Source organism: Anolis carolinensis, chromosome 3 (genome assembly GCF_035594765.1).
Source record: "Anolis carolinensis isolate JA03-04 chromosome 3, rAnoCar3.1.pri, whole genome shotgun sequence".
Classification (NCBI taxonomy): Eukaryota; Metazoa; Chordata; class Lepidosauria; order Squamata; family Dactyloidae; genus Anolis; species Anolis carolinensis.
Window position 1 is genome coordinate 164,468,156 of NC_085843.1, and position 72,089 is coordinate 164,540,244.

Genomic DNA, 72,089 nt, shown 5'->3' on the forward strand with positions numbered 1-72,089 from the left:
TTAAGTTAAAGTATATTTTACTTAAGTTAAAGAAAAAAAATAATGTAAAATATTTTAAAGGCAACATTTACTTCACTGGAACAAATGAAATGCACTCCAGGGTTTTAAAAACAGTATACCAGTATTTCTATCTTTACAATTTTTTTTTTACATTGATTATGCTGTTTTAAGTTGACTGTGTATTTGTATGCACTGTAGATTTATGTGTTGGTGTATTCGTTAATTTTCAGGGTATGATCTTTCTCCACAACAGTCCCTTGAAGTCTCATGGTAACTTGAAACCTACCAACTGCCTGGTAGACACTCGCATGCAAGTGAAATTGTGTGGGTATGGGTTGTGGGAATTGAAGTACGGAACAAAATCCAGAATAATAACAGAGAAGGAGACTGAATATGCTGGTAAGAGCATTAAATACTTTGAGCTTCAAAATATACTTCCTCTCAATCCAGGCATTTTGTCAGGGACATCTCAATGAAGGTTTGAATGTGCTTTAAAGCATTTATTGATGTCACAGTCATATTTAGTTAGCAGATAGTTTCACTCTTAAGTAAAGGCGATATTCAGGGACTGGGGTATTATTATTATTATTATTATTATTATTATTATTATTATTATTATTATTATTATTAATTATATCCTGCTTTTTAAGCAGCTAATATTAAAAGCCTTACAACACAATTTAAAATAGACAAATACTAAAACATTATTAAACATCATTAGTATTAAAAACAATTCAGTTAAATCCATAAAAACAGAAAAAATAATAAAACACCACAGTAGTAGCTCTGAGAAATATGAATTTGCCAATTCTATTTATCACACAAGTAGAAATGGATATTTCTAGAAATGGCCCAATAATTTACATACTACTGCTTAACAATAAAATCTTAACTCAAATATGTGCTAACGGTAACTATAAGGGATTTGGACTAGATAGAGAATGTTTCTCTTAGTAGAAATCCTAATCTGCATGCAGGAATATTCTTCTGCTGGTAAATAATAATAATAATAATAATAACTTTATTTTCATACCCCACTTCCATCTCCCCAAAGGGACCCAGGGCGGCTCACATGGGGCCAGGGCCAGGTGAATACAGACAATACAAAAAACACAACAATATAAAAACAAATCAATAAAACATATTAAAGTCACATTTACAGCAAAACATACTTGGATAAAAACCTGGGTAGGCTCCTGAAAATGAACTGGGCCAGAGAAAGTGCATATAGTGTAAAATGTAAACTGAGGGAGAGATAGATACCCGAAATTGTTGTCCAGATAAGGTACTTGGGAAGGCATAAACACAGAAACTGAAGGAATGGAATAAAGTGCAGCAGAGATGCTGTAAACAACAGGAAGATTTCTAACCATGAGGGCGAGAATTATTCGCCAAAGGCCTGTTGGAAGAGCCAATTTTTCAGGCTATTCTGAAAAGTTAGGAGGGTAGGGCCCTGCCTAATCTCCCTGGGGAGAGAATTGCAGAGCTGGAGGGCCACAATGGAGAAGGCCTTCTCCCTCGTCCCCACAAACCGCGATTGCAAAAGTGGTGGGAGTGAGAGGAGGGCCTCCCCCGACGAACGAAGAGACTGTGCAGGTTCATAGGGGGAGATACGGTCATGAAGGTAGGTGGGTCCCGAACTGTTTAGTGCTTTGTAGGTGATAATCTGCACCTTGCACTGGACTCAGAAAATAAACAGCAGCCAATGGAGCTCCTTAAATGGGGGTTGACCACGTCCTGTAATTTGCTCCAGTTAATTATCTGGCTGCCGAGCGCTGGACCAGTTGAAATTTCCAGGCCGTCTTCAAGGGCAGCCCCACGTAGAGCACATTGCAATAATCCAATCTAGAGGTAACTAAGGCATGGACCATCAAGGCCAGATCCGACTTCCCGAGGTACGGTCATAGCTGGTGCACAAGTTTTAATTGTGCAAAGGCCCTCCCAGCCACCGCCGACACCTGAGCATCAAGTGTCAACACTGAGTCCAGGAGGACCCCCAAGCTGTGGACCTGCGCCTTCAGGGGGAGTGCAACCCATCAAGCACAGGTTGCCACCCTATGCCCTGATCAGACGTACGACTGACCTGGAGGACCTCTGTCTTGTTAGGATTAAGCCTCAGCTTGTTCGCCCTCATCCAGGCCAACACAGCGGCCAGACACTGGTCCAGTATCCAAGGGGCTTCCTTGGATTTTAGTGGAAAAGAGTAGTAGAGTTTGGTGTCATCTGCGTAGAGATGGCACCAAACTCCAAAACTCCAGATGATCTCACCCAGTGGTTTCATGTAGATGTTAAAAAGCATGGGGGACAGAATGGAACCTTGCGGTACCCCACAGGTCAATAGCCAGGGGTCCGAGCAGGTACCCCCCAGCTTCACCAACTGGGAACAACCCACCAGAAAGGATCGGAGCCACAGCAAAGACGTGCCCCTAAGGCCTATTCCAGAGAGTCGTCCCAGAAGGATACCATGATTGATGTTATCGAAAGCTGTTGAGATGTGCAGGAGAACTAGCAGGGTCACACTCCCCCTGTCCAGTTCTCTGCGGACGTCATCCACCAAGGCGACCAAAGCTGTCTCGATAATGTACCCAGGTCTGAAGCCAGACTGCGATTGGTCCAGAAAATTGGTGTCTTCCAAGAATCCCTGGAGCTGAGAGGCAACCACCCACTCCAGAACCTTGCCCAGGAAAGGGAGGTTAGATTGGTCTGAAGGTACTTAGAACGGTGGAATCAAGGGAGGCCTTCTTCAGAACTGGCCTCACTATAGCTTGTTTAAGGCATGATGGAAATTTGCCGTGCTCCAAAGAGGCATTGATTATCCTCACAAACCAATCTACTAACCCACCACTGGCCTGTTTTAAAAGCCAAGGAGGGCAAGAATCAAGGGCACAGGTGGTCACCCTCACCACTCCGAGGATCTTGTCCACGTCATCGGGTTGCATAAGCTGAAACAAATCCCACAAGATCGAGCAGACATATGCCTCAGTTACCTCCTCTGGCATTGCATCAAGACCGGCATCCAAGTTGGAGTGAATCTGAGAGACTATGTCTGCAAAATAGTGAGCGAACTCGCTACACTGAGTTACCTTGTCCTCGGGTGCCCCTCCAATCTCAGGAGGATGGAGGAGCTCCCCGACAACTTGAAACAACTCTGAAGATCTATTTGTTGCAGACGCGATGCGGGCAGTCGAGAAAGCTTTCCTGGCTGCCTACAACACCACGGAGTAGACCTTAATAGCGGCTCTAGCTCGTGCTTGGTCAGAGACACCACGAGATTTCTACCAGTAGCACTCTAGTCTCCTTCTCGAGCATTTTCATCTCTGCCAGCTCCCTGGAGAACCAGGGAGCTGAAGTGACTCTACACAATGAGAGGGGACGTTCGGGGGCAATCGTGTCTATAGCCCTGGTCATCTCGCTATTATAGTGATCGACCAAGACATCCACAGGATCGTCAGCCTCCAAGGCAGGCAGATCCCCAAGAGACCTCAAGAATCCTTCAGGATCCATTAGCCTCCTGGGGCGGACCATCTTAATGGGTCCACCACCCCTGCGGAGGTTTGGGGTCATGGTGAGTCCTAAACTGATCAGATAATGGTTGGACCATGACAATGGAAGAATTGTTTGCTCTTCCACTCCGACCAGACCGTTGTTCGCAACAAAAACTAGGTTGAGTGTATGTCCAGCTTGATGAGTGGGACTCGATATTACTTGGGACAGCCTCATAGTCGTCATGGCGATCATGAAGTCTTGAGTTGCATCTGTTAAAGTGGCCTCAGCGTGGATGTTAAAGTCTCCCAGCACTATCAGATGCTGGGAAACCAACACCACACTAGAGACCACCTCTGCAAGCTCGGGCAAGGAGACTGCTGTGTCGTGGGGTGGACAGTATACCAGCAAAATCCCCAAGCTGTCTTGGGTTCCCGCCTTCAAGCGGACGCCTCAAACCCAGTAGATTGCAGAATGGCGCATCTGACCAGGGAGATGGATTGCTAAAATACCACCGCAACCCCACCTCCCCGCCCTCTAGGCCTGGCCTGCTGATGCACCCTGAAAGCTGGCGGACACAGCTGGGTGAGATTTACCCCACCCAGCTCATCCAACCAGGTCTCGGTGATGCAGGCCAGATCCACCCGCTCATCCAGGATTAAATCCTGGATGATTGATGATTTACCGTTGATGGATCTGGCGTTAAACAGCAGGACCTTCAGCCCGGAGGGACTGCCGTGAAGGCTACCACACCTATCCTTCTCCAAGGTTGCAAAGAACCCTGTTGCGCTTCTCCCTGGAAAATCGGTGACCGCCATTCCTCCTCCCACACACAACCTCAATGGGTCAAAGCCCTCTCAGCCAAATCTTCGGAGACATCTACTGAAAGAACAAAACTTGAAATGATCTGTTGGCTCAGATCTGCTGACAGAAAAACCAAAAGAAAAAGAGAAGCAGAAAAGGGGAGGAGCTGAATTACCTAAGACCAAACTCTCTTCAGCCCACGGCCACAAACAAATAAAATTAGGCCAGGGAAGGAATTGGAAGGAGTTCAATTTTAGCTGGACTAGTGTCAACTGAGCTGGATTTTGCCACTCCTACTAATCAGGACGACTGCACTCTAAACAGACCAATAGGTTCTATAGACATCAAAAAGGAAACATGGAATGCTTCTGAAATCTGAACTTTGTGAATTCCAATACAAAATGATTTATTTGCTTCTTTCAATCTGATGTGAAAGTGGGAGTTTCACTGGCCAACAGGTTTAATTTATTCAAAAGTTACCACATATTTTCCAGATATTTGAAATATATCAAAACACTGTTTGCATATTTTGAGCTCAAAAATATATTGAATTGTGTATTTTAAATCCCCTTTTAAATATCTTTCAGATTAATGTAGAGATGTAAACATGAAGTATGATTTAAAACATACAGATGCGCTCATTTCCTCGTTTAAGATATGCCTTAGGTTGGTGTATATTGAATATAATATAATTTAACCTCAAAATTATGTCATCTTTGTTTTTTATTTTTTTAGACCTCTTCTGGACAGCTCCTGAATTGCTAAGGATGGGAGAATATCCATTGCAGGGTACCCAGAAGGGTGATGTATACAGCTTTGCTATCATTATGAGGGAACTGATATATAACGATGAGGACGGTCCATTCCAAAACCTAAACAAGAATGCAGAAGGTTTTTCTTCTTCTCATCTCTTTCCTGTGTAAATGTGTGTATCTGTATACTTAAGCTATTCAAAGTGCCTCTCTGTGTGGGCAGGAAGAAAAGTCAAATGCAAAGGTTCTTTTTGGATTCAGACAAAATAAGCACTTCTTTTGAAAGACTACCATGCTTGGGAACCTAGGCACCTGAAGAAGCACATGATGGGGGCTTCTACATTTTCAGTCTAGCCCCCTGCTAATTCTTTTAGTCACCTTCCCCATTTTACCTCTATACCGTTTCCATTTTAAACTGTTGTGGTGACTATTCAAAGGTCAGTTAATAGCAGTAAGAATTTTGTGTCTAAATATGCTGGTACTTTTGATGTCACCCTTTTGACATTGGCCTTAGTCCCACTGGAATGCATTCTCAATAATGCTATTCAGTCATTCATGAAGGTGGGGTTTAAATCAAGTGATACATAAAAGTGATCAATATCTTTTATTTCCTTTCCTAAAGCCTTACACAGTAACCAAAGGTTACACTGAAAGGCTGAGTCACAACATTGTTATCAGACTGTGTGGCATTTGAGATAAGGATTTTATATGCTTGGCAATGGAGGAAGTTCCACGAAGTTGCACTGGACAAAATTCTTTTTCTTAATTGTTGATACCACTAAATTGATAATTGAATGATTGGCATCAAAGACATGATCATTAGTGGGTCCAAGAAGCCATGCCTATTAGAAAGGCTTTCCTAGTTAGGAATGGTGTCTTACAGACCAATCTGATGTCAATAACTTCCCCTCCCCATATGCCACGCATCAGTACTATATTTGTATCCCTTGCCTACAGTTATTTGTTTCTTTGCTGAAAACTTGCATGGATCAACTACCAAAGGTTCATGAGCTGACATTGATCCATGGATCATCACTTTGCTAGACCATTCTCCCTTCAAGCCAATTCTAGGGAAGATGGGTTTTTTTAATTGTGTCAGAAGCAACTTGAGAACATACTCCAAGTTGCTTCTGGTGTGAGAGAACTGGTCATCTAGAGACGTTGCCCATCTGTTACCATCCTGCTGGGAGGCTGCTCTCATGTCCCTGCAAAGGATCTCAGGAGTTGGCTTTACTTCCTTAATATTAACAATTTTCCCCAAATTGTCAGATTCCAAAAACTAACCCAAAACACATATTCTCAAATTTGATTCAGAATCATTTGTTAATTCCAGAGATCATTCAAAAAATCCAAGAAGTTGGTTCTCCTGTTCCATTTCGCCCATCTCTTTCAACAGAGAGGTGTAATGAAAACATTGTTACACTTCTAGAGGCATGTTGGGATGAACATCCAGAGAGAAGGCCAGTATTTGCTGATGTGAAGAGAACACTGAGAGAAGCTAGTCCTGAAAGGTGAATTGTTTTCCCATGAAAAAATATGCTAAGGTAGAGGCAGTGGGCAGAGTCATGCAAATTAAGGAACCCTGGGATGTCCATTCTGGAGGAAAAACAGAACATCTAGGATGAAATAGTCCCCCCATGAAAGCCTTCACTTGGGTGGGGGGGGGGAGAATGGTGTTTGTGGAGGACACTGGCAGGGTTTAGTTTACATGTTCATGGTGCTCACTATAACCTGCATGTGAGCGGAGGGAGGGCCACTGGTGTCTCCTGCTCAGTGGGAACTACAGTGTTCCCTCACTTATCGCGGGGGTTACATTCCAGGACCACCCACAATAAGTGAAAATCCGCTATATAGGGACATTCCCGCTGCTGCTGCTGCTGCCTTGTGAGGCAAATACAAAGCTGCTTCAGCCTCCTTTTCTCTCCCTTTGGCTTCTCCTACCTTCTTTTCTTAGGCTTCTCCTTAGGAAAGAAGTAGAAAGAGGGATCTATAATATTATTTTATGATTTATAATATTATTTTAGTGTTTATTAAAAAACCGCAAAACAACGAGTCCGCGAAAAGCGAACCGCAAAGTAGCGAGGGAACACTGGATAGCTTTTTGTGGAGGTGAACATTTTTCACTTTTATTATGTGTATAGATGATCATCATCAGATTCTTGGTTTTTGGGTAATATGGAATATAATCACACCTGGAGTACAAGTATGTACATGGAGTACTCCCATTATAATAATAATAAATAATAATAATTTTATTTTTATACCCCGCCCCATCTTCTCAGAGGGACTCGGGGCGGCTTACATGGGGCCAAGCCCGGACATCAACAATATAAAACCAAGCAATAAAACAATCAATCAGCAATAAAACAAATCTTAAAAAATCACATACAAAAAATATAATGATAAAATCTTGGGTTGAATCCAGAGAAACTGGGCCGAAAGTGCAAGTTGTGTCAGTATCATCAGGGAGGGGTGGTTATCCAAGGTGTCATAGCCATTAAAGTGCTGAAGAAGGCATACACAAGGGACTATTGCTAGATAGGCAACATTAGCCAGCTTTCCCCCTTATCCAGCAAACTGAACTAAGAGTAAACTAAGGGCTTCCAATCAGTTGCTGAGAGATCTACTAAGCCATTCATACATTTAGTTTGTCAGTATATTTCTGAAATACATCTTGACTCAGTGAGTGTTCAGAATTACTTTTGACAAAATCATGAGCACAATAAAGGTCCAAATAAAACAAAACTGGTAAAATGCATAACATTTCAATAAAATAGTGAAATCCTGGGATTTGCAGTTTAGAGAAAAGCATTTAGAAATCTCAGCCTCAATAAACTGCAAGTGTCAACATTTCACAGGATGTTACCATTGCAATTAAAATAGAACCATGCAGTGAAAAGTATTAGCGGAACAGTAGTGTTTTTAGGAAGCACCGAGAAACAGAAGGAAGTCTTCAAAATCTGGCTGGGAAAGACAGTTCAACAAGTTGGGTACTGTCATGGAAAAGGTCTTGTTTCAGTATTCTGTACTAATGAATTCTGAAACTCTTTGTCAGTCTGATGTGATTTCATTCAGTTGTCCCAGATGTAAATGCAACCATTATTTCCCAGGCTTCTATTTTGTTTGGACTTAGTTCTACCCGATATGGAGCCACAGCTATTCAATATCTTTGCAGGAGTTGGGTCTGTGCTTTGTACTAACTCAGCCAGTTCCTGGGCCCATGATTTCCTAACCCTTTCACTGTATAGGGCTCTAATAGAATGGTCCTGCTCCTTTTCACAAGGTAACTCAGAGTAAAATAAAACCATTTTATGAATATTTCTGACATTATCCAATATTTAGAAGAATTTCTTCTGACTAGGTCTCAATGTGATGATCAGATTCCATGCAACAGTATGATTCCATATATAGAGAGTGATTCCAAGTACAAAAATGCATTCTTATACAAAACATGCAAATTAGTTTGGTAGAAATAGAACAAAAGCAATGTTTCTTTTAATATTTACTTTCTGAACTTTTCCAAAAGCCATTTCAGTATTTTAGATAACATGGTCAATAAATTGGAAAAATATGCCAATCATCTCGAGGAAGTAGTTGAAGCAAGAACAACACAGTTATCGGCAGAAAAGAAGAAGACTGAGAAGCTGTTATCAGCCATGCTACCAGGGTAACCACTTTACTTTTCCTGAGTTATTCTGCAATAGCAGTTCTGCTTAATTGTATTTCCCTTTAGAACAAGTCCAGTACAATAACTAGTTTGACTCAGTGTAGTAATTTGGATAGAATCTCAATACCTTTGTTGCTGGAATATGCCTTCAAGACAACTTCAACTCATTTTCTTGGCTATGATTCAGAGATGATTTGCCATTGCCTTCCTCTAAGGCTAAGGCCCCTTCTATAATCCCGATTATCTGCTTTGAACTGGATTATATGGCAATGTAGACTCATATAATCCAGTTCAAAGCAGATAATGTGGATTATATGATTTGATAATCAGGATTATAAGGCAGAGAATGTGATTTCCACAGAGCACTATAGATGCATGAGGAGGCACATGAAAAGTTCCAAGAACATTGGACTACTGTACATGGTGTTTCTATCAAATATCTCCTACAGCAGTTACTTCATTTCTGAAATCTTACAAAGGAAGCTCCTGTCCACTTCTCTGGAAACCAGCGTGATAACAGTAAACTCAGTTCAAAATGGCAACATTAAAAAAAAAAAACCATCCTCCCCATCTGCCCACCCAGACTTTGGAAAGCAAAAATTGAGACTGCTTTTTAGAGCAATTTGCTCCTACCCCAGAAACCTATAGAGAAGGGGGAAAGGGGAATTTAAATATATGTAAATACATAATAAGAATTTAGTAAAGAGAAAAAGGAATAGCATAAAGAGGGAGGGAAAAGTGCTGGCCTCATACCTTTTTCTGTCCTTGTTCGTTGCCATCTTAAATCTTACTCATCATTGGAACTTAGGGAAATTACCATGGAGGGCTTAACCTCACTAGGGAAAAAGAGACAGGTATGTTATCTATTGAATCTTATGTAAGTATTATGAAAGTTTTTAACAAAAAAAAACCAGAACCTTTCAATATTTTAGCTATATTCTTGCACACATTCAATATGGATTTATTTTTTGTAGCTATGCTCAAAGCTGAACGACAACATGCTATGATTTGTAAGTTTTGCTATTTACTTCTGAAGAGAACAACCAGAAAGAAAATGACATTGTCTGTTCTTGTATTTCAGCTTCATTGGAGAACAGCTGGTTGCTGGGAGGTCAGTTGAACCTGAAAGCTTTGACTCGGTCTCCATTTTCTTCTCGGATATTGTGGATTTCACTCGGTTATGCTCCCTCAGCTCTCCACTGCAAGTTGTCAACCTTCTCAATGACCTATATAGTCTGTTTGATAATATCATTAAAATATATGATGTCTACAAGGTAGGTGGCTAGTATTCATGGCGGGGACTATGTGGTACTTATTTTAAGGCTATCTGTTTATTCAACTCCTAGAAACCACAGCCACATTTCTGGCTGTGTGTTTGGCTGCATCCATAAAAAGAATGTGAGAGAATGTGAATCCTGTTTTCAAAGTGAGCCTCAATCCTTTGAATTCTGCAAGATGTAACTCAACTCATAATATACAACAAAGAGAACGCAAATTAAAGGTAGTGGAGTTAAAATTCACAAGGTGCTAAAGGTAGTGGGCAGATTTCACAAAATTGAGGTCCTAATATGTTGTGATTAGAAGGGATGGAGCTGGAGATGTTATCTGCCACTCAGATTTACTAGTTCCTTCTGATGAGCATACATTTAATCCTTATAGTTGCGAGCTAGAACTATTATAATATAATACAGCCAATCGTTTCATAGTTCTGTCAAGTAGTTTGCATCTCTTGCTAAAACTGCAACTGAGAAAGTTGTTTTTTCCCCCCTTGATGTCAGAGTAAGGTCATCAGAAACCTTTGAAACTATATGTCCTAGTTTCCTCATACCTGGGACTTCACTGAGCATCTTCGTAACAAAATCATAAATTCAACAGATTGGAATGTATGCTTTGCAAGACATCTGGCATCCCTTTTAAACATTGGGATGCCCTCAAAACTGTTTCTTAGTGCTCCCAGCATTTGGGTTTGTGTTTGCAATAATATGCACTATAGTTTTAATATCTCACAGAATGACTCATCATTTGCTGCTCCTATTGAGACCCAAAAGTATTGAACAGAACCAATGGTAAAGCCAACTAAGCGACAGGATTCACAAGGAAATCTGGGGATTTCTGCAGATTTTTAGGTACTATTATATTTCTGATCATGCCTTGGGAGCTTTTGGGTTCCTAGCTTTAAAAAACAAATGGAGAGTGAGCCAAAAAAAGCTTATTATACTATCTGAGCTTATTCATGTTTGCGGAATAGCTTTTACTAGCCCATTATGATAAATACTAGCCCATTCTGTCTGGTATGCTATTTCAGTTGTGCCAACAGAAAATTTAAAAAGGGGTGACATATTATAATGGGTGCAACGTATTATGATAGGATAAACACAATTCAAGCTGACCAGAAATTATGCTATTGAGGAAGTTTGGGAGAAAGAAAAGTTACTGGTTCAGTATTCTTATCAAACACACTAAGAAGCATTTAAATAGAATAGAAACATGGAACTTTAGAAAACAATTATAGTACCCATTGAGAAGGTAACCGGCCTGGATAAAGAATGAGGGCATTGGACTTTGGAAGGGATTACATTTATTATCAGTTTACTTTATATTATATTGTGTTTTTTATTTGCATTTTTCTGAATGATTTGTTGCACAAATATATTAGACAGTGTTGTAATTTGTTATTCCTCCTTTCCTCTATGTGTGTATGTGTACAGCAATATATTTTTAGATTATACACATGTGACAAGATCCATTGCTTTTGCTCATTTTCTTGTAAAACACTATGTACATTTGATGATTGTATATAAATAGATGATGAAGACAGTGACGACGACGATAATGATGATGCATCTCAAAATTGATGACGTTGATTATGCACCTCAAAACTTGAATGAAGCCATCAACTTTCCTATGAAAGGGTGTACATCTTTATTACTTTCAGTGGGAAAACGTATAATTAAGTACACTGATAATCTCTAGAGCATTTATGGAGATAATCACGAAAGAAGTATGAGTTAATCCTTTCATCTATGCATTTTGAGTGTATGTATGTAAATTGTCTTCTGGGTAGCAGGGAAGCTTATAATAAGTTATGATGATTAAATTCTTTCTGTCTGACAAAAGTCTGCCCATGTGAAGCAAGTGGACATAGCACTAAATGAAACATGCAGAATAATCACAGGATGCCTTAAACCTACACCTTTTGATAAACTCTACAAGTTAGCTGGCATTGCCCCTCCTGACGTGCGACGGGAAGTTGCTGCTAACTGTGAGAGAAATAAGGTCGAACACTGTGAAAGCCACCCACTGCATGACTATCAGCCTCCTCCCACCACGACTCAAATCAAGGAAGGGCTTCATGAGAACCACCACTCCTCTTGATGTTCCCCCAGCAGCAGCAAGGGTGTCCCTCTGGGCAGCTAAACCTGGCAATTCCAACTGGATGGCCCCCCACGAGGGTCTTCCTCCAGGGGCAAACCAAGAATGGGCAACTTGGAAGTCCCTGAACAGACTCAGAAGCGGAGTGGGCAGTTCTAAAGACAACTTGGCGAGGTGGCATTACCTGGAGGAATCCTCCACCTTGTGTGACTGTGGAGCAGAACAAACAACTCCGCATACGTATGCTTGCCCACAATGTCCTACCTCATGTACAGAAGAGGAGTTGCTTAAAGCTACGGACAATGCAGTTGCTGTTGCCCGGTTTTGGTCTAAAACTATTTAGTTGTTTTGTGATTTCCCCTATTTTTTTCATCATTTTAAAAATGTATTTGTTATGCAATGCTTTTGACACGAAATAAATAAAATTAAATTCTTTCTAAGCATCTGAAAACCAAACTTCCCTTCCCATGAACTACTTAGCACTTGTCATTAATAGTTGCCTTGTTGCCTACGTGGACCCCCTTTTTTTTTTTACAAACATTAATGATTGCTTTCACTGTTTACAGGTTGAAACCATTGGTGATGCTTATATGGTGGCTAGTGGTCTCCCCATTCAAAATGGAACAAAGCATGTTGAGGAAATTGCTACAATGTCTTTGCACTTTCTCAGTGCAATGATTTCCTTCAAGATTAGGCACATGCCAGATGAGAAACTGAGATTGCGTGTTGGTATTCATACAGGTTTGTTGATTCAGAGTATCAGTTTTATCTGAAATTGATTTTACAGATTTCCTAACTGAGTTTATTATGACTTAATTAATTAATTAGTCAGTCAGCACTACATTGGACAGTAAAAACATGTGTATGTTATGTGCTTTCAAATCATCTGATGACTTATGACGACCCCATGGCTTTTATGGGGTTTTCTTAGGCATGGAATAGTCAGAGGTGATTTTAGAAGTTCCTTCTTTTGAGATACAGTGGGTCTACAGTGCCTTGTAATGGTTGGTAGTTCAGAGCTGATCTTGCTTAGCTTCCACTATCAGAAGGGATCTGTTACCTTTGTGGCAGATAGATCCTCAAACGTCTGGTGCAGTACAACCTCCATATTCTCATGACCAGAATCCACAGTTTCATTTATCCCTGTCTGATTAAATATGTCATCTCTAGGCAGTTTCTATGATCTCCAGAATAACTCTATGATATTCATGAGCTGGAGGTCCATTTCAATATGGTTCATTATTATCCACAGTTTTGCATATCTACACGAAGTTCAGAAACATATCCCCTGTGGATATGGAGGTTATACTGTACCTGCATTTAATTTTTCTTAGTAAATTGTTAGTAAATTAGATGGTTGGTTGGAAGTAAATGCTTAAAGCTACATTCCTCTAAAGCAGTGGTTCTCAACCTGGGGTACCCAGATGTTTTTGGCCTACAACTCCCAGAAATCTTAGCCAATTTACTAGCTGTTAGGATTTCTGGGAGTTGAAGACCAAAAACATCTGGGAACCCCAGATTGAGAACCACTGCTCTAAAAAATCATTATTTTCCAAGAAACCCAAAACATTCAATTCAACTGCTTCTGGGTTTCTTTGCCAAAGTTCATGGTTAATGACAATATCTTGATGAAGATAAGCTTGTATTAGTAGTTTGGTTATATGGGCTATTAAAGAACCCAACCAAGAGGTCTTAGGATATTTTTAGGTTTCAATATCTTTTTTTCCAGTCCTACGAAAGATACTGTCTTGATGTGTGTCTGAAAGAAGATGAAATATGTTGTCTCTATTAGAGCGATATATTAGAGGTCATACTGCCTAATAATCAAGGCTTCTAAAGAAAGGGAACAGGTATGCATATCAAGCAAGAAGATTTATTATGTTTTAAAGACATTTTGTTCAGTTTAAGATAATAGGCTTATCCTAATATTAGTTGGAGCAGCATGAAAGGATTTAGGAAGGTGTGTACCAAATGTTGCATTAATTCAACATCATAAAACATTATACACTCATGTAGCAATGAAATTATATGTAGATATCTATGTCAAGTATTATCAGCATATCAGTGAAATAGAATGGTGAAATAGTTATGCATATTCATCTAACCTAATTTCTAGTACAAAAAACACATTTCAGTTTGTGTTCTGGACTTTGATCTCTATCTTAGCATGTATGTCTACATTGATGAATTACAGCAGCAAAATATGTTTCAGTTTCAGGTATCAAGTCAAAGCAGCTTAATTTATATTACAGGTGTGTGAGTGGGTGATCATTAAGCAACATTTTGCATTGCAGCAGTGGCACAGCTCACCAGGTGGATGACCCACACGTGTAAACCAGATATATTTTTTGGAAAAGCAGGATGTTCCCAAATCACAGAAAAGTACCTTAAAAGAAACAATGGAACCATGCTCACCTACTTTGTGCATCAACTGTTGCAAGCACATTCGATACTAAAACCACATGATAATGTTAAATATGCTGGGGATAATTGATGATCCAATGCTAGATTAGAGAGGCATTACATTGAACCATGTCTGGTATATGTTACCTTTCCACCTCCTGCATGTATATCATTTCTTTCTCATATATTTTCACAAATAGCTGCATTTTCTGTTTTGCTTCGTGCACATTTATTCCTCGGGCATCTGTGGAATTTGTTATTGTCTCTTTTCAAGTCATTTCTGATTTATGACAAGGCAAACCTATCACTGGGTTTTCTTAACATAATTTATCGAGAAGACATGTACTCTTGCTTAACTTTGAAGCTGAAAGAGTGTGACTTGCTCAACCTTTAATAGTCATGGATTAATTCTATGGGATTCTGAGGTTTACAATTTGGTGACGTGCTTAGAATTTTCTGCTAACAATATCTAGGTTGCACTTTACAAGAATGCCCTAAATCTCTCCAGTGGAGGATTCTAACTACCCTCCAGGTTTCAGTAGTTTGGATGGTATCAAATCGATATAATAATTATGCAATGTACATACACTTCCCAGGTTCAAAGTTTTAATAATATTTTTTCCTTCTCTTTTTCTTCTTATGATGCTTGTAATTGCAGGGCCTGTTGTTGCAGGTGTGGTGGGAATCACAAGGCCACGATATTGCCTGTTTGGAGACACTGTGAATACAGCTTCAAGGATGGAAAGTACCAGTTTACGTATGTTGTCTTGATGTAAACTGTAAAGGTCTATTTATTAATACATCTTGCCTCAAATGTCAAAGTCAGTAGTCAATTTTATATCAATTCTCTCATGAAGATCCTAACATATTTTGTCCAAGCTGAAATGGCTTAGTTTCTCCATCCCATCCCACTCCACAAATACAATAAAAGCTGGATCTGAAGTTCTAAGAGAACTTTCTAAAAATAAGTGAATAACTATATCTCTTCAAGATAGATTATTTTTAAATGCTGTTTTTCTCAAACTAATATACAGAGTCAATACAGAATAATCTAAATCTCTCCTGTCCCCCTCCCCATTCTGTCTATTTTGCCTCTAGCTCTTCAAATCCATGTCTCTATGATCACAGCAAGTGCTCTCCAATCAATTGGAGGTTATGATTTGCAAGAAAGAGGAAGCATAAAAATAAAGGTATACGAATTGCATGGAATCAATATTGCTGCAAGGACAGAACAATATTCTAAATCAAAGATGGGAACAGTACAGACCTCCATTTCTAATTTCCATTTCTAATATAGATTGAACTTGGGCACAAAGGCAAGATTATCATTACCACCATATCGATTTAAATTTTTTCAATATTTAAACACACTGTGGGTGCACTGGACCAAGATGCCTTCATAGTGAATAATCTAATTGACTGCAGACTGGCGTATCAGCACTTCGGGAGAAAAAAAAATGCTAACAGCTATTCCAAAAGGAAACTTTCATGTCTAATCCTACCAATAATATTATATTAGAGATTGTGAAACTTTGGTATCACAGCTAGATGAGGACTGATCAGGGACTTGGGATATGAACACATTGGCACACAATTTATGAAGTTACCTTTAAAAATGTATTTGTTATTGCTACAGTTCCAAGACTCCCCAAAAGCCTTTGTTATAGTTAGGATATTAAAAGAAACTTTTCTCTTTTTTAAATTTTATTTTTTGATTTTAAAGTTACAATAAAAGTGTTGGAACAATTTATAGAAAGGAATAGTTGGAATAAGGATAGGAAAAAGACTGTCTGTGGGAAAAGGGGAGGAGAGAAGGTAAGGGAGGGAGGTTGGAAAAGATTAAAAGAGATTCTAGTGAACAGAATAGAGAAGACCCAACGGGTTTCTTACCCAAAAGGCATAAAAAGTATAACATCAGGACAATATTGAATGTAATTGAACTTTATGACAAAAACAACCAAAAAGAGATAGCTTTCCTGTTCCTAGATGCAGAGAAAGCTTTCAACAACATCAATTGGTTTTGTATAACAGAAATCTTAAGGGAAATGGACGCAGGGTTTTATTTTATTAACGCCATAGAAGCGATATACTCCCAGCAAACAGCTAAAATCATAATAAAAGGACAAAACTCCAACAATATAAAGATAAATAAAGGGACGAGGCAGGGTTGCCCCCTCTCCCCCCTTCTCTTTATCATGACCTTAGAGATACTCCTAGAAGCGATAAGAAAAAACGAAGAACTCAAAGGGTTCAGGACCAAAAATTACAGCTACGAAGTCCGAGCATTCGTGGATGACCTGGTCAGTATTATAGAGGACCCTCTAAATCAATTTGACAAATGGTGGAAGGTTATAGAAAGGTTTGGGGAAATATCAGGCCTAAAAATTAATAGAGAAAAAACCAAAATATTAACCAAAAACATGTCAAGTAAGAAGAAAGAAGAACTACAAAAAAAAAACCCGGTATAGAAATAGTGTCAAAAATCAAATACATAGGGGTAATAATCACGGCAAGCAATGTGCAACTTCTTAAAAATAATTATGACCAAAAGTGGAAGGGAATAAGGGAAAAAATGAAAAGATGTAAGACACTCCATCTATCAATACTGGGGAAAATTGCGGTAGTTAAAATGAATATTCTGCCGGAAGCCTTGTTTTTATTCCTGAATTTGCCAATTTTAAGATCTAAGGTAACATTAACAAACTGGCACAAAGACATTACAAAGTTTATATGGGAGAACAAAAGGGCAAGAATAAGTTACAAACATCTAAAGGACGACACTAAAAGAGGAGGGTTAGGCCTCCCCGATCTAGAATTAAAAGAAACTTTTCCATTTGCCCAGTTCTGAGCAAGAAAAGGTGGTAAACCCAAGCCCTCTCTCTCCCCCATTTTCTCAATCTCCCATATTATTCCTTGAAGAGAAGATTTTCACCCTCTAAAATATATATACCATCTTGCTTTCAGTCATTTAAAGAATTGTTTTTGTGTTTTGTTTTGCTCTCATATTATTTCCGACAGGGTAAAGGACAACAAAGAACATTTTGGCTCAGAGGAAAAACTGGCTTTAACATGCCTTTGCCAGCATTCAGCGAAAATGTGGAAACTCACCCAAAGGGATATGTGGAAATGGGACAGTAGGTATACATAAGAATGCAAATGTAAACTGTTGAGGAAAATTGGTAGAAATATGGAACAGGTAAAACCTCAAATGGAGAAATATCAGCATTTGGGTAAAAACAGCACATCTACCTGTTCTGCTGTGCACTATTATAATATTGAAAAGCAATAAGGGAGAGTGTTTAATATGATTAATGTCTAGAAGCACATTTTGCTTCACCCACAATTTTTCTTTGTCATAATACATCCTGTACGGATGGAAATTATATATGTGTGTGTGTCTCCAAAATATGGTTCTTTTTGTCAGAAAATCCTGACAAGGAATATATTGGATCACAGACAAACAAAATAGTAATCTCATTGTTTCAAAGCTGTGTCAAGACACTTTTATGCAGATGTTGGTTTGTACCTTCAAGTAATTTCCAGCATACGGTTTTCTTGACAATATTGATTCAGGAAGGGTTTTGTCTTAGCCTCCCTCTAAGGCTTAGATTGTGTGTTTTACCCAAGGTCACCCAATAGGTTTCCATACTTGAACAGGGGTTCAAATCGTGGTCTCTCAGAATCCAACACTCAAACCCTCCTGGCTGTCTTTGTAAGCAATACACATGTGGAATTTAGAGATTTCCAGATGGAGGAATGTACTGATCTATATTGGGCTGATATTAAATTGAGATGATTTTCACGTTCTCATTATTGTAGAAAGGCACAGCTTTCATCTGCAACTGAATGGGATGATTTGGAGTCACTTGAAGAACAAAAGGATGGCTTATGAATGCGATAGTGCATTTCCTAGAATGAAGACCCATTGGAAGCAGAAAATTAACAACCTCCTTGACACTTGACACTTGAGATATCTGTTTCATTTCCCATGAAGAAACTCTTACCTTTTAATTGTCTAAATGGTAGTTACTTTAACTCTGAATGTCAAAACAATGCTATATAGAATTAAAAATAAATAAATTGACCTTTGAATCAAGAATCTAATCTTGTGCAGTACACATTTGTGCCAATGCTTTTTCATAATGGTTGTACAGTAATGGGAATTTTCCAAGAGATCAACTCTAAGCACAGATTCAAATTACCATAAATGAGTGAGAAATTGAATTTGTTTTATGTTTCTGTCTGGCACTGCAGCACACTCATATCTTGTTTGAAGTGCAAAAGGAAGGAAGGAAGGAAGGAAGGAAGGAAGGAAGGAAGGAAGGAAGGAAGGAAGGAAGGAAGGAAGATATAATGTTTAAAATGAAGAATAATTTTAACCAACTTAAACTTAACAGTATTTCAGTGGAAGACCCCAGGGGCCATCCACTCCAACCTCTACTGCCATGTAGGGAAAGCAGTCAAAGCGCCCCTAATCGATGGCCACCCAGCCTTTGAAATAATAATAATAGGAGGAGGAGGAGGAGCAACCCAGGGGCGATCCAGTCTAACCTCCTTCAGCCTTGCAGGAAAATCACAGTCAAAGCACCCCCAACACATCCAGCCTCTGAAATACTACTACTACTACTACTACTAATAATAATAATAATAATAATAATAATAATAATAATAATAATAATGGCTATGACTCACGAATGGGACCCTGAAGAAGGAGACAGAAGGCCTGATCCTTGCAGCCCAGGAGCAAGCCATCAGAACAAATGCAATTAAGGCCAAGATCGAAAAATCAGCTGATGACCCAAAATGCAGACTGTGCAAGGAAACCGACGAAACCATTGATCATATCCTCAGCTGCTGTAAGAAAATTGCACAGACAGACTACAAACAGAGGCACAACTATGTGGCCCAAATGATTCATTGGAACTTATGCCTCAAGTACCACCTCCCAGCAGCAAAGAACTGGTGGGATCACAAACATGCAAAAGTACTAGAAAATGAGCACGCAAAGATACTGTGGGACTTCCGAATCCAGACTGACCAAGGTCTGGAACACAACAAACCAGACATCACAGTTGTGGAAAAGAAAAAGGTTTGGATCATGTGACAATCGCATTGACGAAAAACAACAGGAAAAACTCAGCCGCTATCAGGACCTCAAGATTGAACTTCAAAGACTCTGGCAGAAACCAGTGCAGGTGGTCCCGGTGGTGATGGGCACATTGAGTGCCATGCCAAAAGATCTCAGCCGGCATTTGGAAACAATAGACATTGACAAAATTACAATCTGCCAGCTGCAAAAGGCCACCCTGCTGGGATCTGCACACATCATCCGAAAATACATCACACAGTCCTAGACACTTGGGAAGTGTTCGACTTGTGATTTTGTGATATGAAATCCAGCATATCTATCTTGTTTGCTGTGTCATAAAATAATAATAATAATAATAATAATAATAATAATAATAATAATAATAATAATAATAGACAGAGCAACCCAGGGGCCATCTAATCCAAACAGCTTCTGCCATGCACCCCTAACAGAAGGCAATCCAGCCCTTGCAATAATGATCATCATCATCATCATCATCATCATCATCATCATCATCATCATCACAACAACAACAAGAATAAAAGGAGCAATCCAGGGGCCACCCAGTCCAACCTGCTTTTACCTTGCAGGGGAAAAAAAACAGTGAAAGTGGAGGTGGGGAGTCCTCCTAGACTGCACTGCCAGCGGTGTGAAGGAGGCCTCCTAGGCCACACAGCTGGCAGTGCAAGAGATGCCTTAAACTCATGCAGCCAGCAATGCAAAGGAGGCCTTTTGCTTTCTAGGCAGGGGGGAGCAGGGTAGTGTGAAGTCCCTGCGGAGCTCCTGATTATGCTTTGTGGAGCCTCCGGTGGCTCAGTGTGTTAAAGCGCTGAGCTGCTGAACTTGCAGAGTTCAAATCCGGGGAGCGGAGTGAGTGCCCACTGTTAGCTCCAGCTTCTGCCAACCTAATTATTATTTATTTATTTACAGTATTTATATTCCACCCTTCTCACCCCGAAGGGGACTCAGGGCGGATCACATTGTATGCATATAAGGCAAACATTCAATGCCATATACACATAGAACAAAGACAGAGACAGACGCAGAGGCAATTTAACCTTCTTCTGAGGGGATGTTCGATTCCGGCCACAGGAGGAGCAACTACTTCATCACCACTGCGACGGCACTTCCTCACTCCAACGGCAGCTGGATGATTTTTTTATGGAGTCGTAAATTAGTTAAATTAGCCTCCCCACTTTATAAGTAGCACCTTAAATTCCTACTTTAGAGATGCAACTATCTTTTGGGGTGCTAGGTCAGCAACGAGCAGGGGCTATTTTTTTTAATTAATAGTGCTCACCCTGCCACGGGGTGGCCTCGAACTCATGACCTCTTGGTCAGATTGATTTATTGCAGCTGGCTGCTCACCAGCCTGCGCCACAGCCCGGCCCCATCAAAGCACCCCCAACACATGGCCATCCAGCCTCTGAAATACTACTACTACTACTACTACTAATAATAATAATAATAATAATAATAATAGTCAGAGCAACCCAGGGACCATCTAGCTGTTCGAAAACATGCAAATGTGAGTAGATCAATAGGTACCGCTCCGGCGGGAAGGTAACGGCGTTCCATGCAGTCATGCCAGCCACATGACCTTGGAGGTGTCTATGGACAACACCAGCTCTTCGGCTTAGAAATGGAGATGAGCACCAACCCCCCAGAGTCGGACACGGCTGGACTTAACATCAGGGGAAACCTTTACCTTTACCTTTTACCTAAGGGCTCTGCAGAACACAGTTTGAGAACTGCTGATCTAAAGTATCTAGGCATCTAAAGGCTTAGAACCATTGTTTTAAAAAGAGGACAGCTACCTTATTTTTGAGATCTATCCATTGTACTTAAAGCAAGCGAACAAAACTCCACTATTCTCACAAAGGTCATAAGAATTAAGATAGATTACTCCTTTTGTGTAGAACTGTGGGTGGCTTTGAGAACTTTGGAAACATGTAAGCTGCTCAATTGAAATAGTTATAACATAAGTGGAAGCTTACTGCATTTTTGAAATCGTTGGAAATATTCACTCATTTATTATATAATAGTAGTTTCCCCGCTCTTACTCAAAAAAACTTTATATGACATTTATAAAAACAATCTGAAATGAGATTTTTTAAAAGAAGAAGCAAACAATCACAACTGTTATTCTCGATTATCACAAAAACAAAATATAAGCCATATGTCACTTATTTTTCACATAAAATAATGCAATGGGAAGAATAACAATTTCTTCAAGCAGTAGAATATACGAGCAGCTGATGTAAGGTTAAGTATTATAAGAAAACTACACAGACACTATTAAAGAGAAATAGATAGTAAAGAACACCTGCAAAAAAAGCAAGAATATAAGAAACTAGTTTAATTCACTCCATACTCTACTGTTCTGTCCAATTTGGAACCCTACAAAATACTAAAATAATTTTCTGGTGATTTTTACATTGTCTTTCATTTAAATAAAATCCTAGCTCTCACTGACTTTAATTTTTATTTGCAGTTTTTTGATGAATCTATATGTTCATCCTGTGATGGACCTGATGAGACATGCTGAGACCTCATTTTTCATGACATACCATGTTTCATGACATACCATGCTTTTCAGAGAGTCCTATGGCAATATGGACAATGGCGATTTCCAGCATGGCTTGGCTACTAAAACTTACCAGAATTCGTAAGATTAAGAAAGTATGACAACATTACGAATATTCATGAAACTCAGAGAATCTGAATGAAAAATCTGGTTGCATTGAAAATATTAGAATCACATTAATCAGCACAGTGGGGCCTTGGTATCTATTGTGAATTGGTTTCAAGATCCCCACCAATCCAAAATCCATGGATACTAAAATCCCATTATATATAATGTCATAATAAAAATGTGTCCCTTATATAAAATTTCAAAAATTTGCTTTTGGAATTATTTTTTAAATAGTTTCAAGCCTTGAATGGTTGAATCTGTGGGTGCAGAATCCATTGATATGGAGGGTTGACTGTATAGCTACTATGCATGCATACCCACATGAACACACCTCATAATTACACAAACTTACTTCCATTGCAATGTCTGAAAGTGTTCTCTCAAATATTTTAAGAGATGCATCTCCCTGTCTTCTACCATGCTTAAAAGATAGCATTGAGAGAGGTAATTATGCAGCCCTGGTTACACCATTGTTAATGTGTCTTCCAATGCAGAATCATAACTATTTTAATTAACCCAGAAATGTTGTGACTTGAATTTAAATACTGTATTATCTCATAATACTGCTACAAATTCCTTTTTGTATTAGTTTGTAGAATTCAATAATATTAAATGAGTGGTTATTGAAAGGGAGTTTCTGGGATCTGATTTTCTGACTTTCAGCAAAAACAAGGGAAACTGTTCCAAGAAAAGAAGTCAGCTGACTGCACTCAACAATAGTCCAATTCAGGCGCTCTGCTGACATGGAAACTTTGCACTCAAAGAGGGATGTGGGAATGAATGTACTATCACCATCTCATCACCTGTTCTTGTATGCATGGAGGCTGACTGTCTGCAAAAGAGGATCTTCTCTGTTCCTTGAGGCACTCCTTGAGATTTCATAATACTTGGAAAACAAGATTCAGACTAAGGACACCTTCCAGAGTTACAGGAAGTTCTGCTTTGCCGTCAGTCACTCTCCACAGGCAGAGAACAAGGAGAACAGCAGGGAAAGGATCATTCCCCTCTGTTCATCAGATATAGACTTTACACATGAAAGAAACTACTGAACAAGCCAGATTTTACACCTAATTCAGGTATCACACTATAACGAAATCATTTGTATTTATTCCATTTAATACAGTTTGAATATCCCTTATCTGGAATTCCAAAATCCAAACATGTGCATATAGATGACTGAGATAAGGAGACTTTTGATTTCTGATGGTTCAATAATCACTAATTTTGGTTCATGTGCAAACTTTAGTTTGTGTCTAAACTACCTTCAGTTTATGTGTATAAGATGTCTACGAAACATAAATGAACGTTGTGTTTAGACTTGGGTCAAAAGTCCAAAAAATCTCATTATGCATTTGCAAGTATTCCAAAAACATGGGGAAGGGTCTGAAATAAGGATGATTTCTGACCCCTATTATTTCAAATAAGAGATACTCAACCTGTACTATTTTGTATAAAATAGAATTAATCTTTGCATTATTTACCTGAAAGGCTGTAATTCCTGAGCAACCCTCTACCTGTATCAAACAAGGAAACAATTATTCACAGTAGATGCTTAAATACAGGAGAAAAGGAAATAATGAAATTATTGCATTAAAATACTTTAAAAATGTATACCCCTGTACACCTATGTACTGCAGACCACACTATAATGTGTCAGGAGCCCTCAGTGGTTTAGTGGGTTAAACTCTTTTGCTGGCAGGACTGCTGACTTGAAGGTTGGGTTGCTGACCTGAAGGTTGCCGGTTCGAATCCAACCCGGGGAGAGCACAGATGAACATCAAAATGTTCTAGCATCCCCGGGCAACGTCCTTGCAGATGGTCAATTCTCTCACACCAGAAGTGACTTGCAGTTACTTTTTTGCTCCTGACAAAAAACCCCCATATAATGTGTCGCACAATTTGGAAAGCTCTTGCTTATAGTATCATTCTATGGGACATATTGGTTTGCCACTTTAGAACTGCTGATTTGATGTTATCCTTTTTGTTTCATTAACTTCTCTACTAGATTTAATGCTTGTTTCAATTAATGTAGACTCACAGCATCAATGCCATCCTTCAATTTCCTGTTAGTTCAGTGAGTACATTGTAATTGAGACCAACTGTTGGATTAAGGCCAGAGTTCCTTCATCTTCTAAACTCAGTTTGGAGGCAGTAAAGGTATAATTCCCATTTTCCTCATGTATGGTGTATGGTGACGCCCTGTTCCTTCACATGTTCTTTGGAATGCATGAATAGTAACCAGGAGAGTCTGGGATTACTTCCTACATCAGTGAAACAACCACATCAAATTTGGTAGACTATTGCACCATCCTTACACAATAATTCTTACTTATCCTATCTTGTCATCAAAGTATGAATGTGGCAGTGTTACCTTCCCTTCACCTACAAAATATTTTGCAATGGAACATCTTAATCCAAATCAGAAAAACTAAACACTTACTGCTTATAGTGAGTTCTGCCATTAAAACACCACCTGTTTGTTCCATTCGTTGTCTCCGCTTTGCACATGCCTTAAAGTAGCAAAGAAACAATTAATGTAATAAATAGTTTTATTCACAAAGAATGAAAGGTTCTCATTTGCCCGAGCCATGGTGTATCTGTTGGAAATTACAGCCTTCTTCAACCCTTCTCTAGTAATTTTTATCTATGATCCTGTTGCTTATTGTTTCCTGTATGTATATTCTGGTATGCAGCTTCCTTTACTCTATGGTTCCTGTGAAGTTATAAAAAGGGCTGCAGACCACATGCTCTCTCTCTCTCCTTTTGACTATGTGACCTATTGATGTCTATTTTGTTATAAGAGAGATGCCCTGGCCGGGTGACACAAAGAATTATCTCAAACATATCTGATACTGGACTGATAAGTTTTGTACCTGTGTACGCTGAACACATGAAGGTAGAGAGTAAACCAAATATGCTATTTTTATCAAAGTCTACTTCGTTTTTGTCTCTTGGGTGCATGATATAAAACAAGTGGTTTTATGAGACAGTATATATTTTTGGGCACTGAAAAACACTTCTAAAGCTCTTCTGTTTTTATTTATTTATTTACTACGTACATTTATACCTGCCTTTCTCACCCTGAAGGAGGGGGACACGGAAAGAGCCTCCCCGAAGATTGAGTGAATTCAGTCGGGCGTCCCCTGGGCAACGTTTCTTGTAAGCGGCCGATCTTTCCACCCCAAAAGCATTGGATGAATGGATGAATACCAAAGGTCTTTATCAAGACCATTGCTAACGATTATGTCTATTAATATAGAAGGTTTGTCACTTGCTAAGGAAGAACTATTAGCCAAAATGTCTGAGGACATATCATGTGATATCCTATGTATACAGGAAACACACAGAGACATTACAATGAGAAGACCAAAAATTCTTGGAATGCAGCTGGCAGTGGAACGACCTCACAGACAATATGGCAGTGCCATTTTTGTACGATCTGGTGTAGCAATGTCTGCAACTTCCCTCACAGAAGTGAACAACATTGAAATCTTATCTGTGGAACTTGATAGTTGCACCGTATCATCACTCTATAAACCACCTGGGGCTGATTTCTATTTTACACCCCCAACCAGTTGCCACAATCATGAAGCCCATTTTGTTGTGGGAGATTTCAATAGCCACAGCTGTGTCTGGGGCTATGACGAAGATGATAGAAATGGCGAAGCAGTTCTAACGTGGGCCGACAATAGTAGAATGAGCCTCCTTCATGACAGTAAATTACCACCATCATTTAATAGCGGCCGATGGAAGCGTGGTTATAACCCTGATCTGATTTTTGTAAAGGAAAGCATAAGCCACCAATGCACCAAAAGGGTATTAAACCCAATACCTAACACACAACACAGACCAATATGCTGCGTAGCATACGCAGCTGTAAGACCAAAAAGTGGCCCATTCCGCAGAAGATATAACTTCAATAAAGCTAACTGGACAAAGTTTACAGAGACCTTGGAAGCTGCTATTTCTGATATAGAACCTTCTATAGAAAATTATGACCTGTTCGTAGAAGCTGTGAAAAGATCCTCAAGGCTCTCAATCCCTAGAGGCTGTCACACAAGCTACCTACCAGGCCTAAACGAAGAATCACTAAATCAGCTACAAGAATATCTCAGATTATTTCAAGAGAACCCATACAGTGATGGGACTATAGCAGCAGGCCAAAAACTATCTACAGCCTTAGCTAATGCTAAGAAAGACCATTGGATAGAGCTGCTTGAGAACCTGGACATGTCCAAGAGTAGCCGAAAAGCCTGGCAATTGCTGAGACGTCTGGATAGTGACCCTCTGGTCAACACTGGACACGCGAACGTGACACCAGATCAGATAGCTCACCAGCTAATTCAGAATGGGAAAACCAACTGCAGCAGAATAAAGATGAAAATCAACAGGGTGCCAGAACTTGAAACCCACCAGTTGTCTTCTCCTCTAAACCTGAAAGAACTCAGAGAAGCCATCAAGCGATGTAAGACTGGTAAAGCACCTGGCCTAGATGACCTGATGATGGAGCAAATCAAACACTTGGGGGCCAAAGCTGAAAACTGGCTTTTGAAATTCTACAATCAATGCCTGGCACACAAACAGATTCCCAGAGCATGGAGGAAAACTAAGATAATTGCCATCTTAAAACCTGGTAAAGATGCCTCCAATGCCAGGAACTATCAACCAATCTCCCTCTTATGTCATCTATATAAAGTCTATGAGAGGATGCTATTAAATCGACTAGGACCTGTTATCGAACCCAAGCTTATTGCACAACAAGCAGGTTTCAGACCAGGGAAAAACTGTACAGGTCAAATTCTTCATCTGACTGGACATATCGAGGAAGGTTACGAGAAAGGCTGCATCACGGGAACAGTTTTTGTGGACCTTACGGCAGCCTATGACACGGTGCAACATAGAAAAATGCTGCATAAAGTCTACCATATCACCCGGGACTTTGACTTTACAAAAACTGTCCAGACCCTCTTAGAAAACCGCAGCTTCTATGTGGAGTTTCAGGGCCAGAAAAGCAGATGGAGGAGGCAAAAGAATGGTTTACCCCAAGGCAGCGTTCTTGCACCAACCTTATTTAACATCTTCACGAACGATCAGCCACTACCACCACTCACAAAGAGCTTTATATATGCTGATGACCTTGGCCTTACAACACAAGCAAAAGATTTTGAAACAGTTGAAAAGCAACTCACCAATGCCTTGAAAGATCTCTCCAGCTACTACAAAGAGAACCACCTGAAGCCTAACCCTGCCAAGACACAAGTGTGTGCTTTCCACCTACGTAACCACGAAGCCAACAGGAAACTGAAAGTTACTTGGGAAGGCCAAGAGCTCGAACACTGTTTCCATCCTAAATACCTTGGTGTCACCTTAGACCGAACACTAACATATAGGAAACACTGCATGAACACCAAGCACAAAGTAGCTGCACGCAATAACATCCTGCGGAAACTGACTGGCAGCGCATGGGGTGCAGACCCACAAGTAGTAAGAACATCAGCCCTGGCCTTGTCTTTCTCAACTGCAGAGTATGCCTGTCCTGTTTGGCACAAGTCTGCCCATGCAAAGCAGGTGGACATAGCACTGAATGAAACATGCAGAATCATCACGGGATGCCTTAAACCTACACCTGTTGATAAACTCTACAAGTTAGCTGGCATTGCCCCTCCTGACGTGCGACGGGAAGTTGCTGCTAACGGTGAGAGAAAAAAGGTCGAACATTGTGAAAGCCACCCACTGCATGACCATCACCCTCCTCCCACCAGACTCAAATCAAGGAAGGGCTTCATGAGAACCACCACTCCTCTTGATGTTCCTCCAGCAACAGCAAGGGTGTCCCTCTGGGCAGCTAAACCTGGCAATTCTAACTGGATGGCCCCCCAAGAGGGTCTTCCTCCAGGGGCAAACCAAGAATGGGCAACTTGGAAGTCCCTGAACAGACTCAGAAGTGGAGTGGGCAGATCTAAAGACAACTTGGCAAGGTGGCACTACCTGGAGGAATCCTCCACCTTGTGTGACTGTGGAGCTGAACAAACAACTCAGCATATGTATGCTTGCCCACAATGCCCTGCCTCATGTACGGAGGAGGAGTTGTTTAAAGCTACAGACAATGCGGTTGCTGTTGCCCGCTTTTGGTCCAAAACTATTCAGTTGCTTGTGATTTCTTTTCCTTTTTATTTTATTTCCATTATTTGAAATGTATTTGCTGTACCAATGCTTTTGACACGAAATAAATAAATAAACCCTGAAGGAGACTCAGCAGCTTACAATATATTATATTCTTAGCATAGCGCAACATTAGCATGTATATTAATATATTGTACTATACCACTATACTGTAACATTATTAGTGATATTACATTAAATATATAATATATAATTAATATTATTATATTGTTTTAATAATATTATATTGTATTACATTATAATATTATCACTATTATATGAATATACAATATATTATATTATATATTATTGTATATATAAAATAATATATATATGCACTGGCAAATCTCTGTTTTCCTAACAAATCAGAGATAACAGGTTATTCAGTCTAACAACTGAAACCATTGTCTTGCATTATTATATCTGGAAGATTATACTCAAATGGCTTTTTGGCTTTTCTCTGAAAGATCAAACTTTTCCAAAAGGTTATGATCCCCAAATGGTTATGAATGCCATTTTCCAAAAGTATCACATTATATTTTTTCAGCCTAATCAGTTTCATGGCTCTGGTAGCAGTCATGCAGGGAAAGTTTAAAACAACAACAACAACAACAACAACAACAACAACAACAACAACAACAACAACAACGGCTTGGTTCTCAGCCCATTGAGTTAGAAGGAAGCCCCACTATGTCCCAAGTGAAACTTTCTTCCAAGTAAGGGTATACGGGCTGCAGCCTGCAGTATAAAGCACAACTCCTTGAAGATGGAAGTAAAAGTCGGAACAGTGCTACATCCAACTGCCTAGTGATGTTTCATTTCAGTTGAAGGAGTTAACCCTCCAAAGAAAGATTCAGTTCTTTACAGGGGCAAAGTATGTATAACTCAAGTGAAGCTCAAGGCAAGTAGAGATATTGCTAAGGACAAAGGGAAGTGCGGTACTTACAGAAACCTTTGAGGTTTCTTTAAATGCACTGTGGAAGAATAAAGGCACTTCTGAAAACCATTTCTAGCAAGGTTTCTGGGTTTCTGTGTTCCTTCTTTGACCAGTTTCCATTTTTCTCTACCATTTAATGGTTTAAAACAGGGGTGGGCAAAGCCAAATAAGGCAGAGGCATTTTTTTCCTACCTGCACCTGCCTAGTGGGTGGCAGCAGTGCATTTCAGCTTGTCCAAAGCAACATAACGTCATTTCCAGCTGCTATTTTCCAGCTGTTTTTAATTTTGGGGGGAGAGTTGTAGGGACAAGGGGTAAGGAAGCAAATAACTGCATTTCAAAGCAATTTGGGAAGAAATAGTGTGGTTTGGGAGCAAAAGATTGCTCTAGAATCAATTTCATTTTTAAAAAATGGGAATCTGGAAGGTTCGGGTCTTGAAAACCACACTTAGGGGTCGCAGCAGCCAAATCAGGGACAAATGGAGAACAGTCACCTGGGAAGACTGAGACTAGAGATGTTTAATGCTGATTGATAACAATTCCCCTTGGATTGGAAAAAAACAGGGCAGGATCAGGTTCTTTCAGGGGAAGAGCAGGTGAAAGAGCTATGGCTGGTACTTTGTGGACTTTGTGTTTTCAATTTTGGACTACATGTGTTGCCTCAGGTTTAACTATTGGCGAGGAGATTGGAGCATTTTTCTGTTCCCTTGCTAATAATTTCTGTTTTCAAGCTTATTTGTATTTTACTTTAGTACCTTTAGTAACCCAATAGTTTAACCACTGAGCTGCTGAACTTGCTGAACCGGGGAGTGGGGTGAGCTCCCACTGTTAGCCCCAGCTTCTGCCAATCTATTTATTTATTTATTTATTTATTTATTTATTTACAACATTTATATCCCGCCCTTCTCACCCGAAGGGACCCAGGGCGGCGTACACAATTGGCAACAATTCGATGCCTACAGACATTTAAAACATAGCAATGAATAAAATCCAATTACAACACTTAGAACAATATAAACATATAAAACATATAGTTAAAGTCCATCATCCAATATCCTCATACTGTGGCCATAAGTCAGTTCGGGTCGTCTTTATCATTTAATCATCGAAAGCCTGGGCACATAGCCATGTTTTCAGGGCTGTTCTAGCAGTTCGAAAACATGCAAATGTAAGTAGATCAATAGATACCATTCCAGCAGGAAGGTAATTGCACTCCATGCAATCATGCCGGCCACATGTCCTTGGAGGTGTCTACAGAAAATGCCAGCTCTTTGGTTTAGAAATGGAGATAAGCATCAACCCCCAGAGTCAGACACAACTAGAATTAACGTTAGGGGAAAATCTTTACCTACCTACCTTAGTAGCTTCCCTTCCCACCCCCTCCCCACTTGTTTTATTGGTTATGAATTTGATTCTGGGGTGAATTCTTTTTTAGTTGCCTTTGGTTGCTGGTGCAGCTGACTGGGACTCATTTTCAGTTCCTTTCAGGGTCTTTATGTGTTCTAGAATAGAGTCAGTGTGGTATAGGAGATACAGGCTCTAATCCAGGAGATGGAAGATCCATCCGCCACTCCGGATCTTATTCCGTTTACATCTAGTGGTGTGTTCTTTTCGGCCTGACCAGAACAGGGCCAACCCTACCAGATGAGATAGTGCAGCCATGGCCTTGGTTTAGTCAGCAACATCAAGGCAAACAACAGGAATCAGGGCCTGATAACATTCACCCTTACATTCAGCAGCCCTCTTATGGACCTATCATCTTTATTAGCAAGTGCCACCCAATAGACACTATTCCCCTGTTTGTGGAAGGTATTGAGAGTAGTTATGATTCAATGTCCCACCTACTGGCACTTGCATATACAGAAAGCAAAAGCGCCTCCCATGCTGAATTTTTACGTATGATTTCAAATGACATTTGGCCCATATTCATATACAAGGGGGAGCACAGTCACATTACTCTAGTTCCCCCTAGTGAGCAGATACATCATTTTTACTTGCCATTTAAAACAATAGAGTCTTGACAAACAGCAAAGATTTCAAAATAAGTTATTATACTACTTCATCATCATCAGATGCACAAAATCAGAAATTAATTGAAGACACATACAGTAACAACAGTACACTTTAGGCAAAATGACAGACCAACGTCACCACTTTCTGACAGATTTTCTGTATATTGCATTTGTTTGTTATCTGACCTATCTGAAAGAGCATACAACTCAAGTAGAGATTGGGGAGCCACACTGACCCCTTCAGGACCTAAGGGACAGACTTCACTCTCATATTTCCCTAACATTTTTTTTCATATTTTTAAAATTTCAAGCAGGTAGGGATGAGGCATTTACTATGTTTTTGACCCTATGAGTCTAGTTCTTGCTACTGTGGTGGTTGTGTACTTTCAAATAATTTCTGATTATGGTAACCCTAAGGTTTTCTTGCAAGATTTTTCAAAGTGGGTTTGCCGTGTCTTCCTCTGAGACTGAGTGTGTGTGACCTGCCCAGGATCACCCAGTAGGTTTTCACAGCTGAATGGGGGTTTGAATCCTGATCTCCAGAGTTGTAGTCCAATGCTCACACTGGTACTGCGCTTTGGCTGTACTTGGGGACCAAATGTGGCCTTAATTTGCCCAGGAAATGAACCAGAAGTCAGCAATTTAACGTGTTGGTCATGACCTATGAAGCCCTATGTGGCTTGGGTCCAGATTATATGAAAGACAGTATCTTAATTGTTTGATAAATGCTTAACATCTGTAAAATCCTTAAGAGAAGGCTTGCTTGATGAGGACATAAGACAGAACCTTCTGCATGGCTGTTCCTACCCTCTGGAACTCCCTTCTGCAGGAGACTAGGGCCCCTTCTACACTATGCTATATCCCAGGATCTGATCCCAGATTATCTGCTTTAAACTTGATTAGATGAATCTACACTATATAATCTGGGATAAGAAGATAATCTGGTATCAGGTCTTGGGATATAAAGCAGTGTGGAAGGGGCTTAGACTGGCCCTCTCTCTAATTTGCTTTCAGTGGCAGGCAGAGAACTTTTTGTTTCAATAGGTTTTTAATTGGGATCTTCCACTTATCTTTTATAAATGTATTTGTTAAAATATTTAAAATACTTTATGAAGGGAGTTTAATTGTTGTAAAAGTTTTTAATTAACTATTTCTGGAAACCACTGTGGATTTCACTCCAGGAGAAATCAGGTATATAAATAATAAATACAAAAATTAAATAAATAAGCAGCAAATGTCAATTTCTCCCATCTATCTATCTATCTATCTGGAGTCCCCGATGGTACAGCGGGTTAAACCACGGAGTTGCTGAATTTGCTGAGGTTGGCAATTCGAATCTGGGGAGCGGGATGAGCTTCCACTGCTAGCCGCAGTTTCTGCCAACCTAGCAGTTCGAAAACATGCAAATGTGCGTAAATCAATAGGTACCACTCCGGCAGGAAGGTAACGGCGCTCCATGCAGTCATGCTAGCCACATGACCTTGGAGGTGTCTATGGACAACGCCGGCTCTTCAGCTTAGAAATGGAGATGAGCACCAACCCCCAGAGTCAGACACGACTAAACTTAATGTCAAGGGGAAACCTTTACCTGTGTGTGTGGAAAAAATTGGGTGCAAAGCTTAGGAAGACAACAGTTCCACTTTCCACACCCTCTCAAAGGAATATGCCAGTATGAGTTGTACTCTTTATAATCCTCATGATAACATATAGGTTCCATACTACTTTGAACTGGATTATATGAGTCTACAATGCCATGTAATTCAATTCAAAACAGATCATCTGAATTTTATATGGCAGTGTAGAAGGTGCCTCAGATGGAGTGTCAAGGACAGAACGCCACAAGATAAGATATAACAAAGTTTATTGGAGTTACAGAACCAAAAATGCCCGTAAAAGACAAGGGCTAGGCAAACATTGGCCTTAAAAGTAAAAAGACACAAGGAAAACGTTCAAAAGATAAACCGGATTAAACCGGAGTTTAATCCGGGTTAAACCAAAAAAGCTTACTTCAGCCTGGGACTAAAACAAACAAAAGCTGGTGAACAAAAGGTTCAAAGGAATACAAAAAACTAGCAGCAGATGCTTCTCTGCTGCCAAAAGCTATGTTTGAGTAACTAAGAGGTTACTCCTCCACACAGCAAGCAATTTCCAGATACAAACGCAGCATTCAAGGGCAGAAGCGGTCAGCGAAGTTCCAATCCGGTCCGAAGGTCGTAAGGCAGGTACAGACGTTTGTAGTTCACCAGGTCCAACGATAATCACAGGAAGGAGAGTCCGAGGCCGTAGTCAGTCAGTCAGTCCAGAATACCTTGCCCAACGCAATTAGGCATTGCTTCCAAACCCCATTTTATGCCAGTTTACAGCTCCTCATCACTATCAGCTGTTACCCTAATTCCAGGCGTTTCCTCATCACTTTCCTCATCAGAACTGAAACACCTTTGACTACGCCCCACAGCATCCCCAGCTGTGGATCCCGTCCCATCCCTCCAGCTTGTCCACAGGTCTAATCCTGAAGGTCCCCAATCGCCTTCCATACTATCATTGCCAGTAGCACCCAAATCCTCCCTCACACGAGTCCATTCCATGTCATCCTCCTCTGAGCTAACCATCTCTTCCTCCATTCTCTCAGTAAAACCCTCAAAGGAATCCTCGTCAGATGGTTCTGCAAATAAGTCCCGCAGCCGCTAATTTTAACAAAGAACGGTGAAAAACAGGATGGATCTTAAAAGTAGAGGGCAAACGGAAACGAAATGCTACCGAGGAAATCTTTTTAACAATAGGAAAAGGTCCCAAATACCGTGGCGCAAACTTTCCCCCAGCCTGTTTAATGTACTTATAGGACAACCATACCAAATCCCCCTCTTCCAACTCTTCCCCTGCTTGTCTATGACGGTCGGCTTGAGTCTTTTGCGCTGTCTTAGCTTCTAATAGTAAACGACGAGCAACATCATGCAAAGCAGCCATTTCAGAAGAACGGTACACCGGGTCAGAGGAAACCACATTGGTTGACGGCGCCACACCTCCCCGTGGATGGAAACCATAAGTCAGCTCAAATGGGGTATGCTGACTAGACGTATGCACCGCGTTGTTATAGGCAAACTCAGCCACTGATAGCCATTTTACCCAAGCAGTTGGTTGGTCTAAACAGAAACAACGTAAATATTGCTCCAACAACCCATTAACTCTTTCAGATTGACCATCCGTCTGCGGATGAAAAGCTGAGGAGACATTCAATTTAGTTCCTAAACACTCATGGAAGTGTCTCCAAAAACGCGACACAAATTGTGGAGCTCTGTCAGAAATAATCACCTCAGGAGCGCCATGTAAACGGTAAATGTGCTTGGTAAACAATAACGCCAATGTAGGAGCCGCTGGGATTGTCGAACATGGTATAAAATGAGCCATTTTAGAAAATAAATCCTCCACCACCCAAATACATGTATAAGCCCCAGACTTAGGCAAATCAGAAATGAAATCCATGGAAATAATTTGCCATGGCCTCTCAGGGACAGGCAAGGAAGATAGTAAACCTCTAGGGCGCCCAACAGGCGTCTTACTCTGCTGGCAAACAGCGCAGCTATCACAGAAGCGAAGAATGTCTTGTCGCATCTTTGGCCACCAGTAGTTTCTGGTAATGAGCTGTACGGTCTTAAATCTGCCAAAATGCCCAGCCATGGGTTCGTCATGATGTGCTCTAATGACCTCCAACCTGAGTGCCCCCACTGGTACATAAACCTGTCCATTGCGTACCAGTACGCCATCCTGATCTTGTAAATGAGGCAACATTGTACGATTCCCTACTGACAATAGCATGAGTTGCTCTTGAGTCCAGTTATCTTCCTTCTGAGCCTCTAGGATTTGAGCATGTAATCCCATCTCATTTTCCACTACACATAAAGAGGCAGTAGGCAAAATTGTCTGGCACACTACCTGCTCACTGGTCTTAAACTCGGGTTTGCGAGACAATGCATCTGCCCGCAAATTTGCCTTCCCTTCCACAAACTGAACTTTAAAATTAAACCTAGAGAAAAACAAAGCCCATCGAATCTGGCGTTGATTTAATTTCTTGGCCGTTTGCAAATGTTCCAAATTCTTGTGGTCAGATCTGACCACAATTTGATGCCGTGCGCCCTCTAACCAGTGCCGCCACACCTCAAACGCCACCTTGATAGCCAGTAATTCCTTCTCCCATATGGTATAATTTTGTTCAAACGGTGTTAGTTGCCGAGAGTAAAATCCACAGGGACGCAAAGTCCCTGATGAATCCCTTTGAGATAATACAGCCCCCAACGCATAGCTAGAAGCGTCTGCTTCTACTATGAACGGCTTGTCCACATCCGGATGTATTAGTATATTGTCTGCCTGGAAGCTAGACTTTAACTGTAAGAACGCATCGTGAGCCTCCCGTCCCCACACAAACGGTTGTTTCTTACGCAAGAGTTGCGTTAAAGGTACCGTGAGTTTGGCAAAGTTTGGGATAAACTCCCGGTAGTAGTTAGCGAAGCCTAAGAACCGCTGCACATCTTTCTTAGTCTTAAGTTCTTGCCATGAGTTGACTGCGTCAACTTTATGCGGATCCATTTTGAGTTCCTTTCCGGAAACTACATGTCCCAGGAACTCAACTTCAGGTACATGAAAAACACATTTAGAAGCCTTAGCAAAAAGCCCATTAGCCCGTAGGCGGTGTAGTACCTGCTTAACATGCTGTCGGTGTTCTTTTTCATCCTTAGAGAAAATTAATATATCGTCCAAATAAACCACCACAAATTGATCAATTGAGTCTCTAAATACATCGTTTATGAACCTTTGGAAGACCGCAGGCGCATTGCAAAGTCCGAAAGGCATTACACGCAACTCGTGGCATCCGAAACACGTGTTAAATGCCGTCTTCCATTCATCACCTTCCCGTATTCTAATCAAATTATACGCCCCCCGCAGGTCAAGCTTGGTAAAGATCTTAGCCCCTTGCACCCTCGATAGTAATTCCGAAATCAGAGGTAGCGGGTACCTATCTCTAATGGTGTGCTTGTTAAGAACCCGGTAATCACAAACCAACCTAAGTTCTCCTGTCTTTTTAGCTACAAAGAACACAGGTGCAGCAGTTGGAGAGCTAGATGGGCGAATAAACCCCTTAGCTAGGTTTTCGTCAAGGAATTCTCTCAAGGCTTGCCTTTCTGGTACTGTTAAGGCGTACAACCTTCCTGCTGGCAATTTTGCACCGTCCACTAGTCTAATGGCACAATCGTATGGTCTATGAGGCGGTAACTTATCTGCTTCTTTCTTACAAAATACGTCTTGAAATTCCCCATATTCACCAGGCACTCCCTCCATATCAAGCTGAGAAGGGTTTAGAGCAAAGCATTCCTGCCTCTTAAAAGCTATAGTACGCGTTACCCAGTCCACTTGAGGATTTACTAAGGTTAGCCAATCCATTCCCAGGATCACGTCATACCTTGGTAATCGTGTAATATCCCAAACAAACTTTCCCGTTACTCCTTGTACCTCCCACGTTATCTCTGAGGTCTCATGATTAACCACCCCAGTCTCCAATAATCTCCCATCCGCCCCTTCCACCCATACATCGCATGCTTTACACACTACAGGAAGTCCATGCTTCCTTGCAAACCCAACATCCACATATGAGACCGTAGCCCCTGAGTCCAGCAGTGCCAAAGTAGAAGCAAGTTCTTTTCCCCCAACAGATAAAGAAATGGGTACAAAGACATGTTTCTTCCCCTCAGTTGACTGCTTTAAAAGCCCTAATGCGTTGGACTCACGTCGCACTAGGGCTGGCCTTTTCCCGAAAGCTGAGAAGGTTTTACATTACAAGTTCTGGCAAAATGCCCAGCATTCCCACAATACAAACACAACCCCAGTTGTCTCCTACGGTTTTTTTCTGCTATAGATAGTTTTTTAAACACCCCGAGTTCCATAGGTTCGTCCCCCTTTGTCACAAGTGCCTTAGGCTCAAACACAGGTGGCGCAGACATAGCTCTAGACTGTTTACGGGATTTGAACCGGGCGTCCAAACGCAACACTTTAGCTATTAAGGCATCCCAACTTTCTGCCGGCTCTAAACGTGCCAATTCATCCTGGAGGTAGTCATTTAAACCCGCAATAAACAAAAGCATAAATGCATTCTCCCCCCAGTCTAATTGATGTCGATACGAGTTAAACTTATTTAAATAATCCAAAACAGTCCCCTTTCCCTGTTTCAACCGATAAAGAGCCCAGCTAGCATTCTCCGTACGGAGGGGATCCCCAAAAGTGTCAGTTAATAATTTTTTGAAATCACTTAAATTGTCCTTGACTGGGTCATTTCCCAAAATCAAATTAGTGGCCCATTGTCCTGCGGGACCAGTCAATAAACTCAAAATAAATGCCACCTTGCTAGTGTCCGTAGGAAAAGCTTGTACACTAATCTGGGAAAAATAGAGTTCAATTTGTGCCAAAAAGGTAGGCAGTTTGTTCCGAGACCCGTCAAAACGTTCGGGAGTCATAACATGTCCTTTGGCTGGCTGTGCTGCTTGTGCAGCGTAAAAAGCAGCCTGCAACTGATCAAAGCGAGCCTTGAGCTCCTCCATCGTCTTCTTGACGCAATTAACTACTAAGAAAAAACTTTTTTTATGGGCGTTGGGCAATCTGTCAAGGACAGAACGCCACAAGATAAGATATAACAAAGTTTATTGGAGTTACAGAACCAAAAATGCCCGTAAAAGACAAGGGCTAGGCAAACATTGGCCTTAAAAGTAAAAAGACACAAGGAAAACGTTCAAAAGATAAACCAGATTAGACCGGAGTTTAATCCGGGTTAAACCAAAAAAGCTTACTTCAGCCTGGGACTTAAACAAACAAAAGCTGGTGAACAAAAGGTTCAAAGGAATACAAAAAACTGGCAGCAGATGCTTCTCTGCTGCCAAAAGCTATGTTTGAGTAACTAAGAGGTTACTCCTCCACACAGCAAGCAATTTCCAGATACAAACGCAGCATTCAAGGGCAGAAGCAGTCAGTGAAGTTCCAATCCGGTCCGAAGGTCGTAAGGCAGGTACAGACGTTTGTAGTTCACCAGGTCCAACGATAATCACAGGAAGGAGAGTCCGAGGCCGTAGTCAGTCAGTCAGTCAGTCAGTCAGTCCAGAATACCTTGCCCAACGCAATTAGCCATTGCTTCCAAACCCCATTTTATGCCAGTTTACAGCTCCTCATCACTATCAGCTGTTACCCTAATTCCAGGCGTTTCCTCATCACTTTCCTCATCAGAACTGAAACACCTTTGACTACGCCCCACAGCATCCCCAGCTGTGGATCCCGTCCCATCCCTCCAGCTTGTCCACGGGTCTAATCCTGAAGGTCCCCAATCGCCTTCCATACTATCATTGCCAGTAGCACCCAAATCCTCCCTCACACGAGTCCATTCCATGTCATCCTCCTCTGAGCTAACCATCTCTTCCTCCATTCTCTCAGTAAAACCCTCAAAGGAATCCTCGTCAGATGGTTCTGCAAATAAGTCCCGCAGCCGCTTCCTTTCTCGCTCCTCGAGAGTATCTGACTCCCGAGGAGTCTTACGACCACGTCTCCCAGTATCGGAGCCATAAGGCTCAACCATAACATGGAGAGATCAAAGAGCTTCAGAGGCAAGTAAGGATTAGAATCATGGCTACTGCACGATTTCACTGTGGTCCCTTCTACACTGCCAAATAAAATAAAGATTATCTGATTTGAACTTGATTATCTGGCAGTATACACTCATATTATTCAGTTCAAAACAGATAATTTGGACTATCTGCGTTGATAATCTGGATTGTATGACAGTATAGAAGGGGCCTGTGTACTGGTCACTAAGCCTTATGCCTTCATTATATCATATATTTTACATTAATATTTAAAAGTGTCTTTAAGGAACATTTAACAATTAAAACCTAAATCAAAGTTAGCTGGTTCACAGGAATATGGATTTAGAAATCTTAGGCTTTGCCACATGTCGGTAATGCATGCACTTACCACAGGGCAGGAGATCTTCTCACTATCACACACATGGGTTTCGCAATGTAGCCACACCTTGGAAAGCTTGGGAATATTCCGGAAGCGAAATGCATTAAACTGGAATGTAGCTCGGCTGTCTTTCCCATTTTCATGTATTAAGATGGAGTTATCTGCTGCACAGCTGAGGTAGAAAATGTGAGAAGAACCACAAGAAATCTTTTGTTGCCTCCAGCACTATCCTTGCATTCAGCCTGGCCACAGCAAGGATATAGCAGGAACCTATGATCGGCTGATAATGAATGAAACTTTATTTATGGCCCTCCCTATCTCCCCAAAGGGACTCAGGGCAGCTTACAATAAAAAACCAGTGGCAAACATTCAGTGCCAACAATAATATATCAAACAGGTAAGTTCAAGTTTAGTAATAAGAAACTTACATGAAATTCATAAAACTGAGATTATTAAATATTCTGCTGCCGAGTTTCAAAAAGCACCCAAGAGCAAGGGCCTGTCTACTAGTCATGTGCATTCGGCACTTAACTTGTTCCGTTTCATCTCCTGGCTTTCGGCAAGGCCCTGATTGGTTTTTGTCTGACCTCCTGGAATTGGGAGGTCAGACATTTGTTTTGTTTTGGTTTGCGGGGGGGGCGGGGGGGAGGAGGTGGCCAAAGCCACAACACCAGCCAGTGCCCAGTAAGGACCCAGGCAAAGGGAGGAGGAGGCACAGGATGATCCAGCCTCCTCAACCTCCCCCCCTCCCCCGGCCAGGCCTGTGCATGTAGGCCCAAAGCCTGCACCCATAGGCCTGGGTACCCAGGGCTACGGGTGCAGGCTTTGGCCCTACGCACTCTGCCAAGCCTGGGTGCAGACTACCCGGCCCAGGTCTCGCAGGGCCAGGTGCATAGCCCCAAAGCCTGAACCTGTAAGCCCAAAGCTCCCAGGCCTACAGGTGCAGGCTTTGGGCCGGGCCTTACAGGGCCTACAGCTGATTACCGAGTAAGGATCGCTCCTTACTCGGCAATCGGCTGTAGGCCCTGCAAGGCCCCAGTGCATAAGCCCAAAACCTGAACCCATAGGCCTGGGAGCTTTGGGCCTATGGGTGAGGTTTTGTGCATATGCACCCAGGCCTTGCAGGGCCTACAGCTGATTGCCAAGAAAGGAACAGTCCTTACTTGGCAATTGGCTGCAGGCCCTGGAAGTCCCAGCCGATTGCCGAGTAAGGAAATGAGGTCATACATTAGAGATGCAGAACATTACAGTGACAGAGCTGTATTGCTGATTTATAATACTGTTAAAGTATTGTCATTAAGTGAAATGGGGCACCACACAAGACATCATGTTTTGTAATGGGGCCTCTCAGTGAATAATTGGCTGCCACACAAGATGCCCTGTTGTTCAGTAAGGACTTCTATCACACACCAAGACACTATTAAAGGTAAGGATGTTTATTTTAAAAGATAGGCACAAGGCATACCCGACATTTGATATTCCACTGTTCCAAATTATCAGAGTACTGTAGCTCTGTTGGAGGCTCTCCTTGTGCTGTCACTGTATAGAGGCAGCCTGCCCCATTAATTGTTGTTCATCAAAACTGTCGTACAAGAGCCATGCTGCTTGCTTCACTGCAATGGTCTGCCCTCCTGGTAATAAAGCCATTTATGTAAGGCCACACTACTAAACTGTGTAATTACATGTTGCATTAGCATCACTTGTAACAGTGCTGCCCTCCTGGTTATGATGCCCTCCTGGTAATAAAACCATTGTGTAAGACCACACTCCTAAACTTTGTAATTATATGTTGTATTAACATCACAAAAAAGGATAGCTCTATGCATCTCAATATATCTTGGTTCAGTAGTTCCATCTCATTTGAATTATTCTCATTTGGAGACCAAAAATTACCTACCCTTTAGTTATCAGTGGCCACTGGACTGGATAGAAATATTCTGCTGAGGGGGTTGCCCAACAATTAGTCAAGACAACTTTAAATCTAAGGGAAAGAAGCAGAAGCAGCTTTAGAGAAGTGTTGGTTTGAATTAGAATTGCACACCAGAGCTGATCAATTTAAAGCCATGTTGTTGTTTATTCATTCAGCCGCTTCCGACTCTTTGTGACCTCATGGACCAGCCCACGCCAGAGCTCCCTGTTGGCCATCGCCACCCCCAGCTCCTTCAAGGTCAAGCCAGTCACTTCAAAGATAATATCCATGCACCTTGCCCTTGGTTGGCCCCTCTTCCTTTTTCCTTCCATTTTCCCCAGCATCATTGTCTTCTCCAAGCTTTCCCGTCTTCTCATTATGTGGCCAAAGTACTTCATCTTTAAAATCATACCTGTTACTTAGGCCTTTTGCTTCTACTCCGGCAAAGACATCTGAACCAATTTCTGAAGTTTCTACTATGAAGGGGGCTTCCTTCTGGTTCAAAAACTTGGCATTCTAATAACAAAATGCAAGGGGAATAGGTTAATAGAGAATAGTGAGTTCCTAAATTGACACAGGCACAAAGCATCTAATCCTATTATCATTGTCGGTCCCCAAAGATTTGCCACACTTTTTTGGTACTTGCAACAGAAAATTCCACAAACAGCTTCCTTCCACCATGACAGCAAAAAATACGGTCTGTGCATCTTAAAAATTTTCTTTCACAAAATGTCATGTTCTGCCTGAACAGCACTTGCTGTGTAGAACCCACAACATTCACTTGCATGCGATATGAAAACAACAACAAGTTTATTTATATCCCGCCTCCATCTCCCTCGAAGGGGACTCGGGGCAGCTTACATGGGCCAAACAATAACAATATACAATACATCAATAGACAAAAACATACACAATTATAAAATTTAAACATTAACCTATAGAAATAAGAAACAAACTTAATAAAACATGAAATTAAAAACAGCGAGGCTGTAATAACAAATGGCACTCTCTTCAACAATATGCATGGTTCCAAGTGTGACCCAGTAAATCTGACACCCACAGTTTAAAAAATACACACATTTCTTTCTAGGAATAAGAAGTATGGTTAAAGGTAATTGCACATCTAACCATTTTGTTCTACTATATCCAAAATATTCCAAAGGCTTATAGTAGTTGTTTCTCCTTGCCAAAGGGTAGTCTTTGGCTGTAAATCTATTCAGTCTGTACGGAATGTGTATGCTATTATCCCCATACCAAATGTAGTGAGGTGCCCAAATGTATGTTGAAACAAGAATCCAAACAACAATGTAGCATAGTTTTAGGGGCATTCTTACTGTGGGGCCATGTGAAAATATCAGTTACTTGATTCCCTGGAGAGAATATGTTAATATCATGAGGCTGGTCAAAATAAATTATTCAAGGTAAAATCTAGCTCATCCTCTGTCATAACAAATCATATCATATCATATCTTTATTATGGTCATCCCCTTTCTGAAATTAGACTGAAGAAGACAAAAAGATTTGGGACTGATTTCTATTCAAACACATACCAAAAAAGTAACATTTTCAGTCAAAAGCCTTATGTCACGGAGCAAACATTAGAAAGCAAAGACAGAGCAGAATGAAAACCCCAAGAGAAGATTATGCATCTCTTTAATTCAGAAGAGAACTAGGTACATTTCAAGAGGAATAAAAGGAACTCTGTGTGTACTAAGGCCTTTAAAAGAGCTTAAAAGGTTGCTTTAGGCAACACGAATGTAAAATATGAACATGCGACTACAAGACAAAAGTACTAACTTGTAAAGGAGAAGTAGGAAACATTCTGTTTTGTACACTGCTATGTTGTTGTACAGCTGGGATAAAATGTAACCCCAGGGTTGTTTTTGTCCTAGAAATCAGAGGTGATTTCTCTTGGTGTTTCTCCTAGTGGGGTACCCCCTAGTATATCCCAGTTGCCTACCTCTGCCATACATTAACAGAGATTAGGTAAGCAGTCAGATAATAAGGGTACATTTGAAATCACGTGAGAGAGAACTTCAGTGTCAGATTCATTTTGCAGGGTGAGCTCCCATCCGTCAGCTCTTGCTCCCCATGGAGAGAGAGGAGAGAAGCCTCCCACAGGATGGCAAAACATCCGGACTTCCCCTGGGCAATGTCCTTGCAGACAGCCAATTTTCTCACACCAGAAGCAACTTGTGGTTTCTCAATTCGCTCCTGACACGGGAAAAAATATATCATGCTGAATTCACATATATTAGCAATTAATTGATGATACAATCACACTATATCAGATAATTATCTAAAGCGCAGTATGGAAATTGTTGTTACTTGCTATTAAATTGACTTAAATTTATTATGTTCCTAGATCTCCAGTAATCTGCAGCCCTGCTCCAGTCTTGCAAATTCATGACCATGGTTTCTTCATCTTTTTCATATCTATCAGAGGTTTCCAGGAACAGATATGGGAGGAAGTGCTATCAGTTCTCTCTATAGCCACAACTACCTTCCATGCAGTTTTAGAAGGTCCTCACATCGTCTGGAATAGGTTTCAAGGCAATTTCAGGTGGAAGGAGGATCCAACACCCAAGAGCACTGCCCATTACTTCAGCAGAATTTCATCTATGGGAATTCTAAACCTAATATCATGCTTATTATGGATGTGTGCATTACTTTTTTTCTACCATATATCTCTGTTGAAATACCCCCTTGTAAAGAATTTATAACGACTGCCACCAATTTGCAACGATGCAACCACCAAAGACTCAGGGAGACTTTCTCCTTCCCTTGAGCAGTTTAAACCTTTTCCTATTCTTTCAACTGATGCTATTAACTGAACACTTCAGATCTAACTGGAATTGCTTCCTTTTACCATTCAGATTTTACCAATAAAACCAAACAAGTCACTTGACTTGCTTAATATGACACAACTAGAAATCTGAGCTTCCCTGGTTTCCCTAACCTGGAACCAGTCTCTTCCCTGTGACTCTCAGATCACAGACTGACTTTCTTTTCAAATTCTGCTCTCTCTTCTGCTAAACGGCAGTTGGCTCTGCCTACATTTCCATGGCAACCAGCTTCAGAACGCTGAGATGGCTACCCCCTTCATGCAATAACTATAATACTTACCCTTGCAAAACAAATACACACAATTTAACGTATCATCTGTAAATAAAAATTCATACTTCAGTACACCCCTCTTGAAGATAAGGCCCTTAAAGACAATGTAAACAACACAACCATTACAATCAGTAATCAAATAAATGCTAATAGGCTGTCTGAAGAGATGTGACTGACACTCTTCCTAAAAGCAAGTAGCCTGGTAGCTATCCAATTGTTAATCTGTAACCTGAGAGCAACACAAAGAAAGCCATCTTCTGTGTGTCCATCAAACAGTTTTTCACAAGTAATTGCACTCTCAAGCGGCCCTTTTACAACACGCAACATCCAAACACATTCATAGTAAGAGAGGTGCCCCCTTATATAACCAGCCCCCATTTAGGGCCCTGTATTTGAAATTAATAAATTGAACTGGACCCAGAAGGAGTAGGAACACGAGAATCTGCCTCATACTGAACCAGACCATTGGTATTTTTAATGCAGCATTGTCAATTATGGCAAGTGGACTCTCCGGTGGTGCAATGGGTTAAACCGTTGTGCCAGCAGGACAGCTGACTGAAAGGTCAGCGGCTCCCATCTGTCAGCTCCAGCTTCCCATGTGAGGATACGAGAGAAGCCTCCCACAGGATGTTAAAATATCCGGACATCCCCTGGGCAATGTCCTTGCAAACGGCCAATTCTCTCACAACAGAAGTGACTTGCAGTTTCTCAAGTTGCTCCTGACACGAAAAAAAATTATGGCAAGTAGAATTCTCTAATGTTTTCAGCAGGGCCTTTTCCTCCAAGATCTATTTTGTGGTTTTCCTTAAACAAGTTTGACCCTGATTACAAGCTTTCAAAATCAAATAAGGCTGAATGTGTTCAGAGTAGATTGGTGGTGCATTTGGCAACCAGTACAAGACGTTAGTATTATATGAACACAATCTTAATGCTGTGCAGTTATTACTCACTTACTGTTGCATTTCACACCATTATTTTGGAATGTAAACAGTGTATAGCATCAGAGCTTCTGATAACTGAAAAAGGCCTAAAGCAAGACACATCATCTGGCCCATCCCTAAATTTAGTGACAGATATTATAGCAATCTCTGTTATGATAAGATATTAATCTTTGTTCTGTAATGCATTATTTGTTTTTTCACTGTCTTGGCACTCTGTGCAAAGAACTTTATCATGGGAATCTTGTCTACCACCTACTTCATAGTCCTGTATGAAAGTCATTGAATAATAAGCTACTAAGTGATGAACATTGTACCCACCAATTCCTACCTATTTAATTACGTATTTATGTAACATATCATATACAGGTTGAGTATTTCTTCTCTAAAATGCTTGGGAATAGAAATGCTTTGGATTGTGGATTTCCCCCTGATTTTGGAATATTTGCATCTACTGTACAGAATGAAAAATCTTGGTGATAAAACCCAAATCTAAACACGAAATTAACTGATGCTCCTATGCATCATATGCAAAATATTTTTATTAATTTCGTGCACAAAACAGACTATCAGAAAGCAACGGTATCACTATTTCACCTACCCATATGGTCTATTTTGGAGCATTTTGTATTTTCAAATACAAAGATACTCAATCTGCAACTACAATCCCTACTACCATGCAAAAATGGTAGTTAACACACATAGACAGTACTTACAGAATAAAAGTTGAGGGACAACTGGCTTTCAAATGATCCAGTGCTGCCATTCTTCACATGAACTGTTGCCACTCTAAAAGAGGCAGAAAATGTCATATGACTGAATCATACACTATTGAAATTACAGTGAGGCATGTGCTACAAGGTGGCACTCCAGTGAATCAAGGCAGAGTTACCTTTGGTCAAAGGCAGCATGGTTCACCAGATAGTTTGCATGGTAGGTGCATGTAAATGAATAGTTCACAGGCTGGCTTTTCACAATCACAGAGCTGTCATTAGAGACGATTGAGTTATAAAAATTGTAGACGGGGCTTTTAAACTGTAATCATAAAAAGGGAGAGAGGTCATGTTTATACTAGTAGTGCCATTTCGGTTTTCAGTGTCATGTCAATCACTCATATCCTTGTACAAAACTTTTCTCAATTTCTGGAATTGTAGACACACATTTTTACAAATGAAGAAACAGGAGAAAAGCCCTGTGCTTATATAAACTCATTTCAAGTACAGTAGAGTCTTGATTATCCAACATAAACTGGCTGGCAGAACATTGGATAAGCAAAAATGTTGGATAATAAGGAGGGATTAAGGAAAAGCCTATTAAACATCAAATTATGTTATGATTTTACAAATTAAGCACCAAAATATCATGTTTTATAACAAATTGACAGACAAAGCAGTTCAATATATGGTAATGTTATATAGTTGCTGTTTTTACAAATTTCACACCAAAATATTACAATATATTGAAAGCATTGACTACAAAAACATTGACTACTAAAAGGCAGACTGCATTGGATAATACAGAGCGTTGGATAAGTGAAGGTTGGATAAGCGAGACGCTACTATAAAACGAGTTAGTTGTTGAGGTGACATGGGTGTTTTTGTTCAGAACATAATATTTCTATGCTGGTTTACACATTTAACAATCTTATGATGTGTACAGAAGGCATATGCACTCTTTTATTTAGGACCTCATCAGACAGGTAGGGGGAAAGTGTGGGACAGCATGGAACAGTGTGGGATAGCAGAGGGAAGCATTTTGGACCTTATTAGACACAATCTTCTCTGCGTTTTCTTCTCATTCATCTACATTGCCAAAATGGAGTCCCACGGAACACATCACATGATGGAAGGTAACTTCCAGCGGGATTCCACGAGACTCCATTTTGGCAGTGTGGAGAAACTGAGCCCAGAATGCCTTTGGGGGAGTCAAGTAACACAAGTTGGAGAACATAAAGAAGAAAAGGGAAAAGTATGGGAAAACACGTGGGATGGGAGACAGGGAAAGACTGTAGGAAACAAAGGAGGATGGTTCTCTCTGCTTTCACCCTGTTCGTCTGATGAGGTCCTTACTCTGTTTCCTCCCATCCAGGTTCGTCTACTGCCATCCCATGTCCTTTCCCCTGACAGGTCCTTCTTTCGCCACCTTTTTCCGCTTTGTACCAAATCACTCTGAGCTCAATTTCTCCACATTGCGGAAACTGAGCTCCATGGAGTTCCGCCAGAAGTTGTCTTGCATCATGTGATGGGCTCCATGGGACCCTGTTTTGGCAGTGTGGAGAAACGGGGAGAAGGCATAGAGAAGATAAAGTCCTAAGTCCTTAATGGCATTTATGGATTTCAGCAATGGAAAAAGATATATATGAACCTGCTCGTTCTCTTCGCTCATCGGGTGAGGCCCTCCTCTCACTTCCACCACCTTCGCAGTCGCGGTTGGTGGGGACGAGAGAGAGGGCCTTCTCCATCGTGGCCCCCCGACTTTGGAACTCGCTCCCCAGGGAGATCAGGCAGGCCCCTACCCTCCTCTCCTTCCGGAAGAGCCTAAAAACCTGGCTCTTCCAAAAGGCCTTCGACGATTAATTATTAGGTTGAACTATCGGCCCATCCAACTACAGGTTTCTCTGCCACTACTATTTTGCACTTTACTGAGAAGCTACCTCTCCCATTTTGATATATTTTGCACTTTGGCCCAGATCCTTGTTTTACTCTTCTGCTTTTAATATTTTATGCTATATGTTGATTACTATGATGGTTTTATTGATATTGATGTTTTACTGTTGGAACAATTGTTTTATCATTTTATTGTTGTATGTTTCGGGCTTGGTCCCCATGTAAGCCGCTCCGAGTCCCCATTGGGGAGATGGGGCGGGGTATAAAAATAAAGTTATTATTATTATTATTATTATTATTATTATTATTATTATTATTATTATTAAACTATCATCCACACATTGGCTATATGATGAGACATTGCCCATGATAGCTGAGGATTCTGGAATTATAGCCTCCCAAAAGCAATTTCACAAACTGGTAAAAATTGAGAATCTTAACATAGTTGGGCCTTTGCATGGAGTGCCAAACTCAAAATGTTACTTGATATGCAAGGTATGCTGACTGCACCCATACAAAGAAGATCAGTGACTGAATGAACCAGCCTGAAGAAACCATGCAATGGCTTAGAAAATATATATTTAAATAGACCTTCCTTGCATATTGCATATGGATAGACTTGGTTTGATTTATTTAGCCATTTTTTTCCTCATAGCACAGCTGGCTAAAATTTTTCCATTAAATAAATATAAATAAAATTAGGATGGGTGGTGGGTTCCTGTTGCTGGGGTGGTCCTTCATTCTATCCTCACTATCTATAAGGTGCTAACCTTATTTAGGAATAGGGTTCAGACCTTGGAGAGCACCATTAAAACCTGGATTGAAACCTGAGGCATCGTTTGAATACTTCAAATTGATCCACTATCCATCATGGGTTTGAGGCCTGTCTGGAAAGGCCCTGACTTTTTTAAGGTCATGCTGTAGGTGAGCACACATTTGAATTCTGATCTTCCAGTCCAGCACTCAAATCACTACACCACACAATTTATATAAGGTAGTATTTATATTTGGTCTACTTACGTCTGATTGTGTTCCACAGTATGATTTATTTTTGGGTGACAAGTCTGGGATTGTAAACTGGTAATATCCTGAATCATGGATCCCATTGTAGCAAATCCCTCCGAGAGCTAGTTGATTAACTTCCCATCCATAAGGACACTCGGGGATTTTTGTGATTATGGTTTTAGGGTAACAGTATACCAAAATTACATCTAAAAGTCAAAAGTAAGACATGCACAGGGGTTATTTTGTCATCATTTCATACTGTTCCTGAGCTTCTGTGATCTCTGACTTACTAGAGTGCCATTTGGGGTTGAGATAGAGATGGAGATAGATGGAGGCAAGCACTAATTTCTCCACTGATGGAGTCTTCTTTTTCCCCAAAAGCCTGTGCAACTTCCTGGTTTCTGTAGAAATGTGGGGAAAATTGCCAACCATGGTCTTCGTATTGGTTTGTGGGTATCAATGGAGTAGCTGAAGCAGAAGCTTGAATCTGCAAATTGGCTAGAAGCCCATCTTCTGTGCTCCTTTCAACAGTCAACACAGAGCTTCATCTCCAGTCTCCTTCCTTCCGTGTTCCTGGATATGATTTTGCGGCTTTGGACACCTATTTGCATCTTTATAGTACATTTAATTTTTATGGAAACGTTGAATAGTTTTTAGCAATGACCTTGGATCCAATTGGAGGCAGACAAGGCAAGGATGTCTATTAGACTCATTAAGGGTCCAAAATGGGACTTTCCAGGTGTGGGGTATCAGGATCATGCCCAACATGGGGGCAGATGGTCCACTTCAGATCCTTGAGGCTTATGTCCATCTAGAAACTCAAATTGGTCATTTCAAGGGTATACCAAGCAGACTGAGTGAGTTGGCTTCTTTACCCAGCAGGTGAATAGGGTGATTCATTCCTATCAGCTAGAAGATTGGTTGATTCTTGGATCTGGCCCTATTCTGGAGCCAGATCACTACAACCATAACCAAAAAACCCAAAAAAACTGTGGCCTCTTTTATCCCAGCTAATCCTGTTTGTGTCATTAATACCAAGTAGATCCTAAACCCACAAAATCCAGCAAGGTGTTCAAGTTTTTTTCACATCAGAAACTATAGGCAGAATTCTATCTGATTGCCTTAGAATCACAGAATCATAGAGTTGGAAGAGACTTCACGGGCCACCCAGTCCAACCCCCTGCCAAGAAGCAGGAAGATGACATTCAAAGTTAATGGAAGATGACATTCAAGGCCTTAGAAAGGTCATGTCCCCTGCAGATATGTAATTGACTTTCTGGTATGTAAACATACAAATAAGTTCTCACTTTCTCTCTCTATATATACATATATCAGAATGCTTTTAAAGTCCTAAGCAAAGCCACAGGAAAGTAATAGGAATGCCTATCTTTTTCTCTTGAGGGATGGTTTGTGTCTAGAGGTATAATTTCACTTGTGTATTTCCATAAACATATTTTGGGTGAGTATTTCTTTACAGGACCTATAGTTCATCTGTAAATAAAACCATATACAGTACTGTACTTTGAAAGTTACTTAATTACATCAGGAAAAATAGAATGAGTATTAAAATGAACTTATTTTACCTGCTTTATTTGGACTGCAAGGAGCTTCTATGCCTTGAGCCAAGATGACCCACAGTAGAAAAGCGACCATTAGCATTTTCTCAAAGTTTATGAGGGACTAACAAAAGCAGATCTTGATTTTCTAATTTTTTCCAGACCTTGAACAGGATCCAATGTCTTACATGTATTAAACTTGTATCTACAGTCTGTAAATAAATAGCAGAATAAAAAAAATATGAGAGTCCATCCATAATAAGCTGAGGGGCATCCTAATTTTAAACATGTATTTACCATATTTTTGAAGTTTTAAAAATGCTTAAATCCTTTTACCGAAATACAGTTCTATATAATTACAAGGCAATATATAAGCTTTACTTTTTTCTTTAACCACCAAACACACACTATATTTACACATATTGTGGAAGGGGAAAAGGTAATAGAGAAACTGAAGAAGGCATGCAACCGCTACAGATAAAAGTAGTATTTGAAGGAATTTTGAAAAATGGAGAGCCTGAATGGGATCAAACTGGGAAAAAATATATAAATATTTTAAAATATGTACTTGAACTTCTATGGACTTGAGCATCCATTAATTTTAGTATCCATGGGGGAAGCTGGAACCAAACCCCAGTGGATACCAAGGGTAGGTATTTTAATACTTTCATTTTACCCAGATTATAAGACGATATATTATTGAGCCACCCATGCAATACTACTTATAATGTTGTTTCATTTTAGAATTTTAGATTGTTGACATTATACAGGGTGGACAAAAGTCACAAAGGGTTTCCAATCTTTAATAACGATTCTATTGCTTTTTTTTTTATTTATAATTACAATAACATAGCATTATATACAGTATACATAGGCCATTGCATTACATTACATATAATATTGTTTTTTGAAAGTTATTAAAACATCAGACATTTTTGTGGCTTTTGGACATCCTGCACAAGCCATTCACTAAAATTGCTAGTCATTTCAACATTGACATTTTCTATTTTAGCATCATGATCCATTTCTCTCTGTGCTGTATCAAATTCTATTGTGAAAGACCTTGTACTTCTAACGCTTATATCATTTCAAATGCATTTCATTTTAAATTTTCAGAAAGATAAGTTCAGAGCATCATACATACAGAATGGAGACAAGGCTGCAGGTCAAATGTTTATTCTTCTTGCTTGGAATGGTAAAATAAGGTATTCCAAGGTGTCTTTTCAAATTATGCTAGCCAGTATTATCGTTGCTTTATATAGGAGATCTTGTAAAGTGAGCCTTTGCATATTCAGCCTTGATTATTCCATTTGGAGAAAGCGGGTTGGATGAATAACAGGTTGGCTCATTCACTTTTTCAGTACAAGCATTCAGTGTCAGTTTTTCAGTTCTGGACTTTGCCTTCAGTTTTCACCTTTTTGGATAAATCATATCACTGGCTGAATCTAAAACCAAAACCAAGCATTACTTTGAACCTGAATATTGTTCAAAGAGAATTCAGACAATTTTCTAATCAGTGTAGTAATGGTTGTTTTGTTTCTTTAAAAAAAAATTCTAGTGCAGAAAAAGAGCTTCATTCACTACTTTTAAAGATCAAGAGGGCCCTAAATTAGTGGCTTCCAAATCTATGGTAATTTTGAATCATTTTAAATATTAACGTCTAATATTTTGTATTTTTTTTATGTTTTTGCAACCGATTTATTGTATTTCTGTAACCATATAATTTGAAACAACAACGAGAACAATAACAACTGAAACATTTGAGATTCTCCTCAACATTTTGGCACACAAATTCATGAAGTGTTCCATATTTTTTACCAATAATAAATTGTATTGATTAGCCCTTAGGCCATATCACAATACCAAACTAAGCAACAAGGCTCAATAAGGCTTGATTACACTCAATGTAGTAAGTTAAAATAAGACACTTACAATAATACAGTAAATAAATATGATAAAACTAAATATATATATCATATTTCCTTATCACTCCTACAATGCTTCTCAGATGCTGAGATTGTGCTTGTTCTATTACTGAGAGGGAACTTAGACCCCATACTTCTGCTTCATATAAAAACATAGGTGTAACCTTAGGTTTATATACTTTAATTATTGGGATTAGGGCACGTGTTTTTTGTTTACGTATTAGATTCAGGTGCGCCTTTGCTCTGAATGCGCTCCTTTGATGATGAGAAGTTCATAATGAGAAGGCCGGCCATATTTTTTATGTTTTAATATGTGTATTTGTAATGTTTTTGCAATGTTTATGTGATTTAATTATTCTGTAACTTGCCATGAGCCATGAGGAGACATTTAGTATAATGCCAAGTTGTTGTTTTTTTAAAAAAAAAAAACTTTGTGTTTCAAATATATTATAACTTGTACTCTTGGTTCACTTCTGACATGATAAATTATTATTATTATTATTATTAATTAAATCTGGCATTTTTAAAGGAACACCTGAAACCTTTCTTTTGGGTAATTCTGTCTCAATATTTTAAAATTTGAAGTAAGAAATAATATTTCTTTCATACTCTAACCCATTTAAGTTGGTAACTTCACACTCACCGTCAGAAACAAATTCCAATAGACTCATGAAGTGGAAGCCATTTTCAGTAAATGATACCTTTTTACTCATCAGAGGGCCCCACAGTACAATTTCTGCTACAGTGTGGAGTTGTCTCTAGATGTTTTTTATTTGCATAAGAAATAAGAACTGCATGAAACGTACTTAGGTGAAATGGCATTTGATATCTGCATTGATAAAAGGTGAGGACCCTAGAGAGGTTTCCATTTCTCTGAGTAATTGCAAATAAAAAAGAGCATTCATTGAAGAGCAAGTTATACTGACAATGCTAATTGCACAGCCCAAGAGGGCCCCTTTAGATTAAGCAGATTGCAAAACCTTAACTATGAGAGTAGCTATAATGAATTCCACAAAAAGCGAATAAATGGCTTTCTTTTATTATAGGCTTTTAAAGCTTTTCTGAGGGTCCTTCCAGACAGGTCCTATATCCCAGGATCTGATCCCAGGTTTTCTATTTATCCCAAATTATCTGGCAGTGCGGACAGATATAATCCAGTTTAAAGCAGAAAATTTGGAATCAGACCCTGGGATAAAGGGCCTGTCTGGAAGGGCCTTGAGAAATACCTTTTCAATATCTCCTCATTTCAATCACTGTTCCTCAAAGAGTTATGTTATATTTTGCTCTTCATTTGTTACAAGATGGTAGCCTTCAATGAAATAGTTGTCTTAGAGCTTTTCGATACGAGACTATTATGTAGGGACCTGTCTGGAGAAAAAAAAAAATGCTCCGGGGCTGGTTCTGGAGGCTGCAGAGATATTTAGAGGCTTTGCCTCTGACCTGTGGAAGCCAGAAGTCTATATGGTCCAACTGGACTGAAACCAGTTCAGTCCAGCTGGACTGTTACAGATGGCCAGGGCGCTCCAAGCAAAGGCACCCAGGAATGGGCAGGGAAAAGCAGAAGGGATGATGGTGCCAGTGTGTCTGGACAGCAGACTATTTTTCATTGGAATTGGGACCTTATCAGATGCAGGATCCCCTCTGTTTCTACACACTCCTGACACAATTTACAGATGGAGTCCCACGGAGCTTATCCTATGACTTCGGTCATGTATCTGTGTGATTCAGTCTGTGTCAGAAATGTGTAAAAATGGAGGAGTATGGAGTTGGGGATCAAACATATTAAGAGGCTTCTAACTGGAGCTAATTATAGGGAACATACAATGCCCCTACTGAAGCAGCTCCACTGGCTGCCAGTCCCAATTCAAGGTGCAGGTGATGGCATATAAAGCCTTAAATGGCTTGGGCCCTGCCTATCTTCATGATTGCATCTCCCCCTATAATCTGGCATGGGCTCTAAGATTCGCTGGGGAGGCCCTCCTCTCGCTCCCACCACCATTACAAGCATGGTTGGTGGGGATGAGGGAGAGGGGCTTCTTGGTGGTGGCCTCCCAACTTTGGAACACCCTTCTCAGAGAGATCAGACAAGCCTGTACACTGTTCTCTTTCCACAGGGACCTGAAAATTTGGTGGTTTCAGCAGGCTTTCGAGCATGATTAGTCCCTACCCCCACCCCCACCCCGGTTAGCCAACCAGGAGCCTGCTGCACTTTATCCACTTCCCCAGCCCTATGATACTCTGTTGCATCAGCCTTTGCATAGCTCTTCATAGTTGGCCTTGTCCACTCTGAAATTCTAGTCATTGGTATTTTGAACCCATCTGATGGATTTTAACTGTTATTGTTTTTAGCAAGATTGTATGTTTGTTTTTATGATGTCTATACTGTTGTATGTTCTTCTATTGGCAATTAAATGTTTTGCTTATGTTGGAAACTGCCCTGAGTCCTCTTGGTGACATAGGATGGTATATAAAGTGTTGTTGTTGTTGTTGCTGTTAGTCTCTGATTTGCACAGAAATCGTTGAAGGCGCTTAATTTGATGTGTAATGGGATCTGTCATATTCATCCATGTTTGATTGCTTTAATGACATTGAAGAGTGGGCATTCCTGTGAGCGGTCTCCATCAACGGTCCTTTTCTCATAAGTAATCCTCTTGCATGATTCTTGTATGGTAATTTTTTAAAATAATTTACTCTTCAGGAATTGTGCAATGTCAATACATCACCAGTTAGCTGCTGCTATATTTTCTCCCTTTTTAGACCTAGATTTCAGACTACTGCAATTTTGCAGTCTTCCTGTTTTAATTAAAAGAAAGAAAAAAAGAAAGCGGGTATGGGCAGGGGCTACACTCAGTTGTCTGGTGGCTCAAAACAGAGAATTAATGTAGAATTGGTCAAGAGTATGTTGTGTGTGATGGTGAGTTCCTGTATTATCCGTTTTCATTATAAACACAACAGAATGAAATGCTACGGTAAGACAGTGATTCCCCTGCTTTCACTCTGTCATGGGATGAGGTCCTTAGTCTGCTGTCCACATTGGCCATGAAGTTTGGGGCTCTTCCAGAGTTTCACCGACTTTCCTAAATGTAGGGCTAAACTAACTCACCCTGGTTTTCCCCACATTAAGGACTGGAAGTCCCTAGACATTGCGTTGACTTTTAGGAGCAATTTCTGTCCCATCTTGGGTTTTGAGGCTTGTGTAGATAAACTCTTAGGACCCATCCAGGCAGCATTTTAAACAGAGAAGTGGGGCAAAAACAGGTGGTACCTTAAACAGAGTTCAAAGATGGAGTTCTCGGTCCTGGTAAATGGTCCTCTGGCATCCTGAAAGACTTGGTCATAATGGATTTTTAAAAATAGATACAGGATATCCACCTAAAGTTTTCTTTTAATTTTTATACTGACTCTCAAGAGATGTGCTAGATCTCATAAGCGCTGACCTCATTTCCTTTTGAAGTCATTTTCCTACCATGCTTTTGCCCACTGTGTAAATTCAAGCTCTATTTAATTTCATAAATATGAGAGAATTCTCATGGGAATTGCGTTCCTCTTGTGCATCCATTTAGCCACCTGTGTGTCAGTGGCTCCATTTGTTTACCTTTCTCATCAGCTGTTTCGGGATTATAAAATGAGGATGAGAGCAGTCTACACCAGCATATCGCAACCAAGTCTCATGGTTTTTGATTTACTGCAGGGATATACAGTCCTCCATAGCAGTGCTTTTTTTTTTTTTTGCCAATCGTCAATTTAAAAGCGACCCTTTTAATACATGTCTTTCCATTGATCCCATGAACTAGCACGTGTTTTTGGTAACCATCATCTAGTCACTGACCCCCCATCTTTTATCCCAGTTTCTTGCAGATATTAAGACCTATGTAGAAGGGACCTTAGTATCTTGCAGCACATAACAGAGAAAGGGAAGAGGGAAAGGAAAATATGGCACAAGTGCAGGTGTGTATTTAAATGCCGCTTGAAGCTGACTTCACAGTGTGGTGGCTACAAATGCATGCTGACAAAGCATGTTGAAGGGTGAATTAAAGGGTTTAACACACATCAAACGAAATCACAGGAATGTTGAAGGTAAACTTCTCAATGTACTTCAGCAATCCCTAAACCACATCACATGGTGAAATCAGTTCCACAGAATGAGAAGCGCATTGTAGATACCCACCCACATTGGAGTGTGGTTGAAAATTCCAAAGGAGAGGGTGGGGGCTGCTGAAAAATAACCCCAAGGGCATAGATGGGTAGCAGGGGGCTAACTGACCCCCTAGGACAGGCAATTGGCTATCTCCAGTGCTAATTGTCTCCTTTTTTTCTGCCTTGTATACCTCCAGAGCATAAAAATGAAAACAACATGTTAATCTAATCAGCCACACCACAAAAATAGTTACTCCCATACCTGTTCAAAACCTGACCTAAGTGGTCAGTGTAGATGTGCCCTAACTGGTTTTTATTTTTGCATGAACATTTATGAATATTACCCCATTTCTTCAGTTGCAGTAGAGCAGTGGTTCTCAACCTGGGGTCCCCAGATGTTTTTGGCCTACAACTCCCAGAAATCCCAGCCAGTTTATCAGCTGTTAGGATTTCTAGGAGCTGAAAGCCAAAAACATCTGGGGACCCCAGGTGAGAACCACTGCAGTAGAGGTTGTATAGAATGAAAATAAAATTGTGATATCTTTTTGTGTTACAATGCTCAACAGCAAGGCGATAATGGATAAAGCTTTTGTAGTTTTTCTTTTGATAACATTTATACCATGGAACAACATACCAGCACATCAAACCATAAGGTCTAAAAGTGTCACATTATTCTTACTATTTGTTTCAAAAACTATCCTATATAGTGGAGCAGTTCAAAGATGAACAAGTGTTAAAGCCTATTGATCAAAGTTGCTGAAACAGTCACTGCATGCCAGTTGTGTTAAACCACTGTTGCTATATGAGTAATGAGCTGAAGTGTAGATCTACTGTATACACAAATGTATAAGTTGTCCTCTTGTATAAGTCAAGGACAGACTTTAGGGCACAATGATGGATTTTGATATGACCCAAGGGTGATTCTGTGTAGAGGGGAAAGCACCGATAAATGCCTAAGGTGGCAGTGGCCTTTAGTGCCCACCCAGTCATTTAAATAAGAAGCATTGTTGCAGCAGAAAAAATAGAGAGACCAATGCTTCTTTTAGGTGTTGGCAAGATGGACTAAAATCTTGCGTTTTGCCACTCAGAAAAGGAGATTGCTCCTTTTTTTTTTTGATAAGAAGACCCAGGGTTTTTTTGGGGGGGGGGGGTTGCTAATTATCTGACTAAAATGTCTAGACTTATACATGTGTATATAGTGGAGCAACGTACATGGAAAGGTTTTTTTCAAGCATTTTCCACTAGGTGGTGCTAAGTTTATTTTTATTTATTTCACACTGCCAACATCCGAGACATTCTGAAGACTAACTACTAGAAGACACATACTGCTTACTTATTACCAATTTTCTCATGTCATCAATGTTGTCCTGAATCTGGATAATATTCACCCCTTTCATAAACAACTAAATGACAGTGATCAAATACAGAGCTTGGAATGTGGAAATAAATTTGTTACATGTAACAACTCACATTTTTTCTGGTAATAGGATTGCAACAAAATTCACTCTTAAAAAGCAATGTAACAAAGTAATCTTATTGATTCGGCAATAACATTTTCTTACTATTTTAAAATGTATTTTAGAAACATCTTAACATAATTTTTATGCTAATCATTTCTAAAACTTGGGAGGTAAAAAGATTAAAAAGGTAAAGGTTTCCCCTGATGTTAAGTCCAGTCATGACCGACTCTGGGGGTTGGTGCTCATCTCCATTTTTAAGCCGAAGAGCCGCCGATGTCCGTAGACATCTCCAAGGTCATGTGGCTGGCATGACTGCATGGAGCGTTATTACCTTCCCACTGGAGCGGTACCTATTGATCTACTCACATTTGCATGTTTTCAAGCTGCTAGGTTGGCAGAAGCTGGGGCTAACAGCGGGCGCTCATTCCACTCCCGGGATTTGAACCTGGGGCCTTTTGGTCCGCAAGTTCAGCAACTCAGTGCTTTAACACACTGTGCCACTTGGGAGACTTTTAAAAAAAAGCCTTATGGACTACAACAGTGGTCCCTAGACCACCAGTAGTCCCCATGAAGTAAAATATGGTTTGCGGCCTCACCGTTAATATACTATTAAAACTAGAGCAACTGCTTTCGTGAAACCCTCTTATAGTGCTGAGGCAACAAGGATTTGGGAGGGGAAAGGCGGACTACCCACAAAAGGCACAAGAAGCCTCCTGACTGCTGCTTCTCCTCCTCCTCTCTCCCCCTGAGATGAATCATTCCATGTGGTACCTGGAAGTGGAGGCACCTTGGTGTCTTTGTTTTTAGGCCTGTTCTTGAGGTTACTTGGGGTGTTGATTCAGAAAATTGCATTGGATAGACCACATCAGCTCTAGATTATTAAATATGGTTTTCTGTGGGTGAGCAGATGGTGACTACTGGATTGCATATGTTCTGTATTAGATACTAGAGCTGATGTGGTCTATCCAATGCAATTTTCTAAATCAGCACTGCGAATAACCAAACCGAATCTAAAGTTGACCAAAAACTGATTCGTAACTATAAGAGTAAACAGATTTTTAAAAACATTCTGATCAAGTTGTCTGAAGGATTCCAGCAACTTAGCCTTGGACTTTAGTATTTATCTCAGATGTGCATGAAGACTAGTTCCAATTATTAGAAGTATGCAACAAAAGAAAAGTCAGCATTGTGTTCCACTTCAAAACTTTCCCAAATAGATTAATTTAGCTCAGTTGACTAGAGGCTTCACACCAGGAATCTCACTTTGGGAAACCAGTCCTTTTTATATCTCTGTCTTTCAATTTTCTTGAGGAAATCAACGAAGGACTATATTTTATTGAATGAATTTGATCAAAACATGCAGGTATAGTAACAAGACTGGATGAAGCCTGAAAAATTCAGACATTGTAAAGGTTTTATGTATAAACAACTTTAAACTGAGGATTTTAGCCAAATGTGATTGCCTGCCACTTGAAGGGGAGGAAAATGTAAAGGTGTATTCTTTGCCCATACACCACCATCAGAAATAAATGGCAATCACATGCTGCAGTGGTAGCTATTGCAATTGTTGTAGTTGCAGTGGCAATACACCAACATCTAGGCGTCATCTCTGGCACTTGATATCCAGGTGTCAGCGGTAGCTGGGAGGGCCTTTGCACATTTAAAACTTGTGCGCCAGCTGCGACCATACCTCGAGAAGTCTGACTTGGCCACAGTGGTCCATGCCTTAGTTACATCCAGACTGGATTACTGCAATGCTCTCTACATGGGGCTGCCCCTGAAGATAGCCCGGAAACTCCAACTGGTTCAAAGATCGGCAGCCAGATTTCTAACGGGAGCCGGCTATAGGGAGCACACAATGCCCCTATTAAAGCAGCTCCACTGGCTGCCGATAAACTGCCGGGCCCAATTCAAGGTGCAGGTTTTGACCTATAAAGCCCTACACGGCTCGGGCCCTACCTATCTCCGTGATCGCATCTCCTCCTATGAGTCAGTGCGGACCTTGAGATCTTCCGGGGAGGCTCTTCTCGCGCTCCCACCACCGTCTCAAGTGTGGCTGGTGGGGACGAGGGAATGAGCCTTCTCGGCAGTGGCCCCCCCGGCTCTGGAATGCATTGCCAAAAGAGATCAGGCAATCCCCTACATTATCCAATTTCTGAAAGGAACTGAAGACCTGGTGGTGTCGGCAGGTTTTTGAGTAATTACATTGGACTACCGCCGATTTCTGGGCCTGAATATATTGCACAAGATTTCCCTAGCCTAAAATGATACATTTTAATATATTGGTTTTATGGTTCCCGTCCCCTTGATCTGGTCATGTGTGATTTATTGTTATAATTGTATTGTTTTACTTTGTTTAATAATGTGTATTATGTTGTTATGTAATGTTTGTGTTTGCTTTTATAACTGTAAACCGCCCTGAGTCCCATCCGGGAGATAGGGCGATATATAAATAAAGTTTTATTATTATTATTAGGCCACACTGCCTGCTATGGAAGAAGATCAGTTTTAAAAACTTACCAGGTGCCATTACCTTCCTCATTGTTCTCTCCTGGCCCAAGAGAATGATGTGCCTGGAGAAAGGGGAGGTGAGGAGGAAATTCCCTCCTCACCCCCCACCCCTGTCTCCTGGTGCCTCATTACCTTGAGCCAAAAGGAGGAAGATAATGGTGCTCGATAAGTTATTAAAACTTTTAAGGGGTTATATGGCAGAGGATGTTGAAGGTGGCTGCATGTCATCCTGATTGTTGCTGGGATGACATGCAGACACCCCCTGGGAAAGGCCGGGTTTTTTTTTTTTGGGGGGGGGGGGAGTTAAACCCACTTCAGCATGTGTTTAAGTCTAATGTGGAAGCGTCCATACACATACACATTCTGGGACAAGTGGGGGGGGGGAGATTTAAAAAGCCTTCATTCTCTATGGCTGTCAAGCTGCAGGTACTGCAGGTGCTGGAACTGGTTTGAGGCCAGGCTCTGTGGTATGTGTAAGTACTATCCGCTCCCCCACCCAGGGCTTGCAATGTAATCAATAATGCTGTGAAACTGCTTCCTTCTGTACTGGTTCACCGTGGATTGAGAGGACAGTGTATATGTGCCCCTAGCCTTTTAATATGTTCAGCACTGAACCCCCACATTTCTGCTGCATGTGTATTTGGGAAGTGCTTGTACAGTGGGAACATTTGCAATTTGGGGGTGGTTGAAAAGTAATTTCTACCCGCAGCCTTTGTGAGATTTTTAAAGCAAAACAGTCTGTATCATAGCAATGCCCCTGTTAAGTAATTGGATCAGAGGCATAATAACCCTTCTGTCATTAATTCTTCTTATCTCCCATGGCAGAGTCCTGCTGATCTTGCTTATTGTCCTGACAATGTTGCTTTGCCAAATCTTCATAAGCAGAGTGGCTGGTTCCTAGAATCTTTGGTAATGCTCTTTATTTCAGCCCTAATTCTAATTTCCATAGAACATAGACACAGCATTTCTTTACCTGAAAGCCAATTAATAGGGACAATTTGGCTGGATATGACAATGAGGCTGGGAGTAGGGTAGCAGGGGAAGACTCTGTTAGTTTTGCAGAATAAGAGAAGCTTTTATGAATCCGCTCCTACTGCTGCCACCATATCTGTGGCACCCTTCCAGTGCTACTGGGACCACATCCAGCAATGAAACACAACAAGAAAATGGCTTTGATGCAAGGGCAGACTGCCAATCTGAGAAAATCTGTCAGATGAATGAATGGCATAATGGCCCTATTTTTCCTTCTTTTCCTTCACTAATGCTTCTTTCTCACTGCAGAGCTTCAGCTGAGATAGCAAGAATAAAACAGCATCTGGTAGAGTTAGATGAAGTTGCTGTTTGGTGTACTTGAAAATAGTATTTAATGAGCAATAATGACTACTACTTCATGAGATAACAACAAACAGTTTGAGAAATGTTATTTCAAGCTAGTAAACTCCTTGCAGACCGTGGGATTCTGTGAGCTGCATTCTATAAATATTTTTCCCCATGGAAATAATGTTCATGATATGCATTTGAAGAATTGAGAGTGCCCAAGTTGGCTTTGATCTGTTGTAAGTTCTAGAGTATACTCCAGGTAACCCATTGGTTTTTTTTAAAAAGACCTGAATTCATCTTCCCATGTTTATGCTGTAATTCTCTTAAACAGCATGACAACATAAGCAAAAGTTAGCCATAATGGACTTATGCTACTGCAGGCTGCCACACTCCAATAAGCTTCTGTATATGTACTTATGTATAAGTCTAGAAATTTTAGACACTAAAAAGATGGAATTTAGGTCAATATGTTGCCGGGTTTAGCTTATTCAATGTATTATTTCTTCATGTTCTCTCACGTTCAGGCAGATGTAGTCTTAATTATACAGCCCATACATAAAAGAAAGCATCAACAGGCAAGGAGTCACCTAAAGTTTTCAGAAGTGCAAAGTATGCAGAGATGCCCACATAATGAAAGGGAGGCATCCACATTTTAAGGATTATGGGAACAATAGGGTTCATACAACCCTGCCAAAAACAAACAACCTCCCAAACTCTCATTCCAATTAAACCATTACAACCATTACAACATGGGGATGGAGGGAAGGGATAGGGAGACAAAAACCACATCACAATGAGGACTGGGCATACATTCTGGGATGGGATGCTGACTGATACAGTAGCCTGTTGATTTGGGGGGGGAGGCATACATTCCATAGGATTTCATTAGCGGAGGGAGTGGGGTAGCATTATTTGCAGTGTCCAATTTGTACTTGTTAACATTCCTAGAATAGCATTTTCTGGATAACAATCTTACCAGAAAATTTAGTACTCACACAAGTGTGATAAGCTTGAGAATAATGGGAAATCTGAGAATAATGGGATCACGATGTTCCAAGAATGTTGGTATAGTGGAGGTGGTAGATTGCTTTTTTCTTTTCTATGATGTAGTTTCTGTTTGTTTCCTGTACTCTACTCAGGGTGCAATGGATTTTGAATAGTAAAATTAGCAGGCAATAACTTTATACATATATATTTAATATTATTGTAGTTATATCCTGCCCTTCTCACTCTGAAGAGGACTCAGAACGGCAGAACTTTCAGAAGTTGAAAACAGTGTGTGCATCTTTATTTCATTTTCCCAGTAGGGTCATAACTTTTTTGTTGTTGTTGTTGTTGTTTATGATTGACACAATAAATAAAGAGGAAACCAGCTCACATTAGGGAGGAAACCGGCTTCCACATCACAAAGGTCTAAAATCGGTGGCATGCCCAGGTCACTCACGGAGCCAGCCGACTCCCATCCATGATGCTTCACTGGCTCCATGAGTGAAGAAGGGCGGAATCGGCAGGGTAACACGGGAGAGCTCCTATTTTGCCATGCAACTTATGGGGGGGGGGGAGCAGCACGCATTACGTGCGCTCATGCTTCCCCCATTTGATTGCCCTCGTGAGGTGTGGGGCACCGGATTTCCCACGCCCCACTACAAACTGGAGTGCCATCACCGCCAGCCATCTGATGAGGCCTTTAAAGTACATCTAGGAAATGTAAATACACTCATACACTCCAGTGCACTAGTGTGTCTGAGGGCAAGAGTGACCATTTGCCTCAACAGACCTTTTTATGCCAGTACTCTTATAAAGTCTAAGTACTGATCTTTGCACTCCTTCTAAAGTAGGCTAATGATTATACCAGAAGTATGTAGTTTTCCCTTCCCATACACTCTCCAGCTTCTCTTCTCTAGACCTACTTTTCTTGAGAATGTAACCATGCTTCTTCACTGGCTCCACTGTTTAAAAGTCTGTGGCTTTCAGCATGCTGATAACAACCAGAACAAAACAGTTTCTCTTTGTTTAAGGCCTGATAAGATTGTTTGCTTTCTTTTGTGAAATTACACATCATGCCTGTCAGGGGCAATGGGAATTTTAGCCATTTTAGTTCTGCTTACTTAGCACTTGTTCCCCTTCCTTTTTAACAGTTTCTTCCTTTTAAAGGTGGAATTCTTTCAATTTTTTTGGCTTTTTCCTTCTTTCTAATTAATAAAAAATTAGTACCATTTCTTTTCACAGTGTGGGGATAATTACTTTGTTGTTAAACCATGACCCAAAAAAGAATGGTTGTAAAAATCTTTCTTTGCCTCTTGCTTAGACATTTCATTCCCATTTATTTTGATTCCTAATTTCACTTGCTTCATTCTTATTTTGGTTGTCCTCTTTCTCTCTTCCTGAAAATTTAATATCTCTTTATCCTTCTAACCTTCCAATTATTTCTGTCCACAATGATCTTCTCCCTCATTTCTTACTTCCTCCTTTTCTTCTTTCTTCTCCCTCAACAAACTCCTGGTTAAAAGTCTTCTCCTAATTCCCCACCATCTTTCTGTTTTTCTGCTCATTTCTGATAGATGGTTATGTGTCCTCTTTTTCAAAGGGTCAATTTCATTACCCAGACTCAGCTCAATATGACTACAGTACATTTTTGTCATAGATCTTTGCCATAAGCATAAGAAGACTGTTGGTGGGGGGTAGATTTACAGTAGGTTTATCTTTGTTCTTCACACTTAAATATTGGTAAATCGTGAAGAGAACTATTGCATTTTTGTAATATTTGGTTTCAAAAGAAATGCACTGACAATTACTGCTATTCTGCTTGTGATGGGCTATGTTGAAAAGAATAACTACTTCTTGGCAGGGGGTTGGACTGGATGGCCCGCAAGGTCTCTTCCAACTCTATGATTCTATGAAAAACTGGAAAAATCTGAACAGAAACTCATCACATGGAGCGTTTTCCCCCTTGTAGGCCATTTTAGGACTATTTCAATGATGAAGTGGCAAGGAACTAATCAGATGACGTTTGCCTGCTTCCGGCTGTCATCAGTTCCCTTTCGTCCTTGAAATGTTGCTAAAGCATGTGGAAAAGAAGGAGGAGTTCAGAACACGAGTGGGAAATCGTGTTCTGAGCTCCTGTCGTGCCAGAACTGTTACTAACTCCAAAAAATCCATGTGATGGGATTTGACAAATTTGTCTGTGTTGAATCGTTTCAATGATGTGGAAGAATGGCAATTCCTCACTGCTTGTATTGCATTTTCTCCTTGATAGTAATTTAGGTCCGAATTTGTGCTCCTGCTAGCTTTTTAACACTGGTGTAATGGAGGGAAGGAAAGCCTAGCAGGATGGGGTCGTGGCAAAGTGATTTATGATTACATTTGTATAATAAACGGAAGCATTGCCTTGCAAGAAAGGTTCATGGCAAATTACACCAGTATATGGAGGCAAAGACAACATGGAAATGACTTATCATGGTAAAGTGGTTTAAAAGTTTTCCAGCTTCCCCTCCAAATGGGATGAAGTTCATAGTAACCTTGGTTTTTGAATATTAAAGTTCTATGGAGAGAGCAGAGAAAATTCCCAAAGTGACGCTTCCGAAAGTGGGCAACTATGGGCAAAAACCTGAAGAAAGAAACATGTGTGATGAGAACACAGAACTTGAAATGGGACAATTGGGGTGCTAATCAAACGATTCCCTTTGCTAGACAGACGGTCCCCAACGCTTCTCAAAGTCCATGTGATGAGGTGCTTAATCCCACTATTATCTTTGATACTGTAACCACAAAGGATTGTAAGATTGCAAAAGAATTGTAATTAAAATATTTAGCTCATCCTGCTTCTGTAAACATCCCTCTGGCTACTGAACGAGGACATCAATAGTATGATCCAAGACAAATATTACTACAACTCATATAATAATCATGATGTGTATGAGAACAAGAGCATTACTAATGCAAATGGACATATCCTTGCAGTTACATAATAAGAAAGAAAAAAGATCTCTTATATGATGCAGATTCCATTAACAGTGTCTTGTGCAACAATGTAGTCAGCTGAATCCATTTCACATATCTGTAAGTGCATGATGTATTATTGCATTTGATTAAGGACTTATTTATCACTCTGGTTTTAATTCCAACTACAGTGAGCCCTTGGAATTGACAGATTCATCTATCCATGGCTTGCAAATGTTTAAAACAAAATTTGAAAAACCTTGATTTTGCCAGTTTATGTAAGGGACACCATTTTATAATATAATTGTATATAATGGAGCATGACCATTCACAAATTTTGATATCCTTGCATGGTCCAGGGGCCAAACCCAAACAGATACCAAAGACCCCTAATATGTTTATAATTGGTCAGACACACATTTAAGGTAAGAGAACAATAAAAATCCATATGAAATTAACTTAGAAAAATGATATATGTGCAGGGTAATTATTTTGCTATTTTTCTAGTTCAATTCTTAGACCCTGTAGAGGCCCTTTCTATACTGCCATATAAACCAGGTTATCAAAGCAGATAATCCACATTATCTGTGTTGAACTGGATTATGAGTCCAAATTGCAATAGGGTGCAGCCTAGTATCTACATGAGCGCATTCCACCCATGAACCTGCACCGGCTCTAAGATCTGCCAGGAAGGTCCTCCTCTTGGTCCCACCTTTGTCTCAAGCACGGTTGGTGGGTACGAGGGGGAAGGCCTTCTCAGTTGTGGCTCCCTGGCTTTGGAACGCCCTTCCCAGGGAAACCAGGCAAGCCCCCACTATTCAGTCCTTTTGGAGGGAGCTGAAGACATGGCTACTCAAGAAGGCCTTTGATAATTGCTAAGGCATCATCTAAACTGGATGACCTAAATACAATGAAGTTTTACCCTGTCATTTTAATGTTGATTTTTAACTTGGGTTGTGGCTGCGACATTATTGGTTGTCTAGCTAATTTTTAACTTCAATCTACTGTTGTGTTATCACCAGTTATTTTTAATTGAATTCGAATTGTATTCTGTTAATTATTGTAATTTGGTGTTGCTCACCAATTTGGACAAACTTTTGTTTTATTTCATATGTTTTGTATTGCACTTTTGTTGCCATGTAAGCCACCCTGAGTCCCTTCCAGGAGATGGTGGTGAGATATAATAATAATAATAATAATAATAATAATCCAGTTCAAAGCAGATAATCTGGATTTTATATGGCAGTGTAGAAGATACCTCAGAGAAGGGAGGGTAGAGGAGGGGGCAATTCCTCCTCTCCCTTCCCCTTTCCTCATTGCTCTGTTACCCCAGCTAACATAACTTCAGACAATGGGCAATCTGCAGAACTTGTGCTATACCTGCTGGCCACCATAAACAGAATGGGTGGGGATAGTAAGGATGGTCATCCAATGGCGCTGAAGTAGGTTCAATGCTGTTGAGTGTCTCTGCAGGGGCCAGTGGAGTGACAATTTAAACCATTCTGGGGATGATCCTGCATTCGTGATACTGGATCAGCCCCAGGACAAGTAGATTTTTTCTGTGTTAAGGACAAAATGCAGAAGGGAAAAATATGAGGGCAAAAATGAGAAAAATCTGTACCCTGTAGTAAATGAGGAAAAGCTATTGCAAGAACAAAGTTTTTGCTGAAAATGCACTGAATGAAAGTCTGAGGGTAATCTACACTGTAAAATTTACGCAGTTAGATACCATTTTAACTGCTATGGGTCAATGCTATGGAATCATAGGAGTTGCAGTTTTACAATGCTACAGAATCATAGGAGTTGCAGTTTTACAATGCTACAGAATCATAGGAGTTGCAGTTTTCTCCAGAGTGCTGTTACACCACCAAACTGCATATCCCAGGATACCATAGTATTGAGCCGTGGCAATTAAAGTGGTTTCAAACTGCACTAATTCTACAAAGTAAATGCATCCTCACTTGCTCCAGCATAATCCATTGAATTTTATGAGTCAGGACTTGAACCTCAAAAGTCTTAAATTCCAGTCAAACACTTTAACCACTGTACCACAAAGATGCTTGTGTTCTGTTAATGAAATGTTATTATATTGGTGTGCTAGGTAAAAGTTACCTACATCTTTCACTGTGTTGAGGCAGAACCAATAATTAATCTGGATATTTTCTGCCAACTGAACAAAAGCAGATTCCCTGGGGAAATCCAATAGAGTAGCTCTGTCATGATCCCCCTTCCATTCAGTTGCTTCAAGGAATAATACTGCCGATGGTTCACAAATGTGATCTCAAAGGCCTGTCTTCTCCAACATGATGTTTTCCAGATTCATCCATCATTCTTGGCCAAAGAGCTATGCAGCACTTTTAAAAAATCAACTTACTGACTATATTTCAACTATCTTTCAAAATGAAACTGTTTCTCACTTGGATCAGCCCTGATATCTCTAACAGGGACATAATGCTACTTGTTTATCTTGTGAAGTTTCTACAAGGATTTTCATGGGACTGTTCATTCTCTAATTTGAGGGAGATGAACTTAGAGCTCTTGTCACATTCCTTTATAATGTATGTAGCATTTCCCCAAGGCCGGTCTTTCTTGAGTAGAAGGCACTGCTGTCAAGTGGTTAATGAAGTTTGAAATAGATGAAAATGCTGGTTTTCACCAATGAATTGTGGTTCTGGTTCCACATTCAGTCTTAAAGCTATTATTTCAAATATTGGTGCCTTCAGGCTCACTGGATCACATTTTTGGGTAAAGAGGTACAGTCTCTCTTTTGGGAGCTTCCAGTAATAATTATTAACCTTTCTAAATGGTTTTAAAGAGGTTCATCTCTCTTTTATATGCACATTTTAGTGTTTCGGTGAAGGTGGGAATAACACCACCATGAAATTGGAACTATCAAGACTTTTAATAGCTTCACCCAAGAGAGAATATCAAAAGCTGAGACACCACACTAAAATCCCTCTATCTTGTAAATTACTCAATTTTCAAAACTAGATCATTGATAACATTCATTCACATAAAATATGTTCATACAGTTTTTGTGGCACTTGGAAGGCCAAAGGACAACAAACTGACCCCCATATTAACTGATGACGAGTCTGAAAACCAGTATTTTGATAACAAAACCATTTTAACATATTTCTTTAAAGCAGTGGATCCCAACCCTTTTTTGATCAGGGACCACTTGACCAGGGACCACTTTGATCAGAGAGCACTTTGACCAGGGACCACGTGACCAGGGACCACTGGACCACTTTGACCAAGGACCATTTTGAGCAGGGAGCATTTGACCAGAGACCACTTTGACCAGGGACCACTCTCCAACATTAGTACCAAAAGGGTTACAAATCAGTTTTTGGTAAACTTTAGATTTGATTTATTTGGGGTGTTGATTCAGAAAATTGCATTGGATAGACCACTTCAGCTCTAGTTTCTGATACTCAACATATGCCATCCAGTAGTCACCATCTGCTCGTCCACAGAAAAACATATTTAATAATCTAGAGCTGATGTGGTCTATCCATTGCAATTTTTTGAATCAGCATTCCAAATAACCCCAGGAACAGCCCTAAAAACAAAGACACCAAGGCACCCCTGCATCCATTTTGGGATGCTATGCTTGTGCAACTGGAGTCTAATACTATCTCGATAAGTTTCAGATGACGAGGAAGAAGTGGGAGTGGAGGCAGCCATGACAAGAGCTTGCTACTAGAGATAAAATGATCTGCAACAATACACTCTTATCTGTAGAAACAATCTGAATGTTACTATTGGTAGCATGATCATGCATAATTTCAGTGCTTGTCAGACTCAACATGAAATTTCTGTTAATGTGAGGGCCCAGCCCTATTTATTGTCCCAGTTGTTGCTATTTACACCTGGAAAGTGAGTACTTCCTCCTGGCACAGATTTCTGGACTGAGGGAGATCCCAGATATGTTGCAATTACAGTATTCTAAAACAGACATAGGGCAGTTAGTGGGAAAGGTTAAGACATAAAAGCTAATCAATTACAGGATGAGTATCCCTTATCTGAAATCCTTGGAACCAGAATTGTTTTGAACTTGGGATTTGTGTATTTAATTTTATTTTTGGCTTTTGGAATACTTGTATTTACAGATCTGTACATACATACTGGTGCCGGAACCCAAATCTAAACATGAAAATCATTATGTTTATATGTACTTTACTCACATGGTCTGAAGGTAATTTTATACATCCTTTTAAAAATAATGCTGTCCACGAAACAAAATGTTTGTGTTTGAACCAGTAGAAAGCAAAGGTACCACTATCTCAGCCACCTAGAGAAATAATTTCAGATTTTGGAGTAATTTAGATTTCGGAATTCCAGATAAAGTATGCTCCCCCTGTATATATTAAAAATATAATTCAATTTATATTATACTAGCTTGGGTACCTGCCAATGCCCGGGTTATTTGAAAAAGGCATTGTTTGTTTTTGGATGTTAGGTAATATCAGTTTGGTCATATGTTATGCTATTTCTTAGGGGGGGGGAAAACTCAGTCTTTGCTTTTGTTTTTTAATGAATGTTTCCATTAGAAAACACATAAGGATGTGGGTGAACTACAATTTCCAAAGATCTTTGGTCAATCCACCCCAAACTTCACCAGTATTCACAGTTTGCCATATTGGGTCTTTATGCCAAATTTGGTCCAGATCCGTCATCTGCTGGGTTCAGTGTTCTCTGAATACAGGTGAACTATAAGTCTCTGATGCCAAGGTCAGTCACCCCCAAACCCCACCAGTATACAAATCTGGCCATGTTGGGTCTGTTTGGTCCAGATCCATTGTTGCTGGGTCTAGTGCTCTCTGCATAAAGGTAAACTACAAATCTCTGATTCCCAGGGCAGTCTTTGCGAAACACCTGCCAGTATTCACTTTTGGCCATGTTGAGTCTGTGTGCCAAGTTTGGTCAAGATCCCTCATCTGCTGGATTCAGTATTCTCTGAATACGGGTGAACTATAAGTCTCTGATGCCAAGATCAATAACCTGCAAAGCCTGCCAGTATTCCCAGTTGGCCATGTTGGGTCTGTGTGCCAAGTTTTGTCCAGATCTGTCACTTGCAGGGTTCAGTGTTCTCTGAATACAGGTGAACTATAACACTCTGATGCCAAGGTCAATCATCCCAAAGTCCACCAGTATGGTGGCAGCATTGGGTCTGTGTGCCATGTTTGGGCCAGATCCATCATTGGTGGGGTTCAAAGGGGCCACGGAATACAGGTGACTGATAACTCCCAGAGTTAAAGGTCAATCACCCCCAAAACCCACCAGTATGCAAAGTTGGCCATGTTGGGTCTGTGTGGCAAGTTAGTTCCAGGTCCATCATTGGTGGGGTTCAGAGTGCTCTTAGACTGCAGGTGAACTATACATCCCAGTTCCTACAACGCCTATAAATTATGATGAATTCTCCCCAAACCTCCCTCTGTAGTATTTTCAGTTGTTGTGTGCCATAGAAAAGAACAGAGAAGGATTAAGGGAGAAGCACTGGGTGGGATCATGAAAATTCCACACCAATGGAGAGAGAAAGGAACACTGGGATATGGTGCTCACTATAACCTGCAATGTCAGTGAGGGAGGGCTTTGGTGGCTCCTCAGCACTGTGGGTTAAAGCTGTTTGTGGAGGCGGGAGGCTGTCTGTGTAAGTGGACACCCTTGCTGTGTACACACATACAAATTTTCACTTTTATTATGTGTACAGATTACTTTGTTATGCTAAATGCATCACCAGAATGGCTCCATCCATAGTTTTACTCATTTTAGTCCATTCTTTGAGCTGTGGAAAGGGAGAAATTGGTGAATTTTTGAAAGCTCAATTTTTCACCTATCCACCCCTTTCCCTTGCTTTCCCTTTCCACTTCCCATATAATCTCATCACTTTACCCACCGTTTTCTTTAGTTAAGGGTCCTAAAAATGCCAGGATTAAGGGCTCTAAAATTCAATTTCCTCAAACATTGTATTGCAAAGAAATCAATATTATTAAATATATAATCTATATACAGTAGAGTCTCACTTATCCAACACTCACTTATCCAACGTTCTGGATTATCCAACGCATTTTTGTAGTCAATGTTTTCAATAAATCGTGATATTTTGGTGCTAAATTCGGAAATACAGTAATTACTATTTTGTATTGTTTCGTATACAGTCATTACTATTTCGCATTATTTCGTATTGAACTACTTTTTCTGTCAAATTTGTTGTATAACATGATGTTTTGCTGCTTAATTTGTAAAATCATAACCTAATTTGATGTTCAATAGGCTTTTCCTTAATCCCTCCT

The 72,089-nt window shown here is 40.4% G+C and overlaps 1 protein-coding gene and 1 long non-coding RNA gene across 2 annotated transcripts; one reads left to right on the forward strand and one right to left on the reverse strand.

Annotated features, from left to right (window-relative positions):
- Positions 1–9,051: 9,051 nt before the first annotated feature.
- On the reverse strand, positions 9,052–49,152 carry tectb (tectorin beta; the record flags this gene model as incomplete). The annotated part of the gene is made up of 9 exons (XM_062975764.1): positions 9,052–9,542; positions 23,747–23,779; positions 24,706–24,775; positions 39,377–39,539; positions 41,265–41,348; positions 41,689–41,792; positions 46,048–46,120; positions 46,224–46,366; positions 48,958–49,152. Coding segments are annotated over 9 exons (888 nt in total), but the record flags the coding sequence as incomplete, so codon positions are not given.
- LOC134297641 (uncharacterized) lies at positions 14,973–17,614 on the forward strand. Its single transcript, XR_010004454.1, has 3 exons — positions 14,973–15,238; positions 15,580–15,671; positions 17,500–17,614. It is a non-coding gene; the product is annotated as an uncharacterized LOC134297641 (long non-coding RNA).
- Positions 49,153–72,089: the final 22,937 nt, after the last annotated feature.